General features: G+C 43.3%; 2 protein-coding genes and 1 pseudogene across 6 annotated transcripts; 1 reads left to right on the forward strand and 2 right to left on the reverse strand.

Annotated features, from left to right (window-relative positions):
* Nucleotides 1-3,983: 3,983 nt before the first annotated feature.
* Nucleotides 3,984-29,649, reverse strand: CBX1 (chromobox 1). Of its 2 annotated transcripts, none has more exons than XM_060203643.1 (5): nt 29,441-29,649; nt 12,688-12,861; nt 11,858-12,035; nt 9,821-9,915; nt 3,984-5,463 (listed from the first exon to the last, which is right to left on the reverse strand). In XM_060203643.1, the coding sequence occupies exons 2-5, from the start codon at nt 12,825-12,827 to the stop codon at nt 5,319-5,321; spliced, it is 558 nt and encodes a 185-aa protein (XP_060059626.1). In that variant the 5' UTR covers nt 12,828-12,861; nt 29,441-29,649; the 3' UTR covers nt 3,984-5,318. The 2 variants fall into 2 exon arrangements, with proteins under 2 accessions (XP_060059626.1, XP_060059625.1); XM_060203642.1 differs by having other exon boundaries at nt 12,688-12,864; nt 29,441-29,648.
* LOC132542310 (small nucleolar RNA SNORA31) lies at nt 8,874-8,990 on the reverse strand (annotated as a pseudogene).
* Nucleotides 29,650-36,156: 6,507 nt separating the features above from the next.
* SNX11 (sorting nexin 11) lies at nt 36,157-54,507 on the forward strand. Of its 4 annotated transcripts, none has more exons than XM_060203644.1 (7): nt 36,157-36,171; nt 41,221-41,275; nt 42,087-42,173; nt 42,465-42,565; nt 47,992-48,087; nt 48,541-48,753; nt 52,987-54,507. In XM_060203644.1, the coding sequence occupies exons 2-7, from the start codon at nt 41,252-41,254 to the stop codon at nt 53,258-53,260; spliced, it is 795 nt and encodes a 264-aa protein (XP_060059627.1). In that variant the 5' UTR covers nt 36,157-36,171; nt 41,221-41,251; the 3' UTR covers nt 53,261-54,507. The 4 variants fall into 4 exon arrangements, with proteins under 4 accessions (XP_060059627.1, XP_016046732.1, XP_060059629.1 ...); XM_016191246.2 differs by lacking the exon at nt 36,157-36,171 and adding an exon at nt 39,087-39,186; XM_060203646.1 differs by lacking the exons at nt 36,157-36,171; nt 47,992-48,087 and adding an exon at nt 39,087-39,186.
* The last annotated feature ends 16,645 nt before the right edge of the window (nt 54,508-71,152 follow it).

The following is a 71,152-nucleotide window of genomic DNA, read 5'->3' on the forward strand; positions in this document are numbered from 1 at the left end:
ATAATATTGGTGGGTGCTTACTGGAATGCACCACTGCCCTGACCCTATGCTGAATACTTTAACACAAGCTATTTTATTATAACAAGCTTGGGGGCTGGGTGGTGGTGCACCTGGTTGAATGCTCATGTTGAAATGCTCAAGGACTGGGATTCAAGCCCCTGGCCCCCACCTGCAAGAGGAAAGCTTCACAAGTAGTGAAGCAGTGCTGCAGGTTTCTCTGTCTCTTATCTTCCCTTTCCCCGAAATTTCTGGCTGCCTCTATTCAATAAATAAATCAACACTGAAAAAAAAGATTGCTACAGAAAATAAAAAGCTTGGAAGCCATCAAGTGGCTCACACACAGTTGTGCGCACATTATGTGCAAGGACGTAAGTTTAAGCACTGGGCCACCACAGGGACCAGGTGGAAACTACTGCAGGGAGAAGGCTTTACCAGTAGTTCTGGTGCTAATGGTGTCTCCTTTCTCACCTGTCAGTCACCCATTATATATGTCTATAATGAGTTCCTGTTCCCCAACAGCTTTAGGTTCAACCTCTGGAGGCTACTTCATCGTCAGTCCTGGGATTCCTTCACTATTACACGATTAAAAAAATAGGAAAGATAAAAGACCAGGGCACTGCTCAGCTCTGGCTTATGGTGGTGCTGGGGACTGAACCTGGGACCTCAGAGCCTCAGGCATGAGTTGTTTGCATCAACATTATACTATCCTGATTATTTCTTGATTTGAGGATAAATTTTGCTCGAGATAAAGCCACAAATGCATGCAGAGGTGTTAAATGTCTACAAATACAACTAGTACAACACATCTTGACCACTTGAGTAAGTATCTGAACATTTCTTGAAAGGTAGCTACTGAAAACAAGTTATATGCAGAGGCAGGGGAGATAGCATAATGGTTATGTAAAGAGACTTTCATGCCCAAGGCTTCAAAGTTCCAAGGTCAATCCCCTGCACCACCATAAACCTGTAAACCAACTGAACAGCTCTGGTTAAAAAAAAAAAAAAAAAACAGCACAGCTCCAGCATATGAGGTATGTGGACCAAACTGAAGGTCTCATATAAGTCATATGTTGTCCACTGAGCCATCTCCATAGCCACTGAAGACGGTGTTTTGGTAGTTTGCAGTCACATGATCATAGGCCTCTCATCCAAGATGTCATAGTTATATAAAAGGGGAGTTTAATGGTCCAGGGGGTGGTGCAGTGGATAAAAAGGGAGTTTATTAATGTGTTAATAGCATCACTACCTGAGGTGTCGTTCCACTCTCCTTAGTTGAACTTCATTTTATATATTAAATGGAGACTAAAATGACCACCACTGAAACACTTCTTAAGATTTTATTGGTTTATGAGAGGTAAAATAAGAGAGAACCAGAATACAACTGGCACATGCAATGCATGGGAACAAAACTAGGGACCTTAGACCTCAGAGTCCAACATTTAATCTACTCTTGTCACCTCCCAGGCTACTTGTTTGTTTAGTTTCTAAGCACTCATTTTCAGATGTAACTTAATATTACAACATTCATTTAGACTCAGTTCAGTTTTTTGTGTGTTTTTTTTCCTTCCACCAGAGCACTGCTCAGCTCTGGTTTGTGGTGGTAGAGGGGACTGAACCAGGGACTTTGGAGACTCAGGTGTGAGTCTCTGTATGACCACTATGCTATTTCCCCTACCCAGTTCTTTTGATGAAAAGAAAGTCCATAAATGAGTTTGCCTGCAGCACTGCTCCATCACTGAGTGAAAAAAGCACAATCATGCATGAAGTCCCCCTCCAGCAAAAACAAACCAAAAAGTTTAGTTCGGTGTATTTAAATACAAAGATTGCTTCAGCTTAACAGTCTGCTTTTAGCATTAGGGAGCTACCTCCAGGTAGAGTCATCCTAGTGTTTTAAGCTTGGAGCTTGGCTCTGCAGACACCATCGGACACTGAGTTGACTGTTCAGCACTGAAATTTCCTCCCAAGAGTTAACTGTCTCCCAAGTATGTTCATATTCCCCATCTTCTCGTGTGGATGACTGATTTAACCTTGGCCTTGGAAGCTTTCCATTGAATAAGTTACTAAGTGCTTAAAGCAAATAATATCTGAAACAAAACCACCTTTCAGGATTGAAAAGCTTAGTTGATCTGTGGGAACAAGTCGAATGGTCTTTTTTTTTCTTTGCCTTGCTGGGGCTCGGTGCCTGCACTAGGAATTCACTGTTCTTGGCAGCCATTTTGTCCTATTTTGTTGTTGGCTAGGACAAAGAGAAATTCAGAGAGGGAGAGACATCTGCAGACCTGCTTCACTGCCTGTGAAGTGACCCCCCTGCAGGTGGGGAGCCGGGAGCTTGAACCAAGACCTTGCATGGTCCCTGTATTGCCTTTTTTTTTTTTTTTTCTTTAAAGATTTTATTAATGAGAAAGGAGGAAGAACCAGACTCACTCTGGCACATGTGCTGCTGTGAACTCGGGACCTCCTGCTTGAGAGTACAATGCTTTATCTCCATTGTACCACCTCCTACCTTTTTAAGAGTGATGTCAGATGTGTTATGGTCTGAAACATTGTTTATAATACATGCTGACAAGCTTTGGTGGTTTGTTTTTTTGTTGTTTATGCCACCAGGGTTATTGCTGGGGCTTAATGCTTGCACACACAACTTGATAGTTCCTGGAATAAAAAAGAAAAAAATTAAGGGCCAGGTGGTGGTGCACCTGGTTAAAGCCCCGGGTCCCCACCTGCAGGGGGAAAGCTTTGCAAGTGGTAAAGCAGGGCTGCAGGTGCCTGTCTTTCACTTCCCTCTCAATTTCAATATTTCTATCCAATACATAAATATAATACATATTTTTAAAGATTTTATTTCTAAGGTAGGAGGAGAGAAAAAGAACCAGACATCACTCTGGCACATGTGCTGCTGGGGATTGAACTTGGGACCTTTTTAAAAGAGTTTTATAGAATAAAACAAGAATGCCACTCAGGGATATATAGTCCTGGGGAGCAAACCCTAGTCATCACGTACTCAAGTGCCACACTATATGCCAATAAGCCACCTCCCTGGCTGCTGAAACAATTGGGCTGTTGGAAAAATAATGACACACTTGGGCCCTGTTTGTTTTGTTTCTTTTTTCCTATCATTTTATTTGATTGGACAGAGAGAAACAGAGGGGAGGAGGAGAGAGACACCCGCAGGCCTGCTTCACTGCTTAGAAAGTGTCCCCACTGCAGGTGGGCACGTGTCCTTGGTACTTAACTGAGTGCACCACCCCCATGTTTTCTCTGTAAAAATGAGTCGTGTCTTTTCTGACAATCCATATTTTATGCTAATGGTGAGTAGAGCTGAATTCTTATACTGATTTTATCTCAAAGGAAGAAATTTCTCCTTTATAATAACAAGAGTCTAGTTACCTTTGGACAGAATGCTACATTATAGTTAGAAAACTTAAGGGACTCCGGACACAGCCTGGCCTGTAGAGAAGCCCCAGTGGTTGCAGGCTTAATTCCTGGCACCACCTTGAATCAGAGCTAAGCAGTGCTCTGGTCCTCTCTCCCATTTTGTTTCGTAAGTCTAAAAAAGGAAAGCATGAAAAAAAGAATGGATGAGACGCTAGGAAGTATGCTCAGTGGATATAACAGGACTTGCATGTCTGAGGCCTTCCCTGGGTTTGATCCTTCACACTCACTCTGGCCTCAAACAATAAGACAAAAAAACAAACAAACAAAAAAAACCTATAACATACTTAGTACTATTATGCCCTAGGGTGCTAAACAAATGTAAAAGGTTTTGAACATTCTGGGAGGATAGTGTGACAATCTTTATAATCTCTAGTAATAATAAATGTCCATTCAATATTTACAAGGTTAGCACGATGAGACCAAAGACTCAGGCAAGGTATCACAATTTTTAAACTGTTTAGAAAACAAAGCTACCTGAGTTGTCTCCAGTAGCATGAACCTATATGGTAACGTAAAGCAAGGAGGGCTGCTGGCAAGAGTTAAGACAGAAATCAGTGATTATAAATCTATAGTTTTATTAAGACAAAAACTGACAGTGTGATATGAAGTTTACATTTAAACAGTTTTCACAGAAATCTAACACATGCCTAAGATTTTACAATGGAGTTCTAGATGCAGATCTAGATGATGCCAAGAGCTGGTGGATCTCATGATTCAGAGACAGCATTTTGGGTAGTCTTAGGATTAGAAAAATTTTTTTCTTTCTGTTATTTTAAAGTGAACCACTGCCCTAGTATTAAAGTTTAATCTTCTCCTGAGACCAGGGCTTTTGAAATCATTCACCTCTTGAAGTGATTCAGTGGAACTTGTGCTGTCAGTGACTGAACCCTGCCACCAATGGTTTCAGAGTTCAAAATAAAAACAGAGAGGTTCAAAGAGCATACCCTAAGAACATGGGCCCTTGTCTTTTCCTACTCTCCCACCTCCTTATACCACACCTTCCCCTCCCCAAATACTTTAGCCAGTGGCTTGGATGGACAAACAAAGTTCTGACTTCATAATTGAAAAAGAAAAGAAAGGGTCTTCATGTCAATTTCAAGAATTAGCACCTCTAAGACAGAATGATCTGCCTGTTTATACACTCCAATAAAAGATTTCCCCTCTTCACTTTCCATCCCCAAAATGGCAGCTTTGGTAAGTTAATAACTGGCTTAGTCCTTTGTTAGGAACAGCATTTTAAGCTCAGGCAGGGAATACCTTGGCTTACTAGTTTCAGGCATTCACAGCTTTTAAACAGTCTCTCATAGTCTTCAGTTATGTTGTCAATGAGTTTTTTTTTTTTAAGATCAGATATTCTGGACATAAAACCAAATCATTGTTTCACCATTTCCCTAATCAGGCCCCAAATTTTAACAAAAATGATCCTACCCATCTCCCTACCCCAACCCCCCACCCCCAAATAATACACCTGTAATAGCCAAAAACTACATACATGCTACGCTGTGAAAATGCAGTTAACACTATTGGGAAGAAGGCTGTGGGTTGTGGAGATGCTCTTTGAAGATCTACAGTATCTTTTTGCTCTCCCACATACCCATTCTGTAAGTTTTGTCCTTCATAGAAGGCCATTTGCTTTTCTTAGCCAAGTGCAGAATGGGCTGCCCTGAAACACTTGTCCTTCCCCTCCACTGGGATAGGTGTGGATAGGTGTGCAAACTACACAGCATGGAATGGCTTTAAAGCACTTAGGCTGCTGTAGGGCACAAAAATTATACTGGCTCTTCAAAGGACATCTTCTCAAGCCACCTGTCTGGTGTCAAGACAAGTAGAACTTCTTCCCTCTCCACTTGAAACCCACAGATGTGACAGGGGTTGATACTCAGAAGTTAATTCTTGTCATCTTTTTTGTCATCATCCTCTGAGGGGTAGGAATGCCACGTCAGCCTTTCCTCATAGAAGGATATAACAACCTGTGGGCACTTGACATTGGCTTCCTTGGCCGGGACCAGGTCAGCCTCATCAGAGTTCTTCCTGCAGAATAAAGCAGAGATATTTTGAGAGCAGGTTCTGGTATGCCTCCTAACTTAGATTAGCAAAGGGTAACTCCACAAAAGTAGATTAGGAAAGGGTGATTATACACTCCAAACAGGATTTAGTGGTTGGTCTTTTGTTAAGTGACATCCTAAGAGATCTTCTATTCAAAATGCCCTCAGGGTATCCTTAAAAACAAAGTCACCTAGTTTTCAAGTACTAACCAGGGCAGATCCTGCTTATTATTATTTTTTTAAATATTTATTCCCTTTTGGCGCCATTGTTGTGGTTATTATTGATGTCATCGTTGCTGGATAGGACAGAGAGAAATGGAGAGAGGAGGGGAAGACAGAGGGGGAGAGAAAGGTAAGACACCTGCAGACCTGCTTCACCACCTGCAGACCTGCTTCACCACTTGTGAAGCGACCCCCTGCAGGTGAGGAGCCGGGGGCTTGAACTGAGATCCTTCCGCTGTCCTTGCACTTTGTGACACGTGTGCTTAAATGGCTGCACTACTGCCTGACTCCCAGATCCTGCTTACAAGATCAGGCACAACAGGGCGGTATGGCGACAGACTGAGTCACCTAACCCAATAACATCTAAACTTTTGGAAAAGCACCTCCCCAATAAACACACAGAAAATATGATTGTCAGATTTTCTACAGAAAGATTAAAAAATACCACACTCTTCAAAAGTCATTTGTCCCAGCTGATAAGAGCCCACAGAGTTATCTTGGCTTTGCAATAGAAGTTAATACCATGTAGATAATTTCCTGCTGACTCATAATTATACTACTTATCATCACTAAATGCTATGTCCATAAATATATGCTATAGTTCCAAATGCTTTGAAGTACTATACTTCAGTACTGGGAAGTAAGTAATAATGGGGTCATTATGATTCTTTATATTTTTCTGATTAAAATATTTTCAAGGGGGCCGGGAAGGAGCACACTGGGTTAAGCACACATAGAGCAAAGCACAGGGACAGGTGCAAGGATCCCAGTTTGAGCCCCGAGTTCCCCACCTGCAGGGAGGTCGATTCACAAACAGTGAAGCAGATCTGCAGATGTCTATCTTTCTCTCCCCCTTCTCTCAATTTCTCTCTACCCTGTCAAGCAGCAACAACAGAAAAAAAGAATGGCCACCAGGAGCAGTGGATTCATGGTGAAAGCACTGACCCCCAGCGATGATCCGGGAGGCAAAAGGGAAAAAAAAAAACACACCACTATATATTCTCAAATTTTGGGAAATACACATGCACACATGCTACAAGAGGCCTCAGAGTAAGCTGAGCTCTATCTTTTGATCTCTGAGCAATGTCCTGAGTGCAGAAAGTAGTTAGTTATGTGATGGGATCTTTGACAAACAACCAAAACTTCCAGAACCCCAGTAACAGGTGAAGGAAGCAAACAAAAAGTCTCACAAATCCAGTCAAGGATGGACTCTAGAGACTTAGCAAGGAAAAGGTGTATAACATTATGGGGACTCTTGCTGATGGTCATTTTATTGAACTGAAATAGTTGCCATTTTTGGAAATGGACAAATAAATAACTCCTTTCTCCAAGAAAATCACTGTAAGATAAACTTGGCTTTACATCAACAGCCAGTCTTTTTTTTTTTTTTTTTTAACAGCCAGTCTTAATGTGTAGTTACATTTCACTTAATCTTTTAAAAGTATTTATTTATTCATTTATTTATTTATTACTGGTTAGAGACAAACTAAGAAGGGGGCTAGAGGGAAAGACACTTGGGGGAGAGGTAGATAGCATAGTGGTTATACAAACAGACTCATTCCTGAGACTCCAAAGTTCCAGGTTCAGTCCCAACACCAACATAAGCCAAAGATGAGCAGTGCTCTAATTAAGGAAAAAGAGACACCAACAGCCCTTGCACACTGTAATGTGTGTACTTAGCCAGGTGCACCACCACCTGGCCCTCATTTTTCTATAATCTTTATACACAGTAGTGAGTCCACCAAGGGGATACAATCTCCAACAATACAGAGATAATACTACAACTGCCTAGTCACATACAGACAGATTAGATGTGCTCTAAGTAGACTGAATACCCCTGGTATCAATTCTTTGTCCCTATTAGCAATAATCAATTACAAGAGAACAAGGGAAGAAAACAGGTTTAGGGGAGTCGGGCGGTAGTGCAGCGTGTTAAACACATGTGGTGCAAAGCACAAGGACCATGTAAGGATCCCGGTTCGAGCCCCCGGCTTCCCACCTACAGAGGAGTAGCTTCACAGGTGGTGAAGCAGGTCTGCAGGTGTCTATCTTTCTCTCCCCTGTCTTCCCCTCCTCTCTTCATTTCTCTCTGTCCTATCCAACAATGACGACATCAATAATGACTACAATAATAAAACAACAATGGCAACAAAAGGGAATAAATAAAATATTTTTTAAAAAAAAGAAAAACTGGTTTAGTTACTTGTGACATAGGCTTGCAAAAGCATTCAAGTTAGGCCTATCTGGCGTGTGGCTATGAGGTCCCATAAATCCCCAGCAGCACCATCACCCAGAACTGAACAGTGCTCTGGTGCTTAAAAAAATAAAATAAACAAAAAAAAAAACTTACGAATTTATTTATTCATTCATGAGAAAGATAGGAGAAAGAACCAGACATCACTCTGGTACATGTACTGCCGAGAACTGAACTGGGGACCTCATGGTTGAGAATCCAAAGCTTTATCCACTGTGCCACCTCCTAGAACACTAAACTGGCTTCCCCTCCCCACCTTCCAGGTTTATCACTGGGGCTTGGTGCCTGCACTACAAATCCACTGCTCCTGATAGCCATTTTTCTTTAAACTGAGACGGTCACCTGAACATTGCCGTCACTGGTAAAAGTTTAGAATTATTTACTTCTACCTTATTTTTAAAAAAATATTTATTGTCATACCAAATCACATGTCACACTACAGTCATTTGTCTCCAGATTTAGAATGATCTAAATTGTCTTTTTTTAATATTTATTTTTATTTATTCCCTTTTTATTGCCCTTGTTTTATTGTTGTAGTTATTATTGTTGTTGTCGTTGTTGGATAGGACAGAGAGAAATGGAGAGAGGATGGGAAGACAGAGAGGAGGAGAGAAAGACACCTGCAGACCTGCTTCACCGCCTGTGAAGTGACCCCCCCTGCAGGTGGGGAGCCGGGGTTCGAACAGGGATCCTTATGCCGGTCCTTGTGCTTTGCGCCACCTGCGCTTAACCCGCTGTGCTACAGCCCGACTCCCCTCTACCTTACATTTTTAAGGATAATGATTATGCAGCCTGGGAGGTGGCACAGTGGAGTCCTGAGTCAATATAGGTATGACGTGTGCAGAGTGATGCTGGGTTCTCTGTCTCCCTCATTAGTAGACCCCCCCCCACACACACACACACATTTTTTTTTCTTCTGCATATGTATTCCCTTATTCAATCTGGGCTGCCACACACAGAAAGCACAGGGATTTTTTTTTTCCTCTTGCATCCTAGTGCAAACCAAAGAACAACAGGAAACTATTCAGTGGATGCAGCAAAATAAATATTTTAAAAAGGGAAGAAAGCCTTCCTTTTGAATAGACAATAGGAAATTACATAATTTGGGGTTAACTATGTTTTTTTTTTTTTTTTTGAGTTGGTTATAACTACTTTCACATTAGCTGTTTTCATAGACTATCGCCACCAAATGTTTAAAAAACAAAAATTGTAGGCTTCCTCTGTGCTCAAAATGGCCTTGCTGACCCCTGCAGGCTGATACTCACTCAAATTGTAGAATTTACACAAACTGAAATGGCTCTATCAACCAAGGAAGAGTTACAGAAATTCTTCACTAACACTGAGAAGTTAACAGAATTTCTCCTTTTTTTTAAGATTACATTTATTTATTCATGAGAGAGAGGAGAAAAGAAAGAACCAGACCATCACTCTGGTACATGTGCTGCCAGGGATTGAAGTGGGGACCTCACATTTGAGAGTCCAGTGCTTTATCCACTACACCAGCTCCTGGACCACTAACCTGATGTTTATTAAGGAGGTGGGTAAAGGGCAGGGTAGTAGTTCAATCACATTTTTTTTTCATCATTTATAGTTATAAAATGTGATGTGATTTTTCCCTATACCCTCTCCTAGATTTTTCCACCTTCAAAAAAAAAAACCGCAAAGATCTGAGAATCCTAAGGACCCCTACCTGTAACTCATGAGTCCAGGTTGGCAGTCAGGCTGAGGGTCATTATCGAAGGACTATGCCATCTTAAAGATTTCACACCTGGGCGACTGGAATTTTCGAAGGCCGAACTCTTTTCTGGCATGGAACAGATGGGGAGAAGAAGAAAAAACAACCACATAGAGCCACTGGCAGACTTACCATTTCATTAGGAACATGAGTTCTCCACTAGAGTCTGTAGCTCCAATAATTCGTTCTGGCTCCAAACCCCGAGCAAAGCCTCGTGGCTTTTCTGACTGTAAAAATCAGATGGATGAAACAGTTTTAATATGGGACCACTATCCAAACTGGAACTATTCTGCTTTCTCTGATTAATATAATCATGGTCTTTTGCCAATATCTCACCAATATTTTGGCTTTAAGTCAACTGATCTTTCATATTAAAGTGATTATTCAAGGTTTGAAAGGCTCCAAGTTTTCCCACAGGTAGAAAGGAATCTATATTGCAAGCAAAAATAAATAAATAAATAAAAATAAAAACCGCTTACTCCTTTCTTCACCACCAAAAGACAACGGGGCAGAGAGATAGCATAATGGTTATGCCATAAGATTTTTGTGCTTGAGGCTATGAAGTCCTCAATTCAATCCCTGGCACCACCTTAAGCCAGAGCTGAGCATTGGTCTGACGTAAATAACAAAAACAGTGTGGTCCGGGAGGTGGCACAGTGGATGAGGCATTAGACGCTCAAGCATCAAGCATGAGGTCCTGAGTTTTGACTCCTGGCAGCACATGTACCAGAGTAATGTCTGGGTCTTTCTCTCTCCTCCTACCTTTCTAATAAATAAATATCAATCTTAAATAAATAAAATAAAAACAAAGCAAACAAAAAGAATGAAAGAGCTGAGAAAGATAGTACATTTTCTTATACTAAATGAGAATGACGGGAATGAGAATGGCGGGAGTCAGGCTACAGTAGCACAGCGGGTTAAGCGCATGTGGCACAAAGCACAAGGACGGGCATAAGGATCCCGGTTCGAGCCTCGGCTCCCCACCTGCAGGGGAGTCGCTTCACAGGTGGTGAAACAGGTCTACAGGTGTCTATCTTTCTCTCCCCCTCTCTGTCTTTCCCTCCTCTCTCCATTTCTCTCTGTCCTATCCAACAACGACGACATCAATAACAATAATAACCACAATAACTACAACAATAAAACAACAAGGGCAACAAAAAGGAATATTTAAAAAAAATGAGAATGATGAATATGAATGGACCACAGTTATTAAGTCTCAATATAATGGACTTGGTGTAGGTATAAGGCCCACTATACCCATGCTTCAACTAATCTAAACTGGGCTTTGTTTTCTTTTAGCACTGTCCTAACAACAAAAAAGCATGAACTTGTAGTAATCCTACATAATAGGTTGGCTGTGTGGCATACCCAGACGATTGGAAAACCATGCCATTTTTTGGGGTTCAAGATACAGCATTACTGCACCAGCCATTTGTTTGAGAAAAAGAAAAACCTAAAAAATAATTTGAAATCTGAACCATTAAAAAGTAAACAATAAAAACTATTCATATAAAACAGTGAATTCACTGGGATACGGAGTTCTCGCAGTGGGAATTTTGTGGAATTACTGTACCCCTCTTATCCTATGGTCTTGTCAATATTTCTATCTTATAAACAAATTTTTTTTAATGCTGGGGGTAAAACTTTTTTTTTTTTAAAGTGAATTCATGGAGAGTCGGGCGGGAGCGCAATGGGTCAAGTGCAAGTGGCACAAAGCACAAGGACCAGCGTGAGGATCCCAGTTCGAGTCCCCGGCTCCCCACATGCAGGGGAGTCGCTTCACAAGCGGTAAAACTGGTCTGCAGGTGTCTGTCTTTCCTTCCCCCTCTGTCTTCCCCATCTCTCTCCATTTCTCTCTGTCCTATGCAACTACAACGACATCAATAACAACAATAATAACTACAACAATAAAACAACAAGGACAACAAAAAGGAAAATAAGTATTTCTTAAAAAGTGAATTCACTTGCACTTATATCTGTCCTCACCAAGTGTTACATTTATTGTCCATTAACTTGGGGTAAACACATGGCAGATTATCTATCATTCTACAGGAGTGAGCCCCAGAGACTTGTCTAAGCATTAGTGCATCTTGAGAAGAATTTAGGGATGGCTGGTTATATTTAACAGCAACATCAGTTCTGGACTATTAAATCTTTTTCTAACCTTACCTCTTCTTTCTTCTTCTTTGGTTTGCTCTCCTCTCCTTTATCTTCAGAATCAGAGTCAGCTTTGCGCTTGCCTCCCTCTGATTTATCTGTCTCGTGTGCTGTTTTCTGTGACTGCAGAAACTCAGCAATGAGGTCGGGGCAATCCAGGTTTTCTTCTGGCTCCCACGTGTTGTCCTCACTGAAACCAGAGGGCACAGTGAATGAGTCACACTTCCCACCCAAAATTACATAGTCATCCTAAGGAGAAGCATGCACAAGAGGGTAAGAGTTGGATGTTCTTGGAAAAGATAAACTAGCAATAAGTAGATTTTGTTTGAGGGCAGGAACTTGGCAAGACTGAAATTTCATGGGAGGTAGAGGGTGGTGGTAGGCTTTTCATGAATTACAAAATGAAAGTTTAGAAATCTGCATGCTTCAAAAGGAAAATGACTTTTTCTTTGCAAATCTGAATCATTCTAAAGTCACACACAAAAATGTCTTTCAGGGTTGGAGTGGTAGCTCATGGGGTAGCAGCAGCTCAGAAGAAGAGCACCTCATGAGAAGTGCTATTGTTTCCCTGATCTCTGCATGCAAAAAGTGGCTCACAGTGGGAAAACTGTATGCAAAGCTCTGGTTCTAACTCCAGTCCTTGGGGGTGGGAAGGCTGCTCAAAAACCACTGCCTTTATTATGAGCATTCTGTACATGCAGATCTTACTTTTAATCAGCTCATAAACCATGAAGGCAACCCAAGTCACAGTGTGCCCTTCAGAGCACCCTAGACCCTCACATGCCTAGACTCCTGAGAAACAGCTGGTGACTAAATGTCAAGTACATGTCAGACAAACTTACTCTGAGAATCCTTTCCACTTCAGCAGATATTCCACTTTTCCTTTTACCACTCGACGGTCAAGAACTTTTTCCACCACATATTCTTCTTCCTCCTCTTCTAGCACCTCTTCCACTTTCTTCTTGTTCTGTTTTTTCCCCATAGTGCCCGCCAGCTTTCTGGTATAAAGGGTGACGCTGCTAGAATGATGAAGGAAATAAAATTTTAGGTCACAATCTTTTTGTTAGCGGACTATTTGGGGGGCTAACACACACCTACACACCCCACCCCAACCCTTAGGAAAGTAACTCTACTGGTATGATAGAGACAAAGAGAAATGGGGGTGGGGGAAAGACACCTGAGTTTGCTCCACCATTCATAAAGTGTCCCACCTGTAGGTGGGGACCAGGAGCTTTAACGTGGGTTGTCAAGCATGGTAACTTGTAAACTTTACTGGTTATATCACTACCTGCCCCCTAAAAATTTTACACACATTTTAGGTTTTTAAGTCCCCAATACCCCCTCGCTATTAAAAAGCATGTTATCTAAAACACTAAATTGAAATAAAAGCAATCTGCCTACTAACAATGTAATATAGCAATTACCTTTGTACGTTGACCTTTCTGCTCTAGATTTCCTCTTAGCCTCTCTGAATACTTCCCATTTCATCACAGTAGAGGACCTGAACTTTTACTAAGGGAAATAGCTCATCCTGTTTATTAAACATCTACTTTAATTTTTCTTTTGCTAAACAGATAGTTCAATTAATATAATTTGTTCTGTATTTTAAAGACACCCTTATGCAAGAATGCCACCATAAATTTACAAGATCAAGTTTCTTGTTAATTTCTTTTTCTACCTAGCTTCTTTTTATCTGATAGGACTGAGAGAAGCTAAAAGGGTTTGGGGAGATTAAAAAAAGAGAGAGAGAGAGACACCTGTAGCACTGCTTCACCAGTAGTGAAGCTGTCCCTCTGCAGGTGGGGACTAGGGGCTTGAACCCAAGTCCTTGTGCATGGTGATATGTGTGCTCTGCTGTATCACCACCTAGTGCCCCCTTATTTCTTTCTTTCTTTTGTGCCACCAGGGTTATTACTGCTGGGGCTCAGTGCCAGCATGATAAATCCATGGCTCCCTGAAGCCATTTTTCATTTCTGTCTTTCTATTTTATTTGATAGAACAGAGAGAAATTGAGACTGGGGGGGGTGGGGCGGAGGACTAGGGAGAAAAATAAGACACCTGCAGACCTTCTTCATAGCTCCTGAAGCGTATCCCCTGCAGGTGGGGACCAGAGGCCTGAACTCCAATCCTAGTGCGTAGGATTGTATGCACTCAACTGGATGCACCACTGTCTAGTCCCTTATAGTTTATTTCTAATGTTAAGGTCATAAAAATGCCAGAAAGATAAGAAACTCTCTAAATTAAAGCACTGTAATAATGTGCAACAATGAGTGGAGAAACAGTAATTACAGATTAACAGAACCTGGATGTACCCTTTATAAATGTTATCAAGCTGGATTATCTCTAGAGGTTTATACAATGCTAAAATTCTAGGCCCCTATAAAACCATTTTCTTAAAAAAAAATTTTTTTTCCCCTTAACCAGTGTACTGCTCAGTTTTGGTTTATGGTGGTGCAGGGGACTGAACCCGGGACTTTGGAGCCTCAGGGATGAGAGTCTGTTGGCATAACCATTATGCTGTATCTACCCCTGCCCTTTTAAACTTTTAATTATATTTATTTATTTATTTATTGTAAAGACAGAAATCTAGAGGGAAGGAGACACAGAGGGGAAGGGAAAGAGGAAGAGAGATACCTGCTGCTTTTCTTCACCACTCACAAAGCTTTCTCTCTGCAGGTGGAGACTGGAGGCTTGAACCTGGGTCCTTGCACATTGTAATATGTGTGCTTAACCAGATATACCACCACACAGCCCCTAAAATCTATTTTCTTAAGTCTTTCATATGGCTACTGAGTTGTCAGAAAATTTGTTGGCGGTAGTAAATAGCATAATGGTTGTGCAAAGAGACTCTCATTTCCCACCCTCCACAGGTCAGAGCTTTAAAAAAAAAAAAAGAAGTTGTGACATACTTTTGTCTTTCTTTCCTTTTCTCTCTCTCTTTTTCCTTTCTTTCTTCCAGAACACTACTCAACTCTGGCCTATAGTGGTATGGGGATTGAACTTGAGACTTTGGAGTCTCTCTGTATAACCATTATGCTATCTACCTCTGCTGTTTTTTTTTTTGTTTTTCTATGCAAAAATGTGTTGTGACTTTTCCAACAGCTTAATAACTTTGCTGGTAGAAATTAAAGTCTTTTGACTACCAATCTGTGTCAGTAGGTGGCACCATAAGATATCAATACAAGAGTACAGAATATGATCCAAGAAAATTGCTACCATGTTTGAATTAAAGGCAATGTTAATTTGAGATCAAACTGTACCTAGCATTCTTGAGAAAAGGAATCATTTAGCTTACGATATGCTTCAAAGGGGGTCGGGTGGTAGCACTGCGGGTTAAGCACACAAGGCACAAAGTGCAAGGACTGTCATAAGGACCCTGGTTGGCAAACGCTAGAAGAAGAAGGACCCTGGTTCGAGCCTGGCACTTCTCACCTGCAAGGGGGTTGCTTCACAAGTGTCTTTCTCTCCCCCTCTCTGTCTTCCCCTCCTCTCTCCATGTCTCTCTGTCCTATCCAACAACAATGACAACAATTATAACAACAATAAACAAGGGAAACAAAAGGGAAAAAAATAGACTCCAGGAGCAGTGGATTCGTAGTGCAGGTACTGAGCCCCAACAATAACCCTGGAGACAAAAAAAAGAGAGAAAGACATGCTTCAAAATATTTTTAATAATATAACTCAAAAAAAGCCCATTTAGAGACTATAAAAATTCAACAAACTTTTTATAAAAATTGTCATCTTGACACAGTTGCATTATCTACAGACATTCCTGTGCCTACATACATAAACAGTGTTGGTAACAGAATGGTCTTACAAAAAGACTTTCCTGCCTGAGACACTGAAAGTCCCAGGTTCTCTCCAGCACCACAAGCCAGAGCTGAAAGAGTGAGTGAGTGAGTGAGTGAGTGAGTGAGTGAGTGAGTGAGTGAGTGAGTGAGTGAGAGTGTGTGTGTTTGAACACCTTCAGAGGAGCCAAAGGTCTTCTTGGATATTAGGACAGGCCAGTTTCCAACTGGATAAGAAAAGAATCCTTTCTCTTCCAGAATTTGGCCATTTCCAAATACCAGTAGCGTCATCTAAAGGCTGGCTCTCAAGTGGAACTGAGTGGCAAGGAAATTTCAAAGTAACTCAGATTGGTAACTCAGTGAGAAGACGCTTTTAGCTAATAGCATTTGCTGGCCCCTCTCCTGAGTACCCTGGCAACCAAATCATTTGTGATATCAAAAATGTCATAATCACTGAATAATGAGGTCAAATATGTTTTTCTTTCCTACAAATTATTCACTAACTTACTATCTTTCTATTTTGTGGAGGTTGTACTATATGCTGCAGTTACTGAAGGATCATAGATAAAGGCATCTCAGCAGATCCCCAATGTTGATATACCTACAAGTTCTTTGTTGTGTGAGCCATTTTCTCCAAAAAGGAATTCACCTATTTCTTACCTGGGGGAGTGGAAGGAAGATACAGCAGGGGATAAGGCAAACTGCCAATATCCTTGCATGCAAATCAGGAAGCTGACTGAATTCACAAGTACAGAATTCTGTTTTCTTTTTTTTTTTTTTTTTTAGACAAGCATCATATGATTTTACTTGTATGTGGTATTAGAATCCTGTTTTCAGTTTGGTCTGCTGCCTTAGTCTGCATGATTTTTCTATGTCAAGTTCCTCTAGTCAACTTTCAATTCCAAAAGAATACACCTTTTACATTCCCCTAGAATCAGAAAAGGGGAGTATCTATTGTGATATGTAAAAGACCATCTGTATTTCAGATTACCAATCACTTCTTGCTTTTTCTTTTTTATTTATTTATTTATTTATTTATTTATTTATTTATTCCCTTTAGTTGCCCTTGTTATTGATGTCATTGCTGGATAGGACAGACAGAAATGGAGAGAGATGGGTAAGACAGAGGGGAAGAGAAAGACAGACACCTGCAGACCTGCTTCACTGCCTGTGAAGTGACTCCCCTGCAGGTGGGGAGCCGGGGGCTCGAACTGGGATCCTTACACCTATCCTTGCACTTTGTGCCACCTGCACTTAACCCACTGCACTACCGCCTGATTCCCTCTCTTTCCCTTTCTATCTCCCCTTTCCCTCTCGATTTCTGGCTGTCTGTATCCAATAAATAAAGACAATAAAAAATAAATTTTAAAAAAAGAAGAAAGAAATTGAGAGGGGAGGAGATCTTTATTTACTGGATAGAGACAGCCAGAAATACCTGTAGTTCTGCTTCACCACCCGTGAAGCTTCCCCCTGCAGGTGGGGGACCAGGGGCTTAAGCTCGGGTCCTTGGGCACTGTATGCTTAGCTAGGGGTCATCACCGCCTGGCCTCTGCTGGTTAAAAATCTTAAGGTGAAAGAATATATTTGTTTTTATTTGACAAAAATATGGTCAAGTAGAATAAAATGAAGGAAGGAATTTGTATAACCCATCACCCTCAACCCACCTGACTCCTTTCATCTACTTCTTTCTCCATGCCTCGTTTTCCAATTCCCTCTTCTGTCTTCAGGTTTAAAGCTATTGAATTAATGTCCATACAGCTTCATACAGGAGACCTCTAAAGTCCCTGGCTCAATCCCCAGCACCACCAAAAGCCAGTGCTAAATAGTGTGCTAGTAGTCTCTTTCTTTGAACTCTTTTCCCCCTGTACCTCTCATTAATATATATATATATATATATATATATATATATATATATATATATATATATATCCCCCTAAAAATTTATAAACATAGTTTAAGAGGTAACACAGTGGTAGCGCTTTGGACTTCTAAGCATGAGGCCCCAAGTTTAATCCATGGTACCATATATTCTTGGCCTCTTATTTCATGAAATAAAAAGGTAAAATACAAAAAAAATTTCTAACTTAAGTTGTATTGACTTAAAAAAAAAGTTATGGGGCAGTCAGGCGGTAGCGCAGTGGGTTAAGCACATGTGGCAGTTTAAGGATCCCGGTTCAAGCCCCGGCTCCCCACCTGCAGGGGAGTCACTTCACAGGCAGTGAATCAGGTCTGCAGGTGTCTATCTTTCTCTCCCCCTCTGTCTTCCCCTCCTCTCTCCATTTCTCTCTGTCCTATGTAACAACATCAATAACAATAATAATAACTACAACAACAATAAAAAAGACAAGGGCAACAACAGGGAAAATAAAATTTAAAAAAATAAATAAAATAAATAAATATTTATTAGAGGATAGAGAACCAATCACTCTGGTACATGCTGGGGATCCAACTCAGGACCTCATGTTTGATAGTGGAATGTTTTAACCACTTTGCTACTCTAACTATTAAAATTCCAATTCCAAGTCCAACAGGAGGTGACCCAGGAGACAAAAGCAGTGTAATCTTAGGCATGAGGTCTGGAGTTTAATCCCCAGCATTACTGCATATGCCAGAGTGATGCTCTGGTTCTTCCCACCTTCCCTCTCATAAATAAGTAAATGAATCTTTTTTATGAAAGAGATTGGTATATTACTGCCAGTGATTGAATTTAGGACCTCATACTGGGTCCAAAGCCTTATCACTGTCTCACCTCCTGGACCGCTAAATAAATCTTTTAAAAAAGGAATTCCAAATTAGGGCTGGCAAAACAGCTCACCTGGACAGTGAACTGCTTTACCAGTGTGCGACAAAGGTTCAAGTTTGCCCTCCCTCCCTCCCAATTAAAGCAAAAGCAAGCTTGGCATGGTGAGTTGTTTTACTTTGTGTCTACCTGAAAGTCAGCCTGGAGGGACAAAACACTGGAGATGACCCCCGACCCCAATCCAAATCAAGGACCAGAAAGGGAGCTCATCTGAGTCAGGTTCAAACTGAATTCCCACCGCACATGGGGAAGCTTTGTTGCAGTAGTGTCTTTCCCTGCATCTCTCTGAAAGTTAGTCCGGAAGAGTTTGACAAAAATAATGAAGAGTTTGACAAAAATAATGAAACAAAGTAATAATCAGGGGGCCAGGTTGTGGCATACCTGGTGGAGCACCCATGTCACAGTGCTTAAGGACCCAGGTTTGAGACCCTGGTCCCCACCTACAGGGGGAATGCTTCGTGAGTGGTGAAGCACTATCTCCCTCTCTATCTTCCCTTCCCTCTCAATTTCTGGCTGTCTCCATAAAATAAATAGATAACTAAAAAATAAATAACAATAATAATCAAAAGCCCAAGTCAAACCAGTAAGTCTGGGTGGGATATAGTGTAATTAACGTGGTGGTGCACCTGATTAAGTGCACACACACCAGTGCTCAAGGATTTGGGTTCAAGCCCCTGGTCCCCACCCGCAAGGAGAAAGCTTCACAGGTGTCTCTCCCTCCCCTCCCCTCCCCTCTCAATTTCTGACTCCATCCAATAATAAATAAATAAGCTCAGTGAAGGGGGCCTGATTTACAGGTGTGAAGCCCTGGCTTTTTTTTTTTTCCCCCAGGGCTATCACTGGGGCTCGGTGCCTGCATTATGAATCCACTGCTCCTGGAGGCTATTTTTTCCCTTTTGTTTCCCTTTTTTTGTTATCATTATTGTTGTTATTGCTGTCGTTGTTGTTGGGTAGGACAGAGAAATCAAGAGATGAGGGGATGACAGAAAGGGGGAGAGAAAGATACCTGCAGACCTACTTCAGCACCCGTGAAGCGACTCCCGCCTCCCCTGCAGGTGGGGAACCGGGGACTTGAACTGGGATCCTCAAGCCAGTCCCTGCACCATATGCGGTTAACCTGTTGCGCTACCACACAGTCCCCTGTGCCCAGTCCCTGGCCCCCGCAGGCCCTGCTTTTAACCCCATACACATGAAAGCAACAAAACCAAATAAAGGGACCTCCTTGAATGTGGAATGGTACTTTGGTCTGGTTTTCTCATAAAGTAACAATTGGTTGAATACAGAAATACCACCTGCATGTGTAAGCAGTTCCTCAGATTAATTCCCATCCCTTCTTATGACTGATACTCTAGTTCTCCTATTAAAGGGGTGGAGGGGGAGAAAAGGCTGGAGATAGTATAATGGTTATGCGAAAATATTTCCATACCTGAGGTTCCGGGGGCCCAAGTTCAATCCTTAGTAGCACCATAAACCAGAGCTGAACCATGCTCTGTTCCCTCTCCCTGTATCTCATTTTGAAAAACAACATATACATATACTTATGTGTGTGTGTATTGCCAGGAAGTGTCCCAAAGGTAGAGCACATGCCTTAGAGTGTGAGGCCCTGGGTCTAAGCCCCAGCCCTACAAAAAAAAAAAAAAGTTCAAGAGATAGTTCACCCAATATAGAGTGCACACTTGGACTTGCAAGAGGACCCAGGCTTGGCCCTGGCACCACTTGGGGACACCAAACATGGTTTTAAGGAGAAGCCTCATGAAAGGTGGAACTGGGCTGTGGTGACTGTTACCTCTCTGTCTCTACCTAAAATCATCGATAGAAAGGAGAAAGCTACGGCCATACCATGCTGAACACGCCTGATCACTTCTGATCTCGGAAGCTAAGTAAGCAGGGTCGGGCCTGGTTAGCACTTGGATGGGAGAAAGGGGAAAAGTCTGCTGGCACAACCAAGATTGTACAGGCTGAAAGCACCAAACACCAAAACCATCATACAGTCCCCCTCATATCCAGGCCAAATGAAGCTGGCAAAATATGTAGACAGGGGTCTGGGCAGGGGAGATAGAATAATGGTTATGCAAACTCTCATGCCTGAAGCTCTGAGTTTCCAGGTTTAATCCACCATAAGCACCACCAGTAAACCAGAACTGAGCAGTGCTCTAGTAAAAGAACAAACAAGGGAGTAGGGCGGTAGCACAGAGGGTTAAGCACACGTGGCATGAAGCACAAGGACTGGCTTAAGGATGCCGGTTTGGAGCCCCCAGCTCCCCACCTACAGGGGAGTCGCTTCTCTCCCCCTCTCCATTTCTTTCTGTCCTATCCAACGACGACAATAATAACTACAACAACAAAAGAAAACAACAAGGGCAACAAAAGTGAAAATAAATATTAAAAAATTTAAAAAAGAACAAACACACACACATAAATTCCTGAGTGCTGCTAGTAACACAATAGAACCTGAAACTGAATGCATATAAAGGCATTTAATTCCATCTTCGAAATCTCATAACTAAACCCATTTCACAAAGGATGAAACTAAGGCTTAAGGGAGCAAAGAATATTTCTCAAGGTCATCCTCTCCACTCCAACAGTAAAAGTCTAGAACGAAAGACAAGTAATGTTAATAGATGTTCAGTTCCATAGAAGATAAAATACATAGACATTAACAAAAGAAATTTAAACAATAAAGAATAGCCACAAAAGCACAACAGGGGTCCTCTTCTCTCCCCAGGTGTCTAGGGTAATTCTGAATTCTATGAGGTTTAGTGTTTGACACACCACAGTGAACTATTCAACCTCAACTAACAGAAATAGGCTGACTCAAAGCCCTCATAATAGAACTGTTCATCTTTATACCAAGAAGCTTGAGAAAGAGGCAAAATTTTACGTGGTTGTGTGTACTGGCCAACTGAGTTCATGATGTTGTGAGACCCAAATGTTTTTAAGCATCTAAATGAAAGTGTTTTACAAAAAAAAAAAAAAAAAGTGGGCTGGGGAACTAGCATAAACGTTATGGAAAAAGATTTTCATGCCTGAGATGCCAAAGGTCCCAGGAGCAGCTTCCAACAATACCATGAATCAGAGCTGAACAGGCCTGGGGGTGGGGTGAGGTGGGGTGGGGAAGAGGAGGCATGCCAGCAGGGTTTGTGTGTGTTATAGGTGTCCATAACAAGATCAAGTAAGTTTCCTTATTAGGGAGCAGAAAATCAATGTGAAACAGTTGAAGGCACACAGTCACAAAGTTAAACAAAAATTAAAACTTTTTTTAAAATTAAAAGTCACAATAGGAGGTAGGAGGAATGGCTAGGGGTGATTAGGAAAGGTTCTGAAATGTTGGGACTTTTCTTATGCCTCAATAGCTAAAGAAAAGACTGGAAGAACAATTTGGCCTAAGGAACTATTATAAACAAAGCAGGGAGAAGCATCTAAACTAGAAGGCTTGTAAACTAGTTTGAGCAGGAGTAGACAGAATAGGGAAGTGATATGTAACAGAAAATGCTGTCTAGAAGGTTTTCTCCTTCTTAAACAAATAGTAAAACACCTGAAATGCTTAGGTCCTGCTCTATACCCCTCCTACTTCCCTCACAAAGCCTACACTTCTAGCCAAATAGGAAACTACTAACCGGAACATACCCTGCATGTTTCCTTCCAGGCATAGCTTTAGCCCTACTAAGATGTGGACTCTTGTCCAAGACCAGCAGCCAAAATATTACCCATCTTTCAAAAATCTGCTTAAGTGATACTTTTTTTTTCTTTAAGATTTTATTTATTGATTGATGAGAAAGATAGGAGGAGAGAGAGAAAGAACCAGACATCACTCTGGTACATGTGCTGCCGGGGCTTGAACTCAGGATCTCACGCACTTTATCCACCGCACCACCTCCTGGACCACTTAAATGACACTTCTTTGTAGTCTACCAAAGTATGAAGTCCACGGTATTTTGTTTCTATTTTTAGTCAGAGTCACTCCAAGGTAGGCCTGGGCCCTGTGCAAGGTGTTGAAGCCTATTTGGACATTATAAAGAAGGATGTCCCAGATTCAGGCAATCAGGAAGAGTTCAAAGCTATCCATTATATAGATATTTTTAATTTTTTAATATTTATTTTCTCTTTTGTTGCCATTGTTGTTTTTCATTATATATTTTTAAAGAAACAAAAAGAATTAATCTCAACTATACAGTCTAAATGAAAAACAAAGGTGAAGTACTTCTTTTTTCTTTTTTTTTAACTTTAGTAACTACATACCAGTCACCAAAAGGCAGGTGGGGGCATGTGTAGTATATTCAGTTGGTGGTAGGTAGTCCTCCTGACATCCTGACTCATGCTTCTAAACTGCTTTTGGTCTGTTAGCTGTGGCTGTTTGTGAGGCAAATACTTTCCAGATGGAAACCCTTACTGGGCAGAAAACAGGAAGTTATGCCACATAGGCAGGGAGCAAGAATTTCATTCTTAAAGGAATCTCTCTGCCTTTGAATTTAAGAGGATTTGGGCTTTTAATACTAGCATGTGAATAGAATCTAAATTTTACCTAAGGGGGAAAAAAAATGTGGCTAACCCCCTTTCAGTTTGCTATTATGAATGAAACTGTAGAAAAAGCTTTTGAGTTGGAAGGTCACATGGCTCTGCAAAGATCAGTAGGGCACAGTGATACCTGAAACAAATATTTTAGTTTAAGATAAAATAAAAATGGTTAGAAAGCTAGACCAAGTAAGATTAAATTAAGGGGGCTATAGGGAGACAGCATAATAGTTATGCAAAAAGTCTTTTATGCCTAAAGCTCCAAAGTTCCAGGTTCAACCCCCAGCAACACTATAAACCAGAGCTGAGTAGTGCTCTGGTCTTTTTCATTTTCTCTGTACTCTCACTAAAAACAAACAAACAAACAAAACCCAGATAACTTGTACTAACCTACCTCTCAAATACCAGTCATTTTAGGCTCTCAATGTCTTTTTTAATGAGAAAGGCAATTTCACAGAAATTGGGTCATTCCCCCTTTGACCAGAAAATTATAAAAGTTAAAGGCAGGAAAAAAATATAACACAAATTAGTTAAAATACCCCTGGGGAAATGGGGGCGGGTGATGATACATCTAATCCCACCTGCAGGGGGAAAGTTTCACAACTGGTGCTGCAGGTCTCTTATCTCTCTCCCCAATTTCTCTCTGTCCTATTAAATAATGTTTTAAAAAAATCATAAAAAATTGTTTAAAAAAATTCTTATAGGAGCCTGGGGAAACAGGAAAAGAATTCCATGCCTGAGATTCTAAGATACCAGGTTCAATCTCCCAATCCACCATAAAATAGCTCAGTAGTGCTCTGGTAATTAAAAAAAAAAAAGGGGGGGGGGAACGACAGACTGTGGAACACAGTTGAGTGCACAAGATACCATGCACAAGGATCTGGGTACAAGCCCCTGGTCCATACCTGCAGGAGAAAATCTTCATGAACAATGAAACTGCTGAGGTATCTCTTCTCTACCTCCCTTTTGCCTTTCAATTTCTGTCTCTATCCAATAAAATAAAAAATATTTTTAAAACCTAAAAAATAAACCCTGATTTGATTACTATTCATATTGGAACAACTCCAATAAACTTTGGGAAGGGCTACTCAATAGACAGTAAAATGCTGGCAAACAGTTAACTCATATATAGTATACAAGAGGCTTTAAAATATTTTCTGGAGGTCGGGCGGTAGCAAAGTGGGTTAAGCGCACGTGGCATGAAGGGCAAGGACCAGCGTAAGGATTCCGGTTAAAGCCCCTGGCTCCCCACCTGCAGGGCAGTCACTTCACAGGCAGTGAAGCAGGTCTGCAGGTGTCTTTCTCTCCCCCTCTCTATCTTCCCCTCCTCTCTCCACGTCTCTCTGTCCTACCCAACAACTACGACATCAGTAACAACAATAACAGTAAAAAACGAGTGCAACAAAAGGAAATAAATAAATATAAAAAATTTTTTTAGGGGGGCCAGGTGGTGGCGCACTTGGTTGAGCACACATGTTACAATGCGCAAGGACCCAGGTTCAAGTCCCTGGCCCCCACCTGCAGGGGGAAAGCTTCACAAGTGGTGAAGCAGTGCTGCAGGTGTCTCACTGTCTCTCTCTCTCCCTCTCTATCACCCCCTTCCCTATCAATTTCTGACTGTCTCTATCCAGCAAATAAATAAAGATTAAAATAAATAAATAAAATTAAAAAAATTTTTTTAACTTTTCTAAGACAGAGGGCCAAGTGGTGCACCAATTATGTGCACATATTACCATGTGCAAGCATGCTTCACAAGTGTTGAAGATAGAGAAGGAGAAAGATACTTATAGGGCCAGGCACCTGGTTGAGTGCACATTACAGTGCGCAAGGACCCATGTTTGAGCCCCTGGTCCCCACCTGCAGGTGAAGCAGGGCTGCAGGTGTCTATCTCGCTCCCTATCACCCCCTTCCTTCTCAATTTCTGACTGTCTCTATCCAATAAGTAAAATTTAAAAATAGATACTTGGGAGTCGGGCAGTAGCACAGTGGGTTAAGCACAGGAGACCTCATAGAGACACCCACAGACCTACTTCACCACTTGTGAAGCATCCTTGCACATGGTAATATGTGCACATAACCCAGTACACCACTATCTAGCCCTCTTAGAAAATATTTTAAAGCCTCTTATGTCCTATATGAGTTAAAAAGTTAGTACCCTGTGGTCCGGGAGGTGGCGCAGTGGCTAAGGCACTAGACTCTCAAGCATGAGGTCCTGAGTTCGATCCCTGGCAGCACATGTACCAGAGTGATGGCTGGTTCTTTCTCTCCTCCTATCTTTCTCATTAATAAATAAAATATTAAAAAAAAAAAGTTAGTACCCTGTAGTAAAAAGACTCCTTTCAGGGGCCAGGTGGCAGTGCACCCGGTTAAGCAGAACTAGTATAGCCACAGGCCCTTTGGAATATAACTAAAATATGCCTACTAGCTATCTACAAAACGGAGACCCTCCCCCAACACTTCATCTGCACTATTCCAGCCTTTAGGTTCATGATTAGTCAACAATTTGATTGGCTTTATATGTTAACTCTTTTTCAGCCACCAGGTTCCAGGTGCTAGCATGATGTCAACCAGACTTCCTTGGACAGACAAACCCCCAATGTGTCCTGGAGCTCCGCTTCCCCAGAACCCCACCCTACTAGGGAAAGAGAGAGGCAGGCTGGGAGTATGGATCAACCAGTCAAAGCCCATGTTCGGTGGGGAAGCAATTACAGAAGCCAGACCTTCCACCTTCTGCATCCCACAATGACCTTGGGTCCATACTCCCAGAGGGTTAAATAGGAAAGCTATCAGGGGAGGGGGTGGGGCACGGAGTTCTGGTGGTGGGAATTGTGTGGAGTTGTACCCCTCTTATCCTATGGTTTTGTCAGTGCTTCCTTTTTATAAATAAAAAATTAAATTAAATTTAAAAAAAGCACACACATTGCAATGCACAAGGTTGCAGGATCAAGCCTCTGGTCCCCCACCTGCAGGGGGAAAGCTTCACAAGTGGTGGAGCAAGGCTGCAGTTGTCTCTCTGTCTTTCTCCCCTCTCAATTCCTCTCTATCTCTATCCAATAATAAACAAAAACATTAAAAAAAAAAAGACTTCTTTAATCAAGGAACTAGAAGTACTTGACTACTTTTACTACTATTTTAAATGAGAAACAATTTAGACTATGGGAGTCAATGTAGAAAAATTGGCATTTTGAAATTATTTTTATATTTCAAAAAATATTATTTATTTACTATTGGATAGGCAGAGAGAAACTGAAATAGAACAAGATAGAAAGGGAGAAAGACAGAGACACCCATAGCTCTGCATCACTACTGGGGAAGCTTGCCCCCTGCAGGTGGAGGCCTGGGGCTGGAACCTCTGTCCTTGAGCACTGTAATGTGTGCACTTAATCAGGTATGCCACTGCCTGGACCCTGGCATTTTGAAATTTTATCTATGAAAAAAATTAGGCTAACCCCATTTCAGTATGCTAATGTGAATTTAACTAGATAAAATTTGGGGTTGATAGTGCTTACTCGGGTGGGGGTATAGCATAATGGCTATGCAAAGAGACTTTCATGCCTGAGGCTCTCAAGTCCCAGGTTCAATCCTCCACACTGCCATAAACCGGAGCTGAGCAGTGCTTTGGTAAGAAAAAGGAAGAAAGAAAAAAAAAGTTTACTCAGTCCTCCCTGAATTGCTTCAGTGAAAAAATTGGAAGTAAATGAAGAACCTGAATTGCCCTAAAGTCATATTATGGTGCTAAGGAGTGTCATTCAGTGATATCACTTTCCATATAAACATAAAAACCTAGGAAAGAACACAGACATCAACCCTCTACTAGTATTCATTTATCTATTCTAAAACCTTGGACCTTTTAGAACTATTCCAAACTGCTAACATATATATATTAAACCAGAGCACTGATCAGATCTGGTTTATGGTGGTGCAGGGAATTAAGCCTGGGATTTGGGGGCCTCAGGCTTGAGTCTCTTTGCATAAACATTACACTATCTACCCCTGCCCCAATATAATTCTTCATGCAACTGGAAATGTATGAGGTTATAGTATAGCTAATCTTTTCATAAACCATTTCACTTGAGTTAAATCAGTACATGTCCAAATACAAAACCAGTCCTTGGAAAATATGCATCTGAAGCTGTGAAGTTTGCCTGCCCCCTTTGCATTTAACATTTCCAAAGAGGAAAGACTGGCTCATCACACATATTACAATGCACAAGGGCTCAGGTTCAAGACCCTGGCCCCCACCTGTAGGGGGCAAGCTTTGCAAGTGGTGAAGCAAGGCTGCAGGTATCTCTCTGTCTCTCTATCACCCCCTTCTCTCTCGATTATTGGCTGTTTCTATCCAATAAGTAAAGATGATTTTTTTTAATTTGTGTTAAAAAGGGGGGAGCGGTGGTGCACCTGGTTGAGCGCACGTTATAGTGTGCAAGGACCCGGGTTCAAGCTCCTGGCCCCCACCTGAAGGGGAAAGCTTTGCAAATGGCGTTTCTCTCTCTTCCCCTTTCTTCTCGATTGCTGGATGTCTCTAGCCAATACGTAAATAAAGATAATTTAAAAGGGGTCCGATGGTAGCACAGCAGGTTAAGTACATGTGGTGCAAAGTGCAAGACCATCTTACGGATCCCAGTTCGAGGGCCCCCCTCCCCACCTGCAGGGGAGTAGCTTCACAGGTGGTGAAACAGGTCTGCAGGTGTCTATCTCTCTCTCCCCCCCCCTCCATTTCTGTCATATCCAGGGCAACAAAAGGGCAAAAAATAGCCTCTAAGAGCAGTGGATTCCACTGAGCCCCAGCGATAACCCTGGAGGCAAAAAAAAAGGGGGGGTTGGCTCAAGAAAAAGAAGTCCAAGCAAGTGAAAAAAAAAATTCTCACAAACGTTTCCTGTCTCCCAATTTCCCATTGTATCTCACTTACCTTCACTCCTTGATCTACACACGTTTAAAAAAATTTCACTGTCCTGGAGGCAAGGCAGTGGCACTGGGTTAAGCGCATTTAGTAGGAAGCACAAGGATCCAGACTTGAGGATCCCCCCACCTGCAGAGGGAAAGCTTCACAAGCGGGGAAGCAGGTCTGTAGGTGTATCTCTCCCTCTTTACCTCCTCCTCCTCCTCTATCAATTTCTCCCTGTCCTATCCGATAAAATAGGGGGTGGGGATCAGTCCTTTGTGCCCAATGATAACTCCAACTTAAAATTTACAGAGGGTAAGGCTGCCTCTGCTTGAGGACACGCATCACCATGTTCCAGGTTCAAGCCCCGGGCCCCACCTGCAGGCGGGTTAGATTGACTAGTGGTGAAGCAGTTTTGCTTCCCTTCCCTTCTTAATTGTTTTTTTCCCCCTTCTAAAGATCCTTTTTATCTTTATTTTTTTTATTTTGGATAGACAGATAAATTGAGAGGGAAGGCGGGAGATTAAAGAGGGACAAAGACACCTGCATTCTAAATGTGTGTGCTCAACCAAGTCCACCACCCGACCCCCACCTCTCAATTCCTCTCTGTCCAACTCAAAGCAAATACTTAAAAATCGTTAAAAAAAAGAAAACAAAAAAACCAGAACTAGCTGCCTGAACAGTTAGTTGAGCTGGTGTTGCGCGAGACTCTCAAGCCTCATGCTCACAGCTGGAAGCCCCGCATGCAAGCCCGCGGCTCTCAAAGGTGCAACTCTGCCAACCTAATACGAATCAGTCACGTAAAACTTACAGCACAGATTTCGAATCAAACCAAGAGTTGCACTTGGACTTGATTCCCTAAAGGAATCGTGGAGTGGGAATACTGACAGTAGAAAGCCTGGAAAAGAGAAGGAAACAAACGTTCGTTGTCCCTTCTGAAAACTTTATGCTTACATCCTTCCGCTGGTAAAGACTCTCCAGGGAAAAGGGCGGCCAGTGCTCCCCATTTCTCTTCCACACCTCGAAGACACTCTCGGGACCTCCGCCCGCCCGCCCGCGGCGCACCTGGCATCCAGCACCTTCCAGAGTCGACGGCGAGCCCCGTCCCCCCGCCCCGCCCCGCCAGCGCGCATTCCTCTGGCCCCGCGGCCAGCCCTCACTCTCGGGTTACACTGCCCTGCCCGGGTCGGGAGCCCTCCGCCCTCCGCCCTCCGCCCTCCGCAGGCACTGCCTCAGCATCAGGGCGACCCGGCCTTTCCCCTTCGAGATTCACTCAAGTGTGTCCTTCCCGCGCGCTGCCGCAGCCACCCACTGCAGCCAAGCAGCATTGTCTCGGGGTCACCGGAGCCCGCAAAAGTGCTTACTCGGCCCTCCCCGGATCCCTTCAGCCCCGAACTCTGACCACGCCGCCCCGCCCTCTCCATCTTCCCAACAGCCAGAGACCGACCCTCAGCAGCCGACGGCGAGCTCCGCGCGGGAAGGGCGCCGGGCCCGGAGCGCAACCCGCTCCCCGCTCCCGGGCCCCCGCCGCCCGGCGCGCGGCCCCTCAGCCAGGGCTCCCGCCGCCGCCGCGCGCCTCCCCCGGGGTCCCCGCCTCTAGCAGGCTCTTCACCTCAAAGCAGCGCCCAAGAGCCCAGACAGGATCGGTGCCGCGCTACTGGCGCGTGGAGTCGGACCAGCGGGGGAGTGGCGCCCCGGAAAGCAACAAGCCGGACGTCTGCGATGGAGCCCCTCGTCGAATCGGCGTATCACAGGCCCCGCCAACAGCCCTCCCCTCTGTCGAACAAAAGAGCCCCACACTCTGCTCTACCCGCCGCTGACAATGCGCAAGCGCGACGACCCGCCGCACAGCATTATGGGATCTGGAGTGGTCCCAGGACTACAAGGCCCGAAATGCTGCGCACGTATCACGCCGGCACGCACGGTGTTGCAAGGGCTTCAGGGAATTTTAGTTTTTAAATTTCGCTTGCGAAAAGGCTAGTTTGGAACCGTTGCGGTCTAGAAAATTAAAACCGGTGGTTTCTTGTGCTTGCTCGAAATGAATGAATGAATGAATGAATGAATGAATGAATGAATGAATGAATGAATGAATGAATGAATGAATGAATGAATGAATGAATGAATGAATGAATGAATGACAAATTCTGGACAGCTCCAGAAGTAAGTCATATTCTTGAAAGTTTGAGTCTTGGGAACCAGTGTTGGAGCACCAGATTCAAGCCCCTGGTCCCCACCGGTGAGGGGTGGGGGGAGTTTCACAAGTGGTGAAACAGTGCTGCAGATGTCTGTCTCTCTCCCTCTTAATCTACCCCCTCTCAATTTCTTTCTGTCTCTATCCTAAATAAGTAATAAAATAAATTTTTGAGTCTTAACGATTCTTCACCAAAGTTTTTCAACTCTCCATAATCCATAATTTCTCATATTTTACAGGACTCCTGATGCTCAAAATTACGATTACATCATTTTTGAAACCTTTTCTTAACTCCAGACTTGGTTATATGCTACCTAAACTTATCTTTGTCAAAAGTTCCAAAATAGCTAAAGTAAAACCAAGTGGTTGTGGGGGGGGGGGTGCAGTGGAGAAAGCATTGGACTCTCAAGCATGAGGTCCTGAGTTCAATCCCTGGCAGCACATGTACCGGAGCGATGTCTGGTTCTTTCTCTCCTATCTTTCTCATAAATAAATAAATAAATAAATGGAGCCGGGCGGTGGCACAGCGGGTTAAGCACACATGGCACATCAGGATCCTGGTTCTAGCCCTGGGCTCCCCACCTGCAGGGGGTTCACTTCACAGGTGGTGAAATCAGGTCTACAGGTGTCTTTCCCCATCTATCTTCCCCTCCTCTCTTAAGTTCTCTCTGTCCTATCCAACAACGATGATAAACAGGCAACGAAAGGGAAAAATAATAAAATAAATTTTAAAAAACCTAAAATAAAGTGTTTTGAAATAAATGAATAAATAAAATTTTTTTAAAAAGAAATTATTTTAAAAATTAATTTAAAAAAACAGTGAGTCTCTAAAGTAGTAGGTAGTAATGTTTTTTATTACTATTCTTTATTGGGGGATTATTGGTTTGCAGTGGACAGTAAAATACAATAGTTTGTGTGGTCTGAGAGGTGGCACAGTGGGTAAAGCATTGGATTCTCAGCCATGAGGTCCCGAGTTTGATCCCTGGAAGCACATGTACCCGAGTGATGTCTGGTTCTTTCTCTCCTCCTATCTTTCTCATGAATAAATAAATAAATTCTTTTAAAAAATAGAATAGTTTGTACATGGGAAGCATTTCCCAGTTTTCCACATAACAATGCAACCCTCACTAGGTCCTCCTCTGCCTTCATGTTCCAGGACCTAAACCCTCCACCCACCCAGCCCAGAGTCTTTTACTTTGGTGTAATACATCAACTCCAGTCCAAGTTCTGCTTAGTATTTTCCCTTCTTTCTTGTCTTTCAAATTCTGCCTATTAGTGAGATCATCCCATATTCATCCTTTTGTTTCTGACTTATCTCACTTAACATGATTTCTTCAAGCTCCATCCAAGATGGGGTGAAGAAGGTGAATTCACCATTTTTAATAGCTGAGTAGTATTCCATTGTGTGTATATACCACAACTTGCTCAGCCACTCATCTGTTGTTGGACACCTGGGTTGCTTCCAGGTTTTGGCTATTACAAATTGTGCTGCTATGAACACAGGTATACACAAATCTTTTTGGATGGGTGTGTTGGGTTCCTTAGGATACATCCCCAGGAGAGGAATTGCAGGGTCATAAAGCAGGTCCATTTCTAACCTTGTGAGAGTTCTCCAGACGGCTCTCCACAGGGGTCGGAGTAGTAATGTTTTATTGTGAATGTACCAAGAAACAGTTTGCAACCTGGGAGCACTCATACCAAAACATGGAGTAGGACTCAGGAATATTTGATTATAAGATAATTTATATGATGAGAAGGCAGTGACTTTATTTTTTATGGTGATTGGTTATGATATCGAATTTAAAAAAAAAGATTCGGGCTGGGTGGTGACGCACCTGGTTAAACTTACATGTCACAATGCACAAAGACCTGGGTTCAAGCCTCCAACCCCACCTGCAGGGAGAAAGCTTTGCCAGTGGTGAAGCAGTGTTGCAAGTGTCTCTCTGTCTCTCCCTTTCTATCACCCCTTTCCCTCTAGATTTCTGGCTGTCGCTATCCAATAAATAAATGCAGATAACTAGAGAGAGAGAGAAGAGAGGGTGAAAGAAACCACAGCACTGAAGCTCCCTTCAATGTGGTGGAAGCCAAACTTAAAAATGGTGCATCTGGCAAAGCAACATACTATCCAAGTAAGCTATTTTGCTACCCTCCATAACATTGTAACTCCATATGTTTTACTTATAATTTACACCTTATACAAAAATTACTTGGGCCAGATGGTAGTGCAACTGACTGAGTGCACATATTAAGGTGCATAAGGACCCAAGTTCAAACTCCACCCCCTCCCCACCTGCAGAAGAAAAGCTTGGAGAGTGGTGAAGCAGAGCTGCGCGCTCTCTCTCTCTCTCCCTTCCCTCTCGATTTCTGGATGTCTCTATCCAATAAATAAAGTAATTTAAAAAAATTACTCTAGGGAGTCAGGCGGTAGCAGCGGGTTAAGCGCACGTGGCACAAAGCGCAAGGACAGGTGTAAGCATCCCAGTTTGAGCCCCCAGCTCCCCACTTGCAAGGGAGTCGCTTCACAGGCGGTGAAGCAGGTCTGCAGGTGTCTTTCTTTCTCTCCCCTTCTCTGTCTTCCCCTCCTCTCTCCATTTCTCTCTGTCCTAACAACGATGACATCAATAACAACAACTACTACAACAACAATTAAAAAATAAGGGCAACAAAAGGGAAAATAAATATAAAAAATAATAATAATTTGATCTACAGAGTCACATGTGCCAGAGTAATGTGCTGGTTCTCTCATGTAAAAAACAAAACAAGGGGCAGGTGTAGACAGCATAATGGTTATGCAAACAAACTCTCATGCCTGAGGCTCTAAAGTCTCAGGTTCAATCCCCTGCATCACCATAAGCCAGAGCTGATCAGTGCTCTGGTAAATAAATAAAGTAAAATAACTCTTAAAAGGAAAAAACAAGGGGGCCACTGGGTTAGGAAGCACAGAGTAGAAAGCACAAGGACCTGCACAAAGATCCAGATTCCAGCCAAGTCCCTGCTGGGGTGAAGGAGGTTTGTAGGTGTCTATTTTTCTCTCCTATATGTCCTCTGTCTCCCCCTCTTCTCTCAATTTTTCTCTGTCTTATGCAGAAAAAAAAAAAGGCCTCTAGGAGCTGTGGATTAGTAGTGCCTGCATGGAGCCCCTGCGATAATCCTGGAGGCAAAAATTAAAAACACCCAACACACCCATCCAAAAAGATTTGTGTATACCTATGTTCATAGCAGCACAATTTGTAATAGCCAAAACTTGGAAGCAACCCAGGTGTCCAACAACAGATGAGTGGCTAAGCAATTTGTAGTCTATATATACAATGGAATACTACTCAGCTATTAGAAATGGTGATTTCACCATTTTCAGCCCACCTTGGATGGAGCTTGAAGAAATCATGTTGAGTGAAATAAGTCAGAAACAAAAGGATTAATATGGGATGATCTCATTCTCAGGCAGAAGTTGAAAAACAAGATCAGAAAAGAAAACACAAGTAGAACCTGAACTGGAGTTGGTGTATTGCACCAAAGTAAAAGACTCTGGGGGGGGGGGGGAAGAGTACAGGTCCAAAAAGGATGACAGAGGACCTAGTGGGGGTTGTATTGTTATGTGGAAAACTGAGAAATGTTATGCGTGTACAAACTATTGTATTTACTGTCGACGGTAAAACATTAATCCCCCAATAAAGAAATTTAAAAAAATTAAAGGGAGTCAGGTGGTAGTGCAATGGGTTAAGTGCATATGGCATGAAGCGCAAGGACTAGCGTAAGAATCCCGGTTTGAGCCACCCCCCCCACCTGCAGGGAAGTCGCTTCACAGGCGGTGAGCAGGTCTGTAGGTGTCTTTCTCTCCCCCTCTCTATCTCCCCTCCTCTCTCCATTTCTCTCTGTCCTATCTAACAACGACGACATCAATAACAACAACAATAATAACTACAACAATAAAAAAACAAGGGCAACAAAAGGGAAAATAAATAAATATTAAAAAATTAAAAAATTAAAACCACAACAAATAAGCCCACGGGTATACACATATTTTCAAGACTTAGATTTCAATTCTTTTGAGTACATGCCTAAAAGTGGAATTTCTGGAATAGATATATATATGTATATATATATATTCAATTTTTAATTTTTAAAAAATTTTTTAATGAGAAAGATAGGAGGAGGGAGAAAGAACCAGCCATCCCTCTGGTACATGTGCTGCCGGGGACTGAACTCAAGACTTCACACTTGAGAGTCCAATGCTTTATCCACTGCGCCACCTCCCAGACCACAAATTTTTAATTTTTGAGAACTGTCATACTGTTCTCTATAAAATCTATATGAGTTTACATTCCCATTAAAGTGCACAAGGATTTCCACTTTTGTACATTTTAAAATATATATTTTGCCTCTAGGGTTATTGCTGGGGCTCGGTGTCTGTCCTACGAATCCACTGCTCCTGGAGGCTATTTTTTCCCTTTTGTTGCCATTGTTGTTTATTGTTGTTTTTATTGCTGTTGTCCTCGTTGGATAGGACAGAGAGAAATGGAGAGAGAGGGGGAAGATAGAGAGGGGGAAAGAAAGACAGACACCTGTAGACCTGCTTCATTGCCTATGAAACGAACTCCCCCTGCAGGTGGGGAGCCAGGGGCTTGAACCAGGATCCTTACTCCAGTCCTTGCGCTTTGTGCCATGTGCACTTAATCTGTTGCGTTAACAACCTCCTAAACATTTATATTTTAATGAAAGAGATACAAGAAAAAGATACAGGGGGTTGGGTGGTAGTGCACCTAGTTGAGCACACTTTACAATTTGCAAGGACCTGGGTTCAAGCCCCCCATTCCTACCTGCAGGGGGGAAGCTTTGCTGGTGGTGAAGAGTTTAAGGACTCGGGTCCTTGAACATGGTAATATGTCTTCAATCCGGTGTGCTATCACCTGGCCCATAACTTTTTTTTTTTCTTAATATTTTTTTTTATTCCCTTTTGTTGCTCTTGTTGTTTTATAGTAGTAATTATGATTGATGTTGTTGTTGTTAGATAGGACAGAGAGAAATGGAGAGAGGAGGGGAAGACAGAGAGGGGGAGGGAAAGATAGACACCTGCAGACCTGCTTCACCGCTTGTGAAGCGACTCCCCTGCAGGTCGGGAGCCGGGGGCTCGAACCGGAATTCTTAGGCCGGTCCTTGTGCTTTGCACCACCTGCGCTTAACCCGCTGCGCTACAGCCCGACCGACTCCCGACTTTTTTCTTTTATAAAATTTTTAACTATCTTTATTTATTTGATAGAGACAGCCAGAGAGGAGGTAGAGACAGAAAGACTGCTTCACCATACGTTGGGGACTATGGGCTTGAACCCTGGTCCTTGAGCATTGTAGACATGTGTGCTCAATCAGATGCGCTACCATCAGGCCCCTAACTTTTTCCCTTGCTATCATCTTTGCTAAAAATCAAACACAGGTTGGAAGCTAATTCGTACGCCTGCACAGCAAAACACGATCCAAGGGTGCGATTTTGCTGGCCTTTTTTCTTTCTTGCCGACTAGTTGCATGACACCGTTTTTTGGCAGAATGAAATGTGTGTTGTTGCACCGGGTTCCGTTGGGTTTCTTGCTGACAGTCTGGTTTTACGATACTACAACCTGCTGTGTTTAAGAGGGAACACTCTCCAGGTTTAGTGAGCCTCCGCGGGAAACCAGCGTTCCACTCCACAACTCGAGCACACCCAAGACAGAGTTTGGGTGGAACGCAACCTTCCCACACCAGCGCTCCATTGGTGTCGCTTTCGGACCACTGATTGGCTGTCCTGACAACAAGGGGCGGGGCGAGGCCCTGGATTGGACAGCGGAGTCCATTCCCCGTCCCCGCCCGCGTCCGCCGCCCACCTTCCCCGGTGGGTTTGGGGGAATCTCACACTCCACCTCCGGGCTGTGACGGGGAGACCCGTGATGCTTCCAGAGGGGAAGTCGCCGTGGAAAGTCCGTGCTTGCAGGGGCGGGGCACCCTGGGCCAGCCGGACCGGCGCTTCGGGAGTCCCCTCCCATCGTGCATCGCGGCACCGGCAGCTCACCCGGAAGGAGAAGGCCTGACTGGCTGAGTGGTGGGGCGCTGGTGCGGCTGTGAGAGAGGGCGCGCTCTCAGGTGAGGGGGCGTGACGGGGCTTCGGGAATGGGTGCTGCTCTCCCGTGAGGGATGAGCGGCTGGAGTGGCAATAGTGGTGCTTGGGCCGGGGACTTCTCTTGACATCCTAGGGAAGGCTTTCTCACCTGTCCGCATGAGTGCAGGTACTTGCTGGGGAACCCGGCTTGCACATTTATTTTTAAAGCATAAAGCACATGTATATATTTAAGTAAAGCACCTTTCTTTCCCATATCCTACGCTCAATAGGCAGAGGAGTAGAAGAAAAGAACTGTGTGACCCTTTTGCTCTTGGTTCCTTAAGAATGGAGGGGGAGTGGCTGGAGTGAAAAAGTTTGGGGACATTTATTCCAAAAGCTTTACAAGTCGAGGTAATGGCAGATATTTACCGAGGCGCGGGAGACTCGTGCTAGATAGTGGGCGCTTTTGTGACTTAGAAGTGGAAGGAGGAGCAGGTTACAGAGGATTAAAGGATGAAGTCAAGCTTCTTGGTCGGCTGGAAGGTAGGCACTTTGAGTTGCTGTCTGGCACCACGGCCCAAGAATGAATAAGGGTGTGGTGTGTGTGCATTTCCTGAAGAAATGTTGATTTACGTGGTTGCTATTACAGCTGACTTGTTTTTTCACCTGTCTCCTTAAGTAGTTATAAATGGGGTCGAAAGTGGCGGGGCCAAGTCCTTAAATTGCTACCCTGAATTGTGATGACATTCAAAAGTTTTGACGGAGTCTAAAAAATCTACTGTATGAATAGCAAACGACTATATTCCTCCTAGAGACATTGGTGATGGTACAGTACAGGTGGAGAAAGTAAAACAGCTGGTTTAAAAGTCCCCAGGGAAATATCGCTGTCACGATTTGCATAAATAGCTGAGAGAGTCACTGACTTCTGACTTTATTCTTACTTGTTTTCTTTTTTGAGAGAGGCAGAGAGAGTGAAAGAGACCATAATATTGAAGATTACTTAATGGAAGAGTTAGGGGGCAGGCCTGGGTCATTCACATGGCAAAGCAGTGTACCATCCAAGTGAGCTATTTTGCTGGCCCCTATTTATTTCTGTTTGTCCAGAGCATTGTTAAGTGCTGGCTACTGATGGTGCAGAGATCAGTCATGGGACCTCTCCTTACATGTCCTGTGTGCTACCCTGGAACTGTTTCTCTGGCCTTCGCTGTTTTTGTTTGAATGGCCAATAGAACCGTCTTCAGATCGTAGAACTAAAATTAACTTCAGGGTGGAACCGACTTCATTCCTTTCTTCCTGAAGAATGGCGTCTACAGGGAGGAAGCCAGTGGCCAATAAGATTCTAGAAATTATGACTGGGAGAGTAGAATTTTGTATTTTGTTCCAGTGTTTTGTTATTGTTACAGTATTTTTAAAGAATGTTACAACTAAAATTCTGTGTTCTTACAATTTAGAAATTTAGTTCAATCCCCAGTACCACCATAAGCCAGAGCTGAGCAGTACTCTGGTAAAGAAAAACAGGAACCCCCCCCACCAAAAAAAAACTTAGAAGTTTAATATTTATATATTTTGGACAGAGACAAAGAAAAACTGAGAGGGAAGGGAGAGAGACAGAGGGAGAGGCAGAGAGACACCTGCAGCACTGTTCTTATGAAGCTTCCCTGCTGTATGTACGGATGGAGGTGAGGTGGAGGGAGGGTTTGAACGTAGATCCTTGCACACTGTGATGTGTATGCACTACCAGCTGTGCTAGCACCTGGTCCCTAAAACTTAGAAGTTTAGACTTATATATATAAAATATATATAAAATATTATATATATAAAATAAATCCTATGATTTATTTTAAAGCTAGTTTATTAGTAATGTGTTTCTTTTTTGTTTAATTTTTTATTATTTATTTTTCCTTTTGTTGACCTTGTTTTTTTATTGTTGTTGTAGTTATTATTACTGCTGCTGTTGTTGAGGTCATTGTTGCATAGGACAGAGAGAAATGGAGAGAGGAGGGGAAGACAGAGAGGGGGAGAGAAAGACACCTACAGACCTGCTTCACCGCCTGTGAAGCGACTCCCTTGCAGGTGGGGAGCCGGGGGCTCGAATCCTTCCTCTGGTCCTTGCGCTTTGCGCCACGTGCATTTAACCCAGTGCGCTTAACCCGCTGCACTATTGCCCCCAAGTAATGTATTTCTAAGTTGCATTAATCCCAGTAGAACATAGAGGAACTTGTATAGAGCCCCAGAAAACTTCTTGAGCCCAAGGGAATCATGACCACTTAGTTACTCAATTATAAATTTGGCAAGTCTTTCAAGACATAGGAGATATGTGAGTTCCACCGAGAGTGTAGATGGCTATGTTTTCCCTTCCATCTTTCCTGGGTTTTTTTTGTCTTGTGAAGAGACCCCAGAATATGTTGACAGATTTTACCAATGCCTGAAAAAAAAAATAATAAAGAACCTTTCTTTTCTCTCTCTCTCTCTCTCTCTCCCCCCTTCTCTTTCTCTCTCTCTCTCTCAATCTGAGGAGGTTAAATGTTCATAGGAATCAACCTGTTCTCTTTTTGGTCACAACCATTAGACTGTTTATGCTATGCATCAGTTGTGGAATTAGAATTTCCTACCTTTCAGTTCAGGACCCTTTTGCAACTGATGGCTACTGAATCAGATGAGACATCAGATTATCAGCAAGAATACTGCTTAAAATTATATTGCAACCATTCAACCTTTGGTTTAGCCTGATTTTGTCATATGCCGTGTGCAGTGTCTATATGTGGAAAGACCTGCTGGTATACTGGGAAGAGCGGCAAAAGCTGTTTGCTCTGCTAATTTTGTGGTGTAAATGAGTTCCCTTTCTCTCTTGAAACGTTAGCCTTGTGTTAGCAAAACATAAAATAGAAGGAAACTCATTACATACTCTTCTAATGGTAAGGCAGAACTAATAAGAGAATGTGCTTAAAATTAATTGTGAGATGGTAAAAATGAGTGGGAGTGTGAATGGGCATGGGGGGAGGGGGAGGAGAGCGAAGGCTTAGAGATAGTCTTGTTTTCCCAGGAGCCAGCCCGGATCATTTGTTGGCAGTACATATTGGCTGAAGTCAGTTTTCATTTCAAGGTAAATTGGAAAGGGAAATTAAACCTTATTGTTTCGCTCTTGAGAGGAGAAGGGGGTGGAGGCAACAGCCAGGGTGGATGCTGTTGGAGTGGTTCTAGGAGTAACAAGATTAGTGCTGTATTTTAACAGAAGGTGACATCATGGGCCCCTTTGGACTTGAGTAACCCTGTGCTGCTGTAGGCTTCATGGTCCCCTTGTTGGAGTGGGCGATGTCGCTGCACATGTAAACTGCCACGTTGGGGGAAATCAGGGACTTGGGCTTTAATGAATCTTTACAAAGGAGCGGAAAACATCCTGAGCTGACCTGTGCAGCTGCGGGGTGCTTGGGCACAAGTACAGATTGATTGAATGTCAAGAGAGGAAGTGATTAGACCCATTGGCTCAGGTTCCAGAGAACAGATGAGATAAAGGAAGGTCAAAACCCACCCTGATGCTTGCAAGTGATGCAGCTCTTTGCACCTCTGGAGAGGTGACTGTGGCTGGCAGTGTGTGTGGGGGCTTGGCTGTCTGTCAGTGGCCAGGAGGGGGCAATGCTAGACTCACTTGCAAAGCTCTACTATGTGCCTGCAAGACACTGTTTTTGCCTGCAGTCCTGTCAGAAAGATTTAGTAATGGAAACTGTGTGTTCTCACTCTGCAGAGCCCAACAGGTAGAGTAGACCCTGAATATGGTCAGAGAAGGGAGGTAAATCCCCCAGGACTTTTGACTTGGCACTTAGCTAAGATAGGGGATTTTCTTTCTCCCATTCTTTCTCTTTTTCACCCACTACTTCCTCTTAAGTTTTACATAAGAACGAAAGTTGCCTGGGTTTCTGGGGGTGGTGGTGGTGGTGGTGGTAATTAAAAATGTTAAGGGTTTTGCCTGACATAAGGTAATAAAAATGGAAGCATAGGGGCTGGATGGTGCCACATCTGGTTGAGAGCACTACACTGTGCAAGGACCTGGGTGCAAGTTCCCTGTGTCCACTTGCAGGGGGGAAGCATCAGAGAGGTAAGGCAGTGCTGTGTCTCTCTTTCTCTCTCCCTCTTTAATCTCCTTCTCCCTTCTTGATTTCTTTCTAATTTTAAAAAAATACTTTTTTATTCCCTTTTGTTGCCCTCATTTTATTGTTGTAGTGATTTCTTTCTAGTTTTTAAAAAGAAGCTTTATTATGGGGCCAGGCAGTAGCACACCTGGTTAAGTGCCACATTACAGTGCACAAGGACCCAGGTTCAAGCCCCTGGTCCCCACCTACAGGGGGAAAGCTTCATTAGTGGTGAAGTAGAGCTGCAGGTGTTTCTCTGTCTCTCTCCCTCTTTCTCCCCTTCTCAGTTTCTCTCTGTCTCTTATCCAATAATTAAAAAAAGAAAGGCTTTATTACTTATTAACTAATGAGATAGATAGATAGATAGTAATCAGATAGGCAGACAGACAGAGATAGGACGAATGAACACCAGAGCATCTCTCTGGCACATGCTATGCTAGGCTAGGTCTTGAACTTAGGATTTCATGCTTGAGAATTCAGTGCTTCATCCCCTGTGCTACCTCCCACGTCCCATCAATTTCTTCCTTCCTTCGTTTCTTTCTTTTTAAAAAATATTTATTTATTTGTTCCCTTTTGTTGCCCTTGTTTTATTGTTGTAGTTATTATTGTTGTTGTTGCTGATGTCGTTGTTGTTGCTGCTGTCATTGTTGTTGGATAGGACAGAGAGAAATGGAGAGAGGAGGGGAAGACAGAGAAGGGGAGAGAAAGATAGACTCCCTTGCAGGTGGGGAGCCGGGGGCTTGAACCGGGATCCTTACGCAGGTTCTTGTGCTTTGTGCCACATGTGCTTAACCCTCTGCGCTACCGTCCGACTCCCCCTTACTTCCTTTCTTTATATTTTTATTGAGGGTTTAATAATTTACAGTGAATACAGTTGTTGGTACATGTATAAAATCTCACAGTTCCCATTGATTTCCTTCTGTTTCTACCTAATAAATAAATAAATACAGATTAAAAAAGACTAAATCATACTAACCATGATTGTCCCTGTGTCCTATGTCCCTCTTCAGATGCTTTCTTCCAATGGGCTTTTGATATAGGATGTTGGAGAACCAAGAGCAGGAGGTAAGTGTGACTTCTGGGTGAGTAAAACCTGGAAAGGGATTTGGGGAGAAGATGCAAATGTTACTAAGTGACAGTAATATCTTGGTGATTCTGAAGAGCCCAAAATAAAAACAGGGCAAGGAAATCAGGACTAAAGACAGTACTGAAATATGAGGTTCCATTTTCACTAACTTTTCTTTTTGTTGTAAAGCTACTAGAATGCAAACTTCTCCAAGGCAAAGATTTTTGTTTCTTGCTCATGCTCTACTCCTAGTGCGTTTGAACTGTATCTGACACAGTGTGTGATTAACAAATATTTGTTGAACTGTATGAATGATCCAATGACTGAAAATTATTTCAGAGAGAAAATATGGCATTTTTTTTACTCTCTTAATTTTTTTTAAATTTGTGGTCCAGGAGATGGCGCAGGGATAAAGCACTGGATTCTCAACCATGAGGTCCTGAGTTCAATCCCTGGCAGCACATGTGCCAGAGTGGTGTCAGGTTCTTTCTCTCTCTGCCTATCTTTCTCATGAATAAACAGATTCCTTAAAAAAAAATTATTCGATATGGCAGAGAGAAATTAAGTGGGGAGGGGGACAGATAGTGATAAGAGACTGGTGGTCAACCACTTTGCAGGACTACATGCTACAGTGCACAAGGACTCTGGTTCCAGACCCTAGTCCCCAGCTGCAGGGGGAGAAGCTTCATCAGTGCTGCAGGTGTCTCTCTGTCTCTGTTTTCTTTTGTTCCTCAATATGGCAAATTTTATTGTTAAGGCCACCTTCCTGTGTGACTGAGCCAAAGTTGAAGAAGTGTTTCTTACCTCCAGGAGGTGATCACTGTGCGTGTTCAGGACCCCCGTGTGCAGAATGAGGGATCCTGGAATTCTTATGTGGATTACAAGATATTCCTCCATGTAAGTGCATTAAACTTCCATGTTAGGGTCAACACTTTCCAGGACTGAGGTCAGGTACTGAGGCACAACTGTTTGTGGATGTTTTTTGATTAAGCCTGCAATAGAAGAAAAGGAAGGAGAGGAAAGGCGTAGCTTGGCATGTGTCTGAGAGTTACTTTCAGGTTACCTAGTGGCATCTCCTTCTATCTGGAGCCTTTGATAAGATGTACCCTGGTGGCTTGGATCCTCAGGGACTTGATGTGAATTTGGTCTTTTTCCCACTAAACTCTTTCCACATACTTCTTCCTGTAGACCAACAGCAAGGCCTTTACTGCCAAGACTTCCTGTGTGCGTCGCCGCTACCGTGAGTTCGTGTGGCTAAGAAAACAGCTACAGAGAAATGCTGGTTTAGTGTGAGTTTGCTTTTACTTTCTTCTTGGATCTGAAATTGGCTCTCTTATTTTTTACCACTAGAGGCCTTATGCAGAGACAACTCCACTGCTTAGTCACCAGTCTTTTACATCTTTGTTTCAGATGGAGAGACAGACACACACAGAGAGAAAGAGAAGCAGAAAGGGAGAGACATCACAGTATTGCCTTGTCATCCATGGAGCTTCCCTCAGCCTTGATATATATTTTTTTTTTTACTAATTTTTAAATTTATTTCTTTATTGGATAGAGACAGCCAGAAATTGAGAGAAGGAGGGGAGAGAGAGAGAGACAGGGAGAGACACCTGCATACCTGCTTCACCACTCGCAAAGCTTTCCCCCTGCAGGTGGGGACCAGAGGCTCGAACCCAGGTCCTTGTGCACTGTAATATGTGCGCTCAGGCAGAGACCTTGGCTGACAGAGAGTGCTGAGCGTGCCCACGCCCACCCCTACCCCACCACCACCACCTTTACCAAACTATAGGGCTTTGGGCTGTGGTTTGTTATTGTCAGGGGAAGGTGGAAGGGAGTACATCTTGAAGTTAACATGTGAGAGAAGGGCTATTAGTACCACTAGGAACCCCAAGATTAGGATCCTCCCTCATGGCCTGGTCACAATGTAATCTGTGGATGGGGGAACTGTAAATATTTGAACCCAACCCCCAACCCCTCCACATTCCTCACCTGCCTAAGTCCCTTTTGGGCATATGGTGGGAATACCTTGTTTGTCTTGCACAGTCTTGGAGCTTGGGGGGAGGTAAGGGGAGAGATCTTCCTGATTAAGCTAAATGAAGGGAAGGATGAAGATGAAACCAACTGACCCCTCCCCCCACGCTGAGTATGTTTGAAAATAAACTGTAATCCCCCCCCAAAAAAAATATGTGTGCTCAACCAGGTGCACCACCCAATACTTCTGTATGGTGCCTGGGCTTTAGTCACAGTAAGATGAGATATCTCTTGGCCCCTGAGATTGACTTTTTTTTTAAGATTATTTATTAGAAAGGTAGAAGATATACAAACTATTGTATATACTGTCAACTGTAAAACATTAATCCCCCAACAAAGAAATTTTAAAAAAGGAAAAAAGGAAAAAGAAAGGTAGGAGAGAAAGGACTAGCCATCACTCTGGCACATGTGCTGCCAGGGATTGAACTCAGGACCTCAGGCTTGAGAGTCTAATGCTTTAACCACTGTGCCACCTCCCGGACTTTTTAGATAACTTAGTTGGAGATTATAGTTTACAATAAAGATAACGTGGTGGCCATATCCCAGACACTAAGGAACCTGAGCAGTGTACTTTTCTTCTCTATTTTTTTAAAAAGAATTATTTTACATTAATATGATATACAGAGAACCAGAGCGTTACTCTGGCACATGCTATGCTGAGGATTGAACTCAGGACCCCATGTTTTATATATATATATATATTTCTTTTTTAAAAAATATTGATTTATTTATTCCTTTTTGTTGTCCTTTTTTTTTTATTGTTGTAGTTATTATTGTTGTTGTTATTGATGTCATCATTGTTGGATAGGAGAGAGAGAAATGGAGAGAGAAGGGGAAGACAGAGGAGAGAAAGATAGACACCTGCAGACCTGCTTCACCGCCTATGAAGTGATTCCCCTGCAGGTGGGGAGCCGGGGCTGGAACCGGATCCTTATGCCAGTCCTAGCGCTTCTCGCCACGTGTGCTTAGCCCGCTGCACTACCGCCGGACTCTGACCCCATGCTTTTTTAATTTAATTTTTTATTTAATTTTATTTATTTATTTTTTTATATTTATTTTCCCTTTGTTTTTGCCCTTGTTGTTTCTCATTGTTGTTGTCGTTATTATTGATGTCATCATTGTTAGATAGGACAGAGAGAAATGGAGAGATGAGGGGATGACAGACGGGGAGAAAAAGATAGACACCTGCAGACCTGCTTCACTGCTTGTGAAGCTACTCCCCTGCAGGTGGGGAGCCAGGGGCTCGAACCGGGATTCTTAGTCGGTCCTTGAGCTTAGCGCCACCTGTGCTTAACCCATTGCGCTACCGTCCGACTCCCATAAATACATATTTAAAAAAAAAAAAGTAGAGACAATTTATAGAACAGCTATTTGACCACAAAATGGTCACTAAATGCTCTGGTGACAGATGGCCTGTTGATGACCTAGCTAGCTAGCTAGTTAATGGCCAGGCCTTCATAAGCCAGTTGGCACTTCCTCTGGCATATCTTGCATCCTCTAGCCTGTTTTTGCTTTTTGAAACTGTAGTGTACGGGCCAGGAGATAGCTCACGCTACAGAGTGTTTCCTTTACTATGGGAGAGAACCCAGGTATAAGCCTTGACATCACATGGGAGAAAGACAGTACCAGGGGAAGCTCTGTGGATGGTAGAGCAGTGCTATGATCTTTCTCTCTCTCAATCTGTCTCTCTCTCCCTCTAGGGGAAAAAAGTCAGCCTGGGAATAGTGGAATTGCACATGTAAAAGGCTCTAGCATGAGGTCCTTAGTTCAGCTCCTAGAATCAGAATTGCATTTGCCAGAGTAATGCAATTCTGGTTTCTCCCTCTCTATCTTGTATATGATCTGAAGAGAAATTAGAATATATAAAATCTTTTGTAAAAATTTATCTATTTATTGAATAGAGACACAAATCAAGAGGGACAAGGAAGATAGCAAGGAAGAGAGACACCTGCAGCCCTGCTTCATCACTTGCAAAGCTTTCCAACTGCAAGTGGGGACTGGGGGCTCGAACCCAGGTCTTTGCACATTTGTAACATGTGTGCTTAATCAAGTAGGCCACCACCCAGCCCCGAGTATATAAAATTTTTTTTGGGGGGCGGGGAAGGTGGTAAGTGCAGCAGGTTAAGTGCACATGGCACGAAGCAGACCAGCATAAGGATCCTGGTTCAAGCCCCTGGCTCCCCACCTGCAGGGGAGTTGCTTCACAAGCGCTAAAGCAGGTCTGCAGGTGTCTATCTCTCTCTCCCCCTCTGTTTTCCTCTCTTCTCTTGATTTATCTCAGTCCTATCAACAACAACAACAGTAATAACAACAGCAACAAGGGCAACAAAGTCAGAAAAGAAATGGCCTCCAGGAGTAGTGGATTCGTAGTGCAGGCACCGAGCCCCAGCAATAACCCTGGAGGCAAAAAGAAATCTTTTTAAAAAACTTTATTATTTTTATTTATTTATTGGACAGAGACAGCCAGAAATTGAGAGAGAAGGGGGTGATAGAAAGTAAGAAAGAGAGACACCTGCAGCCCTGCTTCACCATTTGAAAAGCTTTTCCCCTGCAGGTGGAGACCAGGAACTCAAACCCGGGTCTTTGCGTATTGTAATGTATGATTAACCAGGTGGTCCACTACCTGGCCCCATATATAAAATCTTTAAAAATATTGTAGATGGCTTGGTGCAATTCAGCTAATTTTAATAATTCTAATCATGTGACTTTTTGGAGCTAGAACAGTAACCTAATTTACTCAGATTAAGCATTTTTCATTTCCATGTACAAGTCTCTTCCTTTTTTTTCTCCCAGAGCTGCTCAGATATGGCTTATGGTCATGTCAGGGATTAAACCTGGGAACTTTGGGTCTTAGGCATGAAAACCTTTTGCGGGGGGGGCCCAGTGGTAGCGCAGCGGGTTAAGCGCATGTGGCACAAAGTGCAAGGATTGGTGTAAGGACCCCAGTTCGAGTCCCCGGCTCACCACCTGCAGGGGAGTCACTTCACAGGCAGTGAAGCAGGTCTGCAGGTGTCTATCTTTCTCTCCCCCTCTCTATCTTCCCCTCCTCTCTCCATTTCTCTCTGTCCTGTCCAACAACAAGGACAACAATAATATTAACAACAACAACAATGATAGACAACAAGGGCAACAAAAGGGAAAAAATGGCCTCCAGGAGCAGTGAATAAGCCCCAACAATAACCCTGGAGGCAAAAGAAAGAAAGAAAGAAAAAAAGAACATCTTTTGCTATCTATTGTGCTATCTCCCTGCTTCACTCTCTTCCTTTTTAGAATAGTATTTGGTGGCCCAGAAGGTGGTACAGTGGATAAAACACTCAGTTTACAAGCATGAAGCTCTGAGATTGATCCCCAACATCATATGTACCAGAGTGATGCTCTGGATCCTTCTCACATTGATGTAAATTTTACCAGAGCACTGCTCAGCTCTGGCTTATGGTGGTGCAGGGGGACTGAACCTGGGACTTTGGAGCCTCAGGCATGAAGAGTTTCTTTGCATAACCATTATGCTATCTACCCCTGCTCTCACATTAGTAATTTTTTTTTTTTTCACATTAGTAATTTTTAAAAAACAGAATAACACTTGATGGGGAGAAGGTGGCTCAACAGTGGAATTTACATATGCATGCATAAAGCTTTGCGTTCAGGTCCACTACTGTAGAAAAATAAGACAGACCAGGAGTCGGACGGTAGCACAGTGGGTTACGCACAGGTGGCGCAAAGCGCAAGGACCGGCGTAAGGATTCGGGTTCGAGCCCCTGGCTCCCCACCTGCAGGGGAGTCGCTTCACAGGCAGTGAAGCAGTTCTGCAGGTGTCTGTCTTTTTCTCCCCCTCTGTCTTCCCCTCCTCTCTCCATGTCTCTCTGTCCTATCCAACAATGATGACATCAATAATAACTACAATAATAAAACAAGGACAACAAAAGGGAATAAATATTAAAAAAAAATAAGACGGATCAAAGTAAGTATAGCATCATGAATGACAAAGTGATGCTTTGGTCTTTCTCATAGAAATAAATGAAAGAATAGTAATAGTTGTTAGGAGGACTGCGTTTTATAAACAATGGAGTATGTATTCAGCTAGCAGCATAGAATTTGAAGCTACAGACTTGGTTTATATACTGGTTCTGTGTGAGATTGGCAAATTTACTTAACTTCTCTGATCATATTATCTTCTAAAATGGGGACACCAATATTTTCACAGGGTTTGGGGGAGGTTTCAGTGAAATAAGATTTGTAAAATATTCAGCACCAGGTAGGGGGTAGATAGCACAATGGTTATGCAAACAGACTCCTATGCCTGAGGCTCCATAGTCCTAGGTTCAGTTACAACCCCCCCCCATCATAAACTAAAACTGAGCAGTGCTCTGGTAGAGAAAAACAAAACATTTAGCACCCTTTGTATCATGTGGCATGTATTCAGTGTTAAACTTCCCTTTTCCCTTTTGTAATGATTTGTGCATCTTTTCAGAGAATTTCCATGATTATGGACTGGAATAACTATCTTGGATGTTGCATATATATATATATATATATATATATTTGCACATATCTTTTATTTTATTTATAAAAAAGAAAATACCGACAAAACCATAGGATAAGAGGGGTACAACTCCTCACAGTTCCCACCACCAGAACTCTGTATCTCATGCACATATCTTGAGTGATCCTTTATGTGATCCTACAGGCCAGTACCTGAACTTCCGGGCAAGTCTACCTTTTTTGGCAGCTCAGATGAGTTCATTGAGAAGCGACGGCAAGGTCTGCAGCACTTCCTCGAGCAGTGAGTGGATGTGGCAGGCTGGTAATAGCTGCTGGGATGGAGGTGGCGACAACAGGGAAAGGTAGCAGGCAAGACAGCCCCTTTAAACACAATAGCACACTTCTAATATATGTTTTTTTTTTCCTTTATATTCTTCCTTCCTTCCATTTATTTTAGATAGAAATTGAGAGAGAAGAGGGAGATAGAGAAGAGAGTGAGAAAGTCGCCTGCAGCAATATTTCACTGCTTATGAAGCTTCCCCCCTGCAAGTAGAGACTGGGCGCTTGAACTTGGGTCCTTGTGCATTGCAACATGTGCACTCAACCAGGAGTGCAACCAACCAGCTGGATAGATTTCCTTCTTAAACCTACTTTCCTTCAGTGCTCACTCAAGTCAGAAACCTTTCAGAGAAGGGGACTGGGGACATTGGCTCCTCGGGAGGATATGCTGTTTCATTCCTAATATTTGCCCTAGGGTTCTGCAGAGTGTGGTCCTCCTGTCTGACAGCCAGTTGCACCTCTTCCTGCAAAGTCAGCTTTCGGTGCCTGAGATAGAAGCCTGTGTCCAGGGCCGGAGTCCTATGACTGTTTCAGATGCCATTCTTCGCTATGCTATATCTAACTGTGGCTGGGTCCAGGAAGAAAGACAGGGCTCCTCTCACCTGGCTAAAGGAGACCAGCCCAAAAGGTAATTGAGCTTTATTTTTTTTGAGACATTAGGTTCTAGAATTACTGTAACTTGGTCCAGTGGGATAGTCCTTGGTAGAGAAAGTAATACCATAGCTTTGGTAGTCTTTCAGAAGAGGCCTCATTCTACTTGTTCACACTCTCTTATCTCATGCACAAGAGTCTGTGTTAACCCACCCCTAGGTAACAGGGACTCCTGTTGAAACCTAGGGAAAAAGAGAAAGCTTTGCCTGTTCTGTTCCTTATTCCTCCCACCTCCATCTTCAAATAACTATAGGACAGCAAGATTACTCACCTGGATAGTGTGCTTGCTTTGTCACGCACACAGCCCAAGTTTGAGCTTAACTCTCATCAAACTAGGGGAAACTTTGGTGCTGCAGTATCTTCCTCCCTCTGCCTCTATCCTTGTGTTTATCTGAAAAGAAAAGTTGGCTCAGAGTAACAAAGCCCCAGCCAGCTGTGACCAAAAAAAAAAAAAAAAAAAATCCAACTTTACTGTAATGTAATTTATGTACCATAAAATTCACCCTTTAAATGTATAATTCAATCTCTTTTTAGTTTATTTACAAAAGCATGCAAACGTTTATCACCAGAATCAATTTTAGAACAGTTCTCACTCTAAAGTGACCCTGTGAGGGTGGAGGAGATAGCATAGTGGTTATGCAAACAGACTCTCATGCCTGAGACTCCAGATCCCAGGTCTAGTCCTCCAAAAACCTTGTTACTTGGCTGTCAGGCTAGCGTGGGGGTGCCTCTTCCTGGGCACGTACTCTCTGGGTTGGAGAGAACTCGACTGGAGCCAGCCTGGGCTGCTACTTACTCAGCTACACAGGAGATAGATGACTCAGGAACCAAACATATGGCCTGATATGCATAACATAATGCATAACATAATGCAGTCTTTATTGATCAGAGACAGCGCTTTCATAGGATAGAACTGGAAGTGGCAAATTGGATACAGAAATGGCTAGGAAAGGGGGTGGAGAAAGGCAAAAGTGGGCTGGTAAGATATAAACTTCCTTAGCAACTGTTGCAATGGTTTTAACTGGTGGGATTGTTACCCTGCAGGCAGGGCGGGTCTCAAAGAAGATAGATCAAAGGAATGGAATGGGTGGAGATCTTTCAGACAAAACAATGATTATGTAAATAGGCCATAGTATCAGCAATGCAGGGTGGAGCAGGGGGAGCTGGCTTAATGCCCGACAGCTGGCAAAATAGCTCACTGGGTTAGTGCACTGCCTTGCCATGTGTGCAACCCAGGCTCAAATCTGTCCTTCACTACATTGAAGGAAGCTTTGGGGGGTGGGCAGGTATTGGCACTTCTGGTTAAGCACACACATTACAGTGCACAAGGACCTGTGTTCAAGCCCCTGGTCTCCACCTGCAGGGGGCTTCATGAGTGGTGAAGCAGGGCTGCAGGTGTCTCTCTGTCACTTTCTCTAGCTCTATCCCCCCTTCCCTCTCAATTTCTCTTTTTCTATCCAATAACAAATAAATAAATAATTTTTTTTTAAAAAGGAATCTGTGGGGAGTCAGGCGGTAGCGCAGTGGTTAAGTGCAGGTGGCGCAAAGCACAAGGACCGGCATAAGGGTCTCGGTTCAAGCCCCTGGCTCCCCACCTGCAGGGGAGTCGCTTCACAAGCGGTGAAGCAGGTCTGCAGGTGTCTATCTTTCTCTCTCCCTGTCTCCCCCCCCCCTCCATTTCTCTCTGTCCTATCCAACAACAAAGGCATCAATAACAACAACAATAATGACTACAACAATAAAACAACAAGGGCAAAAACAAAGGGAAAATAAATAAATAAATAAATATTTTTAAAAAAAAGGAGTCTCTGGTTCTGTGGTCTCTTTCACAATCTCTGTCTCTCTGTGCTTCTCTGCCTCTGTCTGAAAAACACCAAAACCACCTTGTCCTGCAGCCCTGGAGGGAGCACAGTAGATAAAGCTCTTAGTTCTCAATGAGTTCCATCCCAGACTGCACACGTGCTGGGGTGATGCTCTGCTTCTCTCTTTCTCTCTCCCTCTCTCTGTCTCTCATTAATAAATACATTAAACAAACAATCGGGGCCAAGCAGTACAAAACTGGCTTAAGCGTACATAGATAGTACAAAGCGCAAGGATCCGGTTTGGTTTGAGCCCCTGGCTCCCCACCTGCAGGGAGGTCGCTTTGCAAGCAGTGAAGCAGATCTGCAGGTGTCTTTCTCTCTCTCTCTCTTTTAAAATTTTTTTATTTTAAAGTATTTTATTTATTTTATTTTTGAGAGCGATGAAGAGAGAAAGACACAGAGAGAAATACCAGAGCACTGTTCAGCTCTGGTTTATGGTGCAGGGGATTGAACCTGGGACTTCGGAGCCTTAGGCATGAGAATCTCTTTACCTAACCATTATGCTATCTACCCCCACCCTTCTCTCTCCCTATCGCTCCTTCCTCTCTCAATTTCTCTCTGTCCTATCTAATAAAAAGGAAAAAATAGCCTCCAGGAGCAGTGGATTTGTAGTGTTAGCACTGAGCTCCAGCAATAACCCTTGAAGCAAGCAAACAAACAAACAAAAAACCCTGCTACTCATTAGCAGTCACTCCACATTTTTCTTAAGTCTTAGCCCCTGACAGCAACAAATCTTATTTTCGATATTTAAGGATTTGCCGTGTTTTGGGGAGGTAACATAGTGGTTATGTAGAAAGGCCTTCATGTCTATAGCACTAAAGATCCCAGCCCCCAACCTAGTCCCACCAGAAGTCAGAGTTGAGCAGAGTTCTGGTAAGGAAGGAAAAAAAAGAAAAAAAAAAAAAAGAATTTGCCTAGTCTGAGCATTTCATGCAAATGAAGTCATACTATATGTGTCCTTTTGTGACTAGCTTTTTGTACTTACCAAGTCTTCAAGCTGCATCTATGTTATAATGTGCAACATTAGTACTCTACTTTTTGGGGGAGTTGGGCAGTAGCGCAGCGGGTAAGTGCAGGTGGTGCGAAGCACAAGGACCAGTGTAAGGATCCCGGTTCGAGCCCCTGACTCCCCATCTGTAGGGGAGTTGCTTCACAGGCAGTGAAGCAGGTCTGCAGGTATCTATCTTTCTCTCCCCCTCTCTGTCTTCCCCTCCTCTCTCCATTTCTCTCTGTCCTATCCAACAACGACAACATCAATAATAACTACAATAATAAAACAACAGTACTCTACTTTTTAATTTTTTTTTTTTTTGCCTCCAGGGTTACTGCTGGGGCTCAGTGCCTGCACCATGAATCCACTGCTCCTGGAGGCCATTTTTCCCCCTCTTGTTGCTCTTGTTGTCGTACCCTTGTGGTTATTATTGTTGTTGATGATGTCATTTGTTGTTGGATAGGACAGAGAGAAATGGAGAGAGGAGGGGAAGACAGAGAGGGGGAGAGAAAGATAGATACCTGTAGACCTGCTTCACTGCCTGTGAAGCGACTCTCCTGCAGGTGGGAAGCCGGGGGCTCGAACCGGGATCCTTACACCAGTCCTTGCGCTTGGTGCCATATGCGCTTAACCTGCTGCACTACCGCCCGACCCCCTACTTTTTAAAATTTTTTAAAAAAATATTTATTCCCTTTTCTTGCCCTTGTTGTTTTATTGTTGTAGTTACTGTTGTTATTGATGTCATCATTGTTGGATAGGACAGAGAGAAATGGAGAGAGGAGGGGAAGACAGAGAGGGGGAGAGAAAGATAGACACCTGCAGACCTGCTTCACCGCTTGTGAAGAGACTCCCCTGCGGGTGGGGAACTGGGGACTTGAACTGGATCCTTACACCAGTCCTTGCACGATTTTCTTTTTTTTTCTTTTTTTTTACTAGAGGATTGTTCAGCTTTGGCTTATGGTGGTGGTGCAGGGGATTGAACCTGGGACCTATGTTACTTCAGGCATGAAAAATTTTTTTTTATTATTATTGGATAGAGACAGAAACTGAGAGGAGATGTAGAGAGAGAGAGGCAGAGAGACACCTGCAGCTCTGCCTCACCACTCATGAAGCTTTCCCTTCCAGGTGGGGACCAGAGGCTTGAACCTGGGTCCTTACTCACTGTTATGTCTGCACTTAACCAGGTTCCACCACCTGGCTCCCAGGCATGAAAGTCTTTTTGCATAACCGTTGTGCTATCTCCCCAGCCCTTTACTCCTTTTTATGACCAAGTAATATCCCAATTGTATAGCTAAATCACTTTATGTTATGTTTATTCAGTTTTATTTATCTGTTTATGCCCTTTTCTCTTTTCCAGTTGTTGCTTTCCTTCAAGATCAGGCAGGAGGAGTTCTCTCACACCACCTCCTGGGGAAGAAAAGGACCATTTTGCAGTGTGGGCGCCTAGTGTTGATGCTGATGCTTCTTCCTTGGAAAACCCTCCTCTCCCACCCCCTTCCTCACCATCACATTGTGATTTTGTAAAACTTGATGGAGAAACCTCTACTTCTCAGCCTGTGAGGAGGGCCATGGGTGGGGACTATGCTGTGCCTTTGGACCCTGATCAGTTAGAAACAATTTTGGAAAAGTGAGCTCTTGGTTCTGTTCAGAGGTGGACAGAGAAGATGCAGCTAAAGAAATTGGTCCAGGCGGGATTGAGCACAAGGCAGGTGTTGGGGAGGTGGGCTCCTTAACGGCTTGCAGTTGCCTCTGCTTGATTTGGGAGGCCAGACACAGCAACTCAAAGCTCCCCCGATAGGACTAACACTGTGTATATGTTTGAAAGTTAAGTTTAAGGCCCAGGGGCTGTTGGTTTTAAACAGAATTCCTTCCTTCTTCTCAGGGGAACTAGGTTTCTTCAGATGTTTGTTTATGGGCCCGGGAGCACTGCTTCAAGTGACTGGGTTTTGGGGTTCTGTACATGGCTGAGTCTAAAAACGCCATACTGAATATCGTTCCAACAGAAATGCTTATGCAGTTGTACACCCACTGGCTGTCTTTGCTGCAGTTCCTGCTGTTCTTGGCTGCAGCCTCTGAAGCACTTTACTTGTGTTAGTCTAGCCTCTTGTCTACCTCCTTGTATGGGTAGGGTGGTGAATATTTATTCTCCCACCTCCTCGTGCTTCCTCCATTAATACCACTGAATGGAATGGTGCTGTGACTCCTGTCACTGGAGTTTCTTGCAAATTCCTAGAATGGCTTTGTGGGGACCAAGGCCTTCATAATAGCTCACAGCTACCCATGAAAGCGAGGAGTTGGTCACAGCCAAAGGAAAGGCAGTCCCAAGGCTTTGTTTTGGAAAAGGCTGTCCTGGCCCGTCATTGTCTCTTCTGTTTGTAAAACAGAGATGTGACTACCTATTCTGCAGGAGTAGAGCCAGCCAGCTCCTTTCCTTCCTGAAGCCTTTTCTTTTCCCTTAGTAACAGCTCCCTGCCCTCAGGGCTTCAGCTGCCACAGCGTCCCTCTGCTGTGTTGTGGGGAGGCCGTCTGTTCAGTCCAATGGGGTGCAAGGGCTTTGTTTCTGCCTGGAGAGCGGGCTCTGGGGATGTAGATGAAGAACAACATGTCTTTCTCAGACAATGAGGCATTCTGCCCTCCCGCTGCAGTAATTCCTCTCCACTGAGAGCCAGAGCTGGGGAGAGATGAGTGCCGCTGGCATTCGGCATTGCTCTGCACTTGAGTTTGTGTGTGGTTCTTCTCCTTCTCGCCCACTCCTCCCTCCTCTGGCCATTCCACCCTGTCTGTGGGCACTTTCACTCCCAGCCTGTGCTGTGGGACTGTCATGGCATTTGGTCCAGAGTTGAGGGGGTTTGGCCTGAAATAAAACTCTAGTATTTAAGACTGTCATTGCAATTTGTGTCTAACAAGCTGTAGCAGAGAAGGAGGGACTGAGAGCCTGCGGTCGTTACTTTCATAAATCATGAATTTATCAGCATGGAAATAATGGTTAAGAACCATGCACTGCAGCTCTCTTGCATTGCGTGAGTAGCTCAGGTTCACTGCTGGAGGAAGGACTGTCTTCTAGAGAGCCAGGATCCAGCTCTTCTCACAGTTAACGGGCATGAACCTTGTTAGGTATAATTTACCTGATGCTGCTTCCATCCTCACAGCCTGTCTGTGGTGCCAGGTGCTGAAAGAGAAATAAAGTTTGTCAACAGGCAGATGCAAAGCCCTGGCTGGGACTCATTTCTCTTTCCTGTCTGCCTCCCCTGGGTCCCTCCTTTATATGATGCAGCAGAGCAAGGCAAGAATAGAAAACCTACAGAGGCAAATCCAAAATGTCAAAAGAAGTTCATTTAGAAGGGGAAAAAACTCCATATACAACCCTCACAAAAAGTCGACAGATGCTAAGCTAATGGCAACTGCTCTGCTGATTGGTGGGGATGGCTCATGAATATTAATGAGTCCAATGCTCCAAACGGTGCAGCTGTGAACCCAGCTGTGCCTGAAGCTCTCTGATCTCAAAACTTCCAGACAGGAGCTGGAGGTGGTCTGTGTCAATTCCCTACTCAGCCAAAAAACATCAAGCTGGGTTGGCCTTCTTCTGTTCACTCCTTTTCTTCCTGGAGTTGGAGCTCAGCAGCTAGCTCTGCCAGGGGTAGGCTGCCGGGACAGCAGGAACCATCCAGAGACGTGGATGTGATTTTTCTGACTCCCAGCTGTTTTCATGATCCATTAACAACACTGCACACCACAGCACCTTTGTTAAGCTGACGCCAGGCACCATCCGCTCACTGTCTTGTGTAGGGTTGAATGTAAGCCATGGAAGATGATCCCAAAAAGGAAGAGCTTTTCTGATACTGTGAACCCACGGTTACCATAAAAAACAGCAAAGACAGGCCTGGAAGACAGAATAATGGCTATGCAGAAAGATCTTCATGCCGAAGGCATCAAAGGTCCCAAGCTCCCTAGTTTGTCTCTTTCCCTCCCTCCCTCCCTCCCTCCCTCCCTCCCTCCCTCCCTCCCTTCCTTCCTTTCTTCTTTCCTTTTTATTAGGATAGTAATTGAGAGAGGAGGAGGAGATAGAGATGGGGCAGACACACACACACACACACACACACACACACACACCCCTGCAGATCTGCTTCACCACTATGCTGGTGGGGAGCAGGAGCTCAAACCTGGGCCCTTCCACTTGGTAATATGTGCACTTAACCAGGAGCACCACTGCTCCCCCTACCCCCAGCTCCATATTTCAATCCTCAGCGCTACCATAAACCTGAGCTGAACAACAGTCTGGGGTGTTCAGGGGGGAAAGCAAAGATGCATTTGTCTGGCCGGGCAGTGGCACACCCAGTAATGGCACATAGCACTATACACAAGGATATGCTCAAACCTAGATCTGAGTCCCCACTCCCCACCTGCAGGGGAATGATTCACCAGTAGTGAAGCAGGTCTGCAGGTATCTATCTCTCTTTCCCTCTTCCCTCTCAGTTTTTCTCTGTCCTATCAAATAAAAAGAGGGGAAAAAAAAGGATTTATTTTCTTCTCTACCCAGGCAGTACCACTTGCATGCATATATATATATATATATATATATATACACACACACACACACATATATATATATATATATATATATATGTCTTTTTAAAATTATCTTTGCTTATTTGTTGGAGACAGCCAGAAATCAAGAAGGAAGGGGGTGGGTGATAGGGAGAGAGGCAGAGACACCTGCAACACTGCTTCACCACTCACAAAGCTTTCCTCCTGCAGGTGGAGACCAAGGGTTTAAACCCCAGCCCTTGAGCATTGTGGTGTGTGTGCTCAACCAGGGTGCCGCCACATGCCCCCCCCCCCCGTTTTTAACCAGTTAACAGATCAGCTCTGGGTTGTGGTGTGGGGGATTGAACCTGGGACTTCAGAGCCTCAGACATGAGTCTCTTTGCATAACCATTATGCTATCTACCCTCAACTGGCAGTGCCACTTACTTGTTACATTTTGCTGTGTCCTTATGTGTATTAAGGCTTAGCCACCAGAACCTCTGTATACAAGGTGGGGAGTTACCAGGGGAAGTGGCCCACTGATCTGTTTATAATGAAAGCATTTTTTTTAGTTAGCATTTAGGTTCCAGAATTAGGTTATAAGCCATTTAGTCACCTTTTCTTTTTCTTTTTTTTTTTTTTTTTTCCTAACAGCTGTTTCCATGACCCATGTCTGGTCATCGCTTGTTAACCAGGATAAATGTTCCTAAGCTCATGGGTTTTGTTCGGTGAAAGAAATTGTGTGTGGGGGAGGTGGGGGGGGGAAGGGGACTTTCTTCTATCAAAATGACACATTTCTCAAACATTTTATTTGCCCTCAGAGCAATGATGAGAGCAAAGTATTACAAACTCTTTTTCTAAACTGGGAAATTGAATTGAGCATGGATTTTTAAAAATGTGTTTTTAAATAGTAGTGGAACTTTTTATACAAAAGGTACTTTCCAAGCTCTGACTACTATTTAAGACCCCCCCCCCAAAAAAAATTTCCCCAGCAGAGTTTTTCAGAGTTGTTCAGGTCCTCCACTGTCCTCACTTTTTTGAATGCTAAGACTTTTTATTTTCTTCCCTAATTAATTTCTTTCTTTCTAGATTTATTTATTAGAATTATTTAATTTGGGGGGGTCAGGTAGTGGTACACTGGATTGAGTGCACGTTACAGTACACAAGGACTCAAGTTCAAGCTTCTGATCCCCACCTGCAGGGGGAAAGCTTCACAAGTAGGTGAAGCAGGGGTATAGATGTCTGTCTCTCTTCCTATTTCCCCTTTCCTCTTGATTTATGGCTGTCCAATAAATAAATCAAGATAAAAATGCAGGGGCTGGGTGGTGGCTCATTGGGTTAAGTGCACATAGTACAAAGCACAAGGATCCGATTTCGAGCCCTGAGCTCCCCACTTGTGGGGGTGGGGGGATGGGGGCAGCGCTTCACAAGTGGTGAAGGCAGATCTGCAAGTGTCTTATCTTTCTCCCTTTTCATCTTCCCCATCTCTCAATTTCTCTCTGTCCTATCCAATAAAAAGAAAAAAAAATAATAATGGCCTCCAGGAGCAGTGGACTCATAGTGTAGGCACTGAGCTCCAGCGATAACCCTGGAGGCAAAAATAAAGATAAAAATATTTTTAATTAAAAAATAGAGACAGAGGTAGTAAAACAGCATAAGAGACCACACACCAGACTCCTTCAATGTGGTGGGTTTAGGCGCAAACTGGGGTTGCACATATGAGAAGGCAGCACACTATCCAAGTGAGCTATTTTGCTGGTCCTTTATTTTATTATTGTATTATTATTTTTACCAGAACGCTGCTCAGCTCTGGCTTATGGTGGTGTGGGGGATTGAACCTGGGACTTCGGGACCTCAGATACGAGAGTCTCTTTACATAACCATTATGCTATCTACCCCCGACCCTATTATATTTTTTATTGTCACCAGGGCTATCCTGGGGGTGTAGTGTTTGCACAATGAATTCACTCATGGTGAATTTTTATTGATTTTTTTTTTACAGAAATTGAGAGGGAAGGGGTGGATGGAGAGGGAGAACGAGCTACTAAAGTGCTGCTTCCCTGCTTAAGCTTCCCACCCAGGGGCTTGACCTGGGTCCTTACACATTGTAATATGTACACTTTACCTGGTATGCCACCACCCAGCCCTAACTTCATTTATTAACATGAGGGAGAAGGAGGGAGAAGGAAAGCCAGAGCATCACTCTGGTACATTGGATGCTAGGGATTAAATTTAGAACTTCATACTGGGGAGTCCAATGCCTCATCTACCGTTTCCACCTCCTGGGTAGCACTAAGTCCCTTTCTGACTCCCTAGTCCTGTTACTTTTAATATTTATTTATTTATTTATTTATTTTATTCTCTTTTGTTGCCCTTGTTTTATTGTTGTAGTTACCGTTGTTGTTACTGATGTCGTCATTGTTGGATCGGACAAAGACAAATGGAGAGAGGAGGGGAAGACAGAGAGGGGGAGAGAAAGACACCTGCAGACCTGCTCCACCACTTGTGAAGCGACTCCCCTGCAGGTGGGGAGCCGGGGGCTCGAACCAGGATCCTTCCGCCGGTCCTTGCGCTTTGCGCCACGCATAGTCCTGTTTTCCTATCCCCTAGTTCTAGGGACTTCTCAAGTTTTGCTTGGGAAGTGATCATGATTATTTTTCTTCTCTATTTGCCAGGACAGAGAGAAACAGAGAGGGAGAGAGAAAGACACTTGCAGACCTGCTTCACTACTCAAGAAGCGTCACCCCTGCAAGTGTGGGGTAGGGGCTTGAACCCAGGTCCTTGCACATGATAATGTGTGTTCTCAACTGGGTGTGCTGCCACCTGGCCCCATGATTTTAGAAAGTATTTTAAAATTACTACCACAGATTCAAAAGGATATATGCACCCCATGTTCATAGTGGCATTATTCACAATAGCCAAAATTTGGACAAACAAAATGCCCTTCAACGGATGACTGGATAGAAAAGTTATGGGAGGGGACACCCGATTAAGCGCACATAGTACAAAGTGCAAGGATCTGAGTTTGAGCCCCGGCTCCCCACCTGCAGGGGTCCGCTTCACAAGCAGTGGAGCAGGTCTGCAGGTGTCTATCTTTCTCCCTCTCTGTCTCTTCCTCCTCCTCTCTGTTTCTCTCTGGCCTATCCAGTAAAATGGAAAGAAAGGCTTCTAGGAGCAGTGGATTATGATGCTGGCACAATCCTCAGCAATAACCCTGGAGGGGAAAAAAATGTTATGGGTGGAGCATTATTCAACAATAAAAAAGATGATATAGGGGGGCTGGGCAGTGGTGCACCTGGTTGAGCACACATGTTACAGTGCTCAAGGACCTAGGCTCAAGCCACTGGTCCCCACCTGCAGGGGGAAAGCTTTGCAAGTGTTGAAGCAGTTCTGCAGGTGTCTTTCCTTCCTCTCAATTTTTCTCTGTCTCTATTCAAATAAATAATAAATAAATACAATATTAATAAAAATGATAACAGTGTCCTTTGGGATAAAATGGATGGAATTGGAGATTATGCTTAGTGATGTAAGGAGGTAAAGGACATCTACAGAATGCTTACATTTCACTCTTAGGCGGACTATAGAGAATTAAACACGAGGAAATTGGGTGGTAGCCAGCCGGTTAAGCGCACGTGGTGCAAAGCACAAGGACCGGCTTAAGGATCCCGGTTCAAGTCCCCACCTCTCTACCTGCAGGGGAGTCGCTTCACAGGTGGTGAAGCAGGTCTGCAGGTGTCTATCTTTCTCTCTCCCTCTGTGTCTTCCCCTCCTCTCTCCATGTCTCTCTGTCCTATCCAACAATGATGACATCAATAACAATAATAACTACAACACTAAAAAACAACAAGGGCAACAAAAGGGAAAATAAATAAAATAAATATTAAAAAGAAAGAAACACATGAACGTGAGGAAAAAAGTCAATTCCTATCTAAGACTGTGGGAGAACTATAGTGGTTATCTAAGGGGGTGGGGGTGGGAACACAGACCTGTGGTGACAGGAGCAATGAGAAACTATACTCTTGAAAAAAAGAGAAAACAGAAATGTTATACATGTACCAACAACTGTTTTTATTGTAAACCATTAATCCAATAATTTTTAAAAAAAAGACTTTGTTAATCATTTATTGAATACAGAAATTGAGAAGGAAGGAGGAGATATGGGAAGTGACACCCACAGCACTGCTTCACCACTTGTGAAGCTCTTTTCCTGCAGGTTTGGACCAGGGGCTTGAAACCGGGTCCTTGTGCGCTGTAATGTGTGTGCTTAACCAGGTGTGCACTGCTGGACCCCGTAATCGTGATCTTGAAACAGTCTGACCAGTCCCAGGCTACTTTTTTTTCTCATCCTATAGGTTACTTTCTATGTACTCTTGCTGAATATTCTTTTCTTTAATATTTAATTTTTTAAAATTTGCTCCCCCCTTTTGTTGCCCTTGTTTTATTGTTGTTGTAATTGATGTCATCATTGCTGGATAGGACAGAGAGAAATGGAGAGAGGAGGTGAAGACGGGGTTAGAGAAAGACAGACACCTGCAGACCTGCTTCACCACTTGTGAAACGACTGCCCTGCAGATGGGGAACCGGGGCCTCAAACTGGGATCCTTAAGCTGGTCCTTGCACTTTGCACCATGTGCGCTTAACCCACTGTGCTACCGCCTGACCCCCCTGCTGAATACTTTTATTACCCTATGGTTGGAGAGGATAGTGGGCCATAGGATTCTGGTTTGGGTTGGCGGTAGAAATGAAAACAGACTAGCTAGCTCTCAGTCCTACCCTATAGAGGTGGCTGGAGCATTCAGTCAGCTGCAGTGGCATCTGCTGATGGGCCTTCAAGTAGTCAGCTGAGACACAGCTAAAGTCAAGCGGATAACCACTGTAGCAAGAGAGATAGTGACTTCTTCAGTCAAGCCTGGGCACTAAGCCACCCATCCTGGCTGGGCCTCTGCCAACAGGGATTCAGCTTTATTGAGGAATGATGCCTGGCTCAGGGTAACCTTTTTTTTTTTTTGAACTGTGGACATGTTGTTTCCCTTCCCTTTTCCTTACCACTCTGTATTCTTTCCTATGGTTTTATTCAACCTGCTTTGGCAGCTTCTTCTCCCTCATCTCTCATCTACTTCCTGCCTCAGCTTTTGTCTCTAAGGGACTGTATTGGGAACTGCTACAGAAACCAAATATGCATTTGGCTTAGCAGTGGAGCAGCAGGAATCAGTCCTAGCATCTTGTTAGAGAAATAACTTCCTGGAAAAAAAACTAGTTTCACTTTAGTAATGACCGGATTAGAAGCTGGAATCTCAAATCTCAAGATCAAATGAATGTGGATAACTTATGCTCAAAAGGATAATAAAAGTCACACTTTTGGGGAAGGGTCTAGCTCCTGATTCTGAGAGCAGAGTGAATCACTTCACTCCCACAAGCAAAGGAGGAGATAGATAGCGGTACTTACAAAGTAGTGAAAAGGGGAAATAATAAGTAGAGGAGAGTGAGGGTAGATCCTGTAGTGGTTATGCAAAGACACTCATGCCCAAGGTTGCAAAGTTACAGGTTCAATTTCCTGTACCACCAGAAGCAGAGCTGAATGGTGTTCTGGTAAAAAAAAAAAAAAAAAGAAGTAGGGATAGGTGGAAACACTAGAGTGTGAAAATGAAAAGACTGCTCAGCAAGACAGTTCAACTGTCTTTAAGGTTCTCTCTATCCCCAAGGGCAGAAGCAAAGGTGTTATGTAGTCTTTATGTTATGGGAAACCACCAGTCAAAAACCTCTCTTGTGATTGTTAAGTCCTGCCACTCAGGCAAGTACTTTCCTGGTCATACCATCCATGTTGAAGAGGCCCAGTTTAGAAACACTCGGGCCCTGCTGGTGTGGGAAGCCAGGCCCACCAGCAGCTTGACCTGAATCCCTCTAGCAGAAGGCCTAGACTAGTGAGATCCCAAGGAGGTTTGTTGGAGGTAGAACAACCTGCCTGCTATAAGCTATGAGACTTAGATATATTCTACCAATTAGGGCACATCTGTTCGAAATACTGAAAGGCGGGCACTGTCTCTTTAAGAGCCATCCCACTCCTCTTTGAGTGATGAGAGCTGGGAGCACATGGAAGTCAGATGCTGATTAAACAGTCCTACTGCCGAGCTCTGTTAGAAAATTAGTGTAATTATGATCTAGTCCCAGCAGAGGGATGAGTTCCAATCCTGCTAATAACCCTTCCAGGTGCCTCAGACTCGGGGCCCAGGGGAGACCATGTCGACAGGGCGCTGGCTGGCACCAGGGACACGATGACCCTGTCTGGCCTGGGCCGGCAGAGACAACAACAGTGCCAGACTCTTCTTCCTGTCCTCACTGCCTGAGAAACCCTTGGGTTTTGGTTGTGTTTTGCTTTATGCATTTGGTTCTTGACAGAGCTCCTGGGAGTCATTTTGTATGAGAAAACTTTCCCTAAACTAAAATGAAGGACCAGAAAAATCATAGGCGCAAGACAGCAATCTGTGCCAATGTACCCCCTCTTGCCTGGGGACTGCCAAGGCACCGCCCCAGCCTCACCCAGTGTGAAGCAGAGAGAAGCAGAACAGCCCCACAATGTCTTTCGCCTTCTGTTGCTACAGACCTGTGTTTCTTGCTCTTTCGTAGCATCCAGCATATCACATAGTTCCGACGAAGCGTTTCAGTCCTTCCCTTGTTGTTTTCTGTGACAGAAAATGGAGACAGAGTGAAAGAGAAGTCATCCTAGAGCTCTATGCAAGAAACTTGCTATATTGGCAAACATGGGCTGATTCATTTGAACACATCATTTTTTTTTTTTTTTTTTAAGATAGAGACAGGAGTAGAGAGAGTGAATGAGGTCACAGTATTGAAGCTTCCTTCAATACAGTGGAGACCAGGCTGGAACCGGGGTTGTGTACATGGAAAGCAGTGCACTATCCAAGTGAGCTATTTTGCTGCCCCTCCCCCCCTTTTCTTTTCTTTGTGTCGGCACTGGGGCTTTGATTTTTTCAGAGAGAAAGAAACAGAGAACACAGAGAGAGGAAAAGATATCTCAGCACCTTTAGTATCGTGGGGCTAGGCTCTAAACTAGGTCCAGGGCATGACAAAGCAAACATCTATCCCAGAGAGTGATCTTGCCGGCTGGTTGCATCTTTTTTTTTTTTTTTTGCCACTATGAATCCACTGCCCCTGGAGGCTATTTTTTCCCTTTCATTGTCCTTGTTTATTGTTGTTGTTATTATTGTTATTGCTGTCATTGTTGTTGAACAGGACAGAAAGAAATCGAGAGAGGATGGGAAGACAGACGGGGAGAGAAAGATAGATACCTGCAGACCTGCTTCACCGCCCATGAAGCAACCCCCTTGCAGGTGGGCTCGAACTGGGATCTTTAATGCCGGGCCTTGCGCTTTGTGCCACGTGCCCTTAACCCTGGAGGCAAAAAAATATATATCTCTATTTATGTATATATATAAAACTTCTAGATGGCAGGCACTTCCCCAGAAGTGGAATAAGTTAGTTATAGGCCTGGCAGGGTTATCTACACAAGGGAGGTGTCCAGTAAAAGCACAAGGTGCACGTGTATCCTTTGATCATTCAAGCAGGGCAATGTAGAATGTGTGACAGGGTGGAAGGGACGTGTGCATAGCCTGTTTTCTGTCATGATCAGATCCAGGGGATAAAAGTGGCCAGCTGCTCACCATCAGGTTAAGAGCCTCTCCAGCAGAACCAGATGCCCTCTTTGAGGATCAGCACTAGAAGCTCTCGGAATTCACTCCCATCCCAGGAGGCAAGGACATGTCCTACTATTACCCGGTACCACAAGAATGCTTCCCTTGGTGGCAGTCTGCCAGGTGGAGGGGTGGCAGGCTCTGATGGGGTCCCATGAGGGAACTGAAAACACACAGCTGCTGCCAGCCTGCCAGCCCCACAGGCAGCTAGATGCCAGAGACACTAGGCCTCTCAACACAGCCTGGGAGGCAGGGAAAGAAAGCCTAGTTGGCTGGTTTTTCCTAGGAAGCAGGCCTGCAGAGGAGAGGACTTCATTAGAAAGGACACTGCCATGTGCAATACCAGGAGAGCCAGGTCATTTCTCTATCAGCTGTCCACTCCTCATAACAACATATTTTGCCTTATTTTTAGGGTGAGCACTCATGCTGATTTACAACTGCAGTTTTGGCATTGTCCTTAATAATTCCTCCTCTTAAGTCTCAAAAGTGTCAGTGGTTGGAAAATTAATTGAACTCCACTTTTCTCTAACACAATACTTTTTCTTTGGGGGTTTTTGAGGTGTGTGTATGTGTGTGTGTAAAGGATATTTTTGTGTGTGTGCAAAATGAACAAAATATTAAAATGTGGGCAGGGGTAGATAGCATAATGGTTATGCAAAGAGACTCTCATGCCTGAGGTTTCAAAGTGCCAGGTTCAGTCCCCACACCATCATAAGCCAGAGCTGATCAGTGTTCTGGTAATAGTAATAATAATAATAATTAAAATTAAATATATCTTTGATAGTATTCCAAGAGCTAGGTGTTGGGCAGTGGTGCATCTGGCTGAGTGCACATATTATAATACACAAGGATACTGGTTCAAGCCCTACAGTCCCCACCTGCAGGCAGAAAACGGCACAAATGTTGAAGCAGTGCTGTAGGTATCTTTCTGTCTCCCTCTCTGTCTCCCAAAAGAAAGAAAGAAAGGTCATGGTAGGCAGAGTAGGTTGTGGGGTGTGTGTGTGTGTGTGTGTGTGTGTGTGTGTGTGTGTGGCATTGGCTCTGTAAAAGAGCAAAGTACTTGCATACGTGAGGCCCCGAATTTGATCCCCAGCACTGCATATGTCAGAGTGATGCTCTGATTCTCTTTCTCTCATTAAATCTTCAAAAAAAAGACTAGTTATCAATGCACATTGACAACAACAACAACAACAACATAAAAGAACACAATGTTTTCTGAACACTTAGTTTTTTGCTAGGGAAGTAGGGAGAACAATTCAAATCCCTTGTAGAAGAAAAATCCCTTTTTAGTTGAAAGTTTCAAACTCCCTATGCAATCTCTGTGAATTCCATTGGGAAATGAAATAGCTGAGCAGGCGGGGAAGGGGGAGGAGCAAGGGACGATGGTAATCCACAAAGTAGAAAATTAGTTTGAGTCACTGGACTGTGTAGCAGGGCTAATCCTCTGTGTAGATGACAGCTTTTTCTAAAGTCAGCTCCACAGACTGTGCCCGTGCCTTGGGAATTAAATCAGCGCTGCTGCTCAAGATTTATCAGTCCAGAGCTGCTCCAGTTTGGTCAATCGGGGTTGGGGGGGAGAGGGGGTAGGTGGAGAGAGCTTCTTTATGGCCAAAGGTCAAAGCCCTTGTAAGGTTCCTGGCAACTGAGAGATTTGATCTTAAAATACAAAAGAGAAAATGTTTTTGTTTGCTTTTCTTGATTACTTCAACTCTATCTTCTTCAGACTTTTTTTTTTTTCCCAGAATACTTCTGAGCTTTTGTTTCTGGTGATGCTGGGGACTGAACCTGGGACCTTTGGTGTCCTTTGGGCATGAAAATTGTTTTGCAGAACCATTATGCTGTCTCCCAAGACCTCAAGGTATCTTACTTTATTCTTAATTTTATTTATTTATTTACCTGCTTAGCTCTGGTTTATGGTGGTCCTGGGATATCGAACTTGGGACCTCAGAGTCTTAGGCATTAAGGTCATTTGCATAACCCATTCAGACTTAAACAAAAATTACCTGGAGTGCCCACTCGGTTCCCACCCTGCAAATATCACCTTGTTCTTTTCACTGCCATCACTGTCGTATTGTGATGCAAGTGACTGGCATGAAATGTGGGTTTTAGAAATGAGTCACTTGAGGTGTCTGTGATAGAACTTGAGTGATTCAATAAGCAAAGCAGCACACTGAGAATTTCAAGAGAGTCTTTCATTTCCTGTTGTATGGCAGATTTTGCATAATTTTTAGTTTAAGGCACCTTTTAAATAGTGTTTGGTCATTTGCAAAGAGTAAATGGTTATAAAGAAGGTGGTGTAACCGAGCAAGCTGAAATACTAAAAAAAAAAAAAAAAAAAAAAGTCAATGATAATTTGAATTGCAGACTTCATTTATTTATTTTTTATTCAAGCATGACTCAGCTCTCACTTATGATCATGTTGAGAATTGAACCTGGGACCTTTGGTGCCTCAGGCATGATAGTTTTTTTTTGTATAACTATTAAGCTATCTCCTCAGCATGAAGGCCATTTTATACATATGCTTTGACAAAGTATGTGTCTCAAATTGTTTGGAGGACAGCTAGTTGGCCCTACCTTTTGGCATTGTTTTCACTTTACATGGAAATAGGGGGCTGATAAGGGTGCACCCAGAAGGAAGCATTCACACCAGGTCCACACCTGTAGGGCAGAAGCTTTAGGAGCTGTGGACCAAGTGCTGTAGGTATCCCCTCTCTCTCTCTCTCTCTCTCTTTTCTCCCTCTCCCTTACCTCCCACCTCTCTCCCTCCCTCTGTCTCTTTTCCTCCCTTCATAAAAAAAGGGGAGGGGTGGTAACGCAGCAGATTAAGCTCACATGGCACAAAAGGCAAGGATCCTGGTTCAAATCCCCACTTTCCCACCTGCAGGGAAGTCGCTTCGCAGGCGGTGAAACAGGTCTGCAGGTGTCCATCTTTCTCTCCCCCTGTCTTCCCCTCCTCTCTCGATTTCTCACTGTCCTATTTAATAACAACAATAGCAACAACAATGATAAACAACAAGGGCAACAAAAGGGAAAAAAAAAAAACAGGAGCAGTGGAAAAAAAAACAAAAGGCATTAGGTATGGTGGAGACATGCAGTCACCAAGCCTCTGGTGGCAAAATAAACAAACTGGGGCGTGGCAGTGGTGCATCTGATAGAGCGCACACATGTTACAGTGCACATGGGCCCAGGTTCAAGCACCCAGTCCCCACCTTCAGTGGGGAAGCTTTAACAGTGGTGAATCAGTGTTGTAAGTGTTTCCCTCTCTCACTCTCTGTTTTCCCCTTCTCTCTCAAGTTCCCTTTATCTCAATCCGAAATAGGTAAATAAATATTTTTCAAAAACAAGTAAATAAACAAACAAATGGAACCCCCTGCCTGGGTTAGAGATGAAACTTAATATTTTTTTCTCTTTCCTATATTATTATAATATATATTTTTTACCAGAGCACTCAGTTCTGGCTTATAATGGTGCAGGGAACTGAAGCTGGGACTTTGGAGCTTCAGGCATGAGAGTCTGTTTGCAAAACTATTATGCTATCTACCCCTACTCCTCTCTTTGCTATTTTTATTCATAGAAGGAAAGATGTGACTGAGGAGTGAGGTGGTGGTGCACCTGGTCGAGTGCCCATGTTGCCATGTGCGAGCACCTGGGCTTAAGCCCCTAGTCCCTACCCACAGGGGAGAAAGCTTCACAAGAAATGCAGCAGTGCTGTGGGCTTCTCTCTTGCTGTCCCTCTCTCTGTCTCTCCTTTCTCAATTTATCTCTGTCTCTATCCAAATACATAAATAAGAAAAAAAAAGATGTGATTGATTTTGAATTATATATGTCTTTTAAAAATATTTATTTAGGGGTGGAGGGTAGATAGCATAATGGTTATACAAAGAGACTCTCATGCTTGAGGCTCCAAAGTCCCAGGTTCGATCCCCCACACCACCATAAGCCAGAGCTGAGCAGTGCTCTGGTTAAAAAAAAAAAAAAGAAAGAAATATATATATATATTATTTAGGGCAGAGACAGAGAAAATTGAAAGGGAGGGGGAGAGATAGAGAAACAGAGAGATACCTGTAGCACTGCTTCATCTTTTGGGAAGTTCCCCCCTGTAGTTGGGGACTGGGGGCTTGAACCAGGGTTCTTGCACATTGTAACATATATATTCTATCAGGTATGCCACTGCCCGGTCCCTTGAGTTACAGATGTTTAAGATAGATAACAAAGCATCAGATAAGAGTATTTAATATTGAGGTAATTGCAAAACAGTGTCTATGCTATAATGCTATATAGGTGACAGAGAAAATGCACTAAATGTAGTTAAAAATTTTATTTTATTATTTTCAATGAGAGAAAGAAGAGCACTGCTCAGCTCTGGCTTATGGTGGTGCAAGAGATTGAACCTGGTAGAAAAGGTATTATTAGTAAAACATAACTAACAGATTGCTATCCAAGCATTTAAAATTCTCAAATATCAGCTTGGATAGCTCCAATCAGACTATACCAGTCCCAAGCAAATAGATATTTGCTTAAATTTAGGTTCTCAGCTTTCTTGTATTTTTCCTTTAAAAAAAATCATGGGCGAAAAAACAAAAACAAAAGTCTCTCATCTCAAACAATCCTATTTCACATAGAAGTGAAATTAGTGGCTATGGAAGCCCTCCCCCCCATACATAAAGTGGTTACTTAAGGGTTTTAATGTCCCAGTTATTGCGTTAGTCACAGGCAGTGAGGTGGGGATTTGGTTAGTGGAATCAAATGGAGAGGTGGTAATCTGATAAGCCAGTTGCCATCTGAGGCTGTTGGCAAGAGGGAGGTTGTTGTATTGAGTTTTGCTTGGTGAGGTTTAGCTTCAGACAGACTAGACTATAAAAATCCACTGCTTTCTAAAAGTCCCCTTTCGAACTGTCTCCTAATGAATGCCCTCCAGCTTCTAGACAGTCTCCTTAACACATCAAACCAGATTCTCTTTTCCTGAATGTAACGTCAGAGAGAGATAGCTAGATGGCTAGGGACCAGATTCGCAGTCAGCCCATTTGTTTATCTCTTAGTGTCAATTGGACTACTTTATTTTTATTATTTATTTATTTATTCATTTATTTATTTTACCAGAGCACCACTCAGTTCTGACTAATAGTGTTATGGGGAATTGAACCTGGGATCTTTGGTGTCCTAGGCATGTAAACATCTTTTTTTTGCATGACCATTATGCTATCACCCCAGTCCTCTGAGTTCTTTTCCCACTAAGTTTTATAGTTAGAGGGGCCAGAATTCTGAGTGCAGTGGACAAAGGTGCAGTTTGGCCAGTGGTTGTTTTCTTGGGTCTACAAATACAGAAGTGACTATTCCATGAAAGGGACTTAGTTTTTAACACTTCAAGACTACGGTCATGGCAGAGTAGTTAACTTTACCTTGCTTTTGTTTCCATTTCCCTTTCTTTCTTTTTTTAATATTTATTTATTTATTCCTCTTTGTTGTTTTATTATTGTTGTCATTTTTGTTGAATAGGACAGAGAGAAATGGAGAGAGGAGGGAAAGACAGAGAGGAGGAGAGAAAGACAGACACCTACAGACCTGCTTCACCGCCTGTGAAGCGACTCCCCTGCAGGTGGGGTGCCAGAGGCTGGAACAGGGATCCTTCCGCCAGTCCTTGCACTTTGCGCCACTTGCGCTTAACCCACTGCGCGACCGTCCGACTCCCTTCAATTCCCTTTCTGACTGTACCTAGAGATCCCCGCTCTTCTTTTTCCTCCTCCTCCTCTTTTTCTTCTTCTCCTCCCCCTCCTCCTCATTCTTCTTCTTTTCCCTCTTCTTCCTCCTTCTTTTTAACCAGAGCACTGCTGAGCTCTGGCTTATGATGGTGTGGGGGATTAAACCTGACTTTGCTGCTTCAGACATGAAAACATGTTTGCATAACCATTATGGTATCTTCACCCTGCCCTTCTCAGGTATATCCTTTTCTGGTGTTTGTCACAGAACAGTGGCACAATGCTGCTGTCTTGTCTTAGACACCCAGTCTTGGGTCCCTTGGGTTTTTCAGTGAGGAAACAAACTGAGGGACATTGAAGGGGTTTCTGCTGTCCTCTTTGTTAAATGCTTATATTTATATTTATTTGTTAGAGAGAGAGGGAGAGGGAAAGGGAGAGAGAGCAAGACAGGAACCAGAGTATCACTCTGGCATATTTGATACCAGGGATCAAACTGGGGACGTCATGCTTGCGAGTCTGCACCACCTCCGAAGGCCCATGTTAAACACTTTTTGGAACAGTGTCCATTGTCCTTATCTGTATGTTGGGATTGTTTTAAAATGGGAGGCAACTGGTTCTCTTTGGTTCATCTGCTCGGATGCTGCCACCTAGTGGTTGCTTCTCCTTTAGCACTCTGTGAAGTGGAGCGAACTTCCGTATTGCGTTTTTTTTTTTTTATCTCATTGCTTTTTTTTCTATCTGAGAGCTAAATTGTTCCTTTTCAACGCATCTTTATTCATTACATACACAAACATATTTTCCTTTATTCCTGAGTCAGAAAATCTGGAAATTAATAACTGGAATATAGATTTTTTTGAGAAACTTGGAATCCTTTAAAAGCATCTTTGTTCCCTACTCTCTCTCTTTCTCTCTCTTTGGCAATGGGAAATGGATATCCTATCCTTGGTCTATAACAAAGTTCTTATTATTTTAAACAGTTTATTTATTTATTCGTGAGGGAGAGAGAGGGAGAGAACCAGAACATCACTTTGGCACATGTGGTATTGGGGATCAAACTCAGGACCTCATGCTTGCCAGTTTAATGCTTTATCCACTGCACCACCTCCTGGGCCACTATTATTATTGTTATTTAAAAACAATTTTAAGATGGCATCAAGGAATGAACTCTGAGCCTCACACATTCATGATACCATTCCTGAATGGCTTCCCCAGGCCAATTTTTCATTCTTTTTACAGAGAGAAGGGTAGGGGGAGAAAGGGAGATAGGCAGAGAGAAGAGACATTACACCCCGATGCACCATTCTTCCATGTGGTGCTTGTCCTCTGAGTCATGGCCTGAAATACAGTAAGGTGAGTGCTCCTAGCAATCAAATCTACCTGCTGTACAGAGGTAGAGAATTTTAGAGATTGTTGCCGGACTGTTCTGAGTGGGCAGTTTTATAGATAAGATTTCTATAGCCACTCAGTTGTCCACCTTTCAAATTTTTCTTGTAGGGAATCAGGTAATAAGTATAACTAATCCTTATTGAGCAGTGATGTATTTTTTTAAAATACTTTCTTGGGGGATTAATGGTTTACAATCAACAGTAAAATAGGA

Source organism: Erinaceus europaeus, chromosome 12 (genome assembly GCF_950295315.1).
Source record: "Erinaceus europaeus chromosome 12, mEriEur2.1, whole genome shotgun sequence".
Lineage (NCBI taxonomy): Eukaryota > Metazoa > Chordata > Mammalia > Eulipotyphla > Erinaceidae > Erinaceus > Erinaceus europaeus.

Coding starts and splice junctions, on each gene's coding strand:
- CBX1 (XM_060203643.1), bottom strand. CDS start 12,827: ATGGGGAAAAAACAGAACAAGAAGAAAGTGGAAGAGGTGCTAGAAGAG. Junction 9,916..11,857: donor CAAAGAAGAAGAAAGAAGAG/GTAAGGTTAGAA, acceptor TGATTTTTACAG/TCAGAAAAGCCACGAGGCTT. Junction 5,464..9,820: donor CTCATGTTCCTAATGAAATG/GTAAGTCTGCCA, acceptor TTTATTCTGCAG/GAAGAACTCTGATGAGGCTG.
- SNX11 (XM_060203644.1), top strand. CDS start 41,252: ATGTTGGAGAACCAAGAGCAGGAG. Junction 42,566..47,991: donor CAGAGAAATGCTGGTTTAGT/GTGAGTTTGCTT, acceptor GTGATCCTACAG/GCCAGTACCTGAACTTCCGG. Junction 48,088..48,540: donor CTGCAGCACTTCCTCGAGCA/GTGAGTGGATGT, acceptor TATTTGCCCTAG/GGTTCTGCAGAGTGTGGTCC.